This window comes from Oryza glaberrima, chromosome 4, assembly GCF_000147395.1.
Source record: "Oryza glaberrima chromosome 4, OglaRS2, whole genome shotgun sequence".
In the NCBI taxonomy this organism is placed as follows: Eukaryota; Viridiplantae; Streptophyta; class Magnoliopsida; order Poales; family Poaceae; genus Oryza; species Oryza glaberrima.
In genome coordinates, this window is record NC_068329.1 from 5,578,294 (window position 1) to 5,650,382 (window position 72,089).

The 72,089-nt window shown below is 41.5% G+C and overlaps 5 protein-coding genes and 1 long non-coding RNA gene across 6 annotated transcripts; all 6 read right to left on the reverse strand.

The window, feature by feature from the left end:
- Positions 1-8,186: 8,186 nt before the first annotated feature.
- LOC127769389 (G-type lectin S-receptor-like serine/threonine-protein kinase LECRK1) lies at positions 8,187-13,537 on the reverse strand. Its single transcript, XM_052294948.1, is given in 2 exon segments — positions 8,187-11,626; positions 11,629-13,537. Coding segments are annotated over 2 exon segments (2,439 nt in total). The 5' UTR covers positions 12,287-13,537; the 3' UTR covers positions 8,187-9,845.
- Positions 13,538-17,760: 4,223 nt separating this feature from the next.
- Positions 17,761-19,196, reverse strand: LOC127769909 (uncharacterized). Its single transcript, XR_008016857.1, has 2 exons — positions 18,693-19,196; positions 17,761-18,335 (listed from the first exon to the last, which is right to left on the reverse strand). It is a non-coding gene; the product is annotated as an uncharacterized LOC127769909 (long non-coding RNA).
- Positions 19,197-21,581: 2,385 nt separating this feature from the next.
- Positions 21,582-24,025, reverse strand: LOC127771179 (G-type lectin S-receptor-like serine/threonine-protein kinase LECRK2). The gene has a single exon (XM_052297018.1). It carries the CDS (start codon positions 24,023-24,025, stop codon positions 21,590-21,592), a length of 2,436 nt encoding a protein of 811 aa, XP_052152978.1. The 3' UTR covers positions 21,582-21,589.
- A 6,492-nt stretch (positions 24,026-30,517) lies between these two features.
- On the reverse strand, positions 30,518-33,079 carry LOC127771178 (G-type lectin S-receptor-like serine/threonine-protein kinase LECRK3). The gene has a single exon (XM_052297017.1). The coding sequence runs from the start codon at positions 32,959-32,961 to the stop codon at positions 30,526-30,528; it is 2,436 nt and encodes an 811-aa protein (XP_052152977.1). The 5' UTR covers positions 32,962-33,079; the 3' UTR covers positions 30,518-30,525.
- Positions 33,080-40,130: 7,051 nt separating this feature from the next.
- Positions 40,131-43,487, reverse strand: LOC127772135 (G-type lectin S-receptor-like serine/threonine-protein kinase LECRK4). Its single transcript, XM_052298125.1, has one exon. It carries the CDS (start codon positions 43,399-43,401, stop codon positions 40,960-40,962), a length of 2,442 nt encoding a protein of 813 aa, XP_052154085.1. The 5' UTR covers positions 43,402-43,487; the 3' UTR covers positions 40,131-40,959.
- A 17,732-nt stretch (positions 43,488-61,219) lies between these two features.
- LOC127769683 (uncharacterized) lies at positions 61,220-67,302 on the reverse strand. The gene is made up of 7 exons (XM_052295299.1): positions 67,156-67,302; positions 66,956-67,042; positions 66,395-66,583; positions 65,366-65,524; positions 63,182-63,232; positions 62,921-63,067; positions 61,220-61,594 (listed from the first exon to the last, which is right to left on the reverse strand). The coding sequence occupies exons 1-7, from the start codon at positions 67,300-67,302 to the stop codon at positions 61,220-61,222; spliced, it is 1,155 nt and encodes a 384-aa protein (XP_052151259.1).
- Between the last annotated feature and the right edge of the window lie 4,787 nt (positions 67,303-72,089).

The following is a 72,089-nucleotide window of genomic DNA, read 5'->3' on the forward strand; positions in this document are numbered from 1 at the left end:
TTTTTTCATTGTGTAACAATGGGGTCTCGCAAAAAAAATGTTGAAATATCTAATTGGTGCTGCCTCGCAAAAAAAAAATGTCAAAGTTAATTACATAAAACCACTCAGGATCGAACAAATGCATACCCCGCTGAATTTTAATTTTTTAAAATGATTTTTCTTCTGATATTATTTTCCATAATTTTGGGGATTTTATTTTTGTTCAACCCCCATTTCTCTTCTTTCTTCTTGTTCATCCCCAATTCGAAAATCCTACGCGCGCGGGTCTTTTGGACGAGCAGGCCTTCGGAACTACATCCTCTAGAGTATTTGCACGGGTAGGGAAGCGTGTTTCTTTGCGCGACTACTCTCTGTTTCGACAAATTTGACTACTTCATCTACTTTGTGTTCATGTTCGAGATGTCGATGAAATAGAATGGCAACACAGACAGTGCCAATGCTAATGCCAACACCAACCACTAGTGCACCTAGATCAAATGTTTCTGGTTTATTCTCTAGGTATCACTACTACAGAAACACGAAAAGGATATGGCACTATAGGTGCTAGAATAGCTAAACCAGCACCTATAGTGCTTTTTACCTCTAACGCACGCCCACGGAGCGCCATCGGCCAGAACCGACACCTTTGTGAAGAAATAGGTGTCGTTTCTAGAGAAAAACCAGAACAAATACTACATGTGCTGATTTATCAAGAAAAACCAACACCTTTAATTTATAAATCTACATGTGCTGAGTTAAATAGGTGCTATTTAATTAAAAAACCGACACCCGTAATAACCGAGCTGAGCCGAGCCGGCTACTCGCGAGCGGATATGGAGAGGGAAGGGCAGAGTGGGTGTCCTTATCCACTCTAGTCACCTCCGCCAACTCTCTCTCTCTCCACTCATCACCTGGCCACGAGGGCGCCGCGACCAGCGTCGATCCGCCCAGAGTCGGTGCGAACCACTGAGGTCGCCGCGCATGAGGTGCTGCTATGGGTGGCGCCCACAGAGGAGGCGGAGCGGCGCCGACAATTTGGATCTGGCGTAGATCACGGATGGGCGTTAGCGGCTTCCAACGGCAGATCCGACAGCGACCACGTCGGCGGTGGCTTTCCCGCGGCCGTGGTGGTGGATGTTCTTGATGTGTTCAATATTGTATTGTTCTTCAATGTTGTTAACGTGTTCATGTGTTTTTGGATGTTGTTGATGTTCTTGGATGCCAATTATTAATATTGATGGAATCTGATCGAGCTGAAGGGAGCTGCTCATCAAGCCACTTTTTTTATTATTATTTTTTTGCATTTCTAGAAACTAAAGGTGTCCGTTTAGAAACCAACACCTTTGAGTCCTCCTCAAAGGTGCCGCCTACTAGGTGCCGGTTGGAAAATTCGGCACCTATGGATGGTTCCCAACCGGCACCTATTCCATTTTCTATAGTAGTGCTCACTCTAGTGTTGAACATGTTACTTGATGCTATAATCTCTGCTGGTAAGGTTGTGATTAACAATAGATTACTCTTTTCCATAGTTTTCATATTTATTCTCACGTTGTTCTCGATTAAATTATGCCGAAATATAGATATTCAATATACTCGAGTACAGTCACTCTCACTATATCTATCATATGCGAAGTGAGCATAGCTCAACTGGTTAGGTTCCTTGTGGTGGAACTAGCCAACCCGGGTTCAAATCCTAGATTTTCCACGGTACTCGCATTTACGGCTAATTATTCTTTTAGTGGTAGGTGATGTGACCGTTAACAGCGTGGCACCCATGGTGGCTTCGTCATTCTCAAAATATGCCGGCAAGTCTTCCGGAAGTGCTCAAAGGGGTAGGGTGTGCATGTGTACGTCCATATGAGTTAGTGTGCGTGCGTTGTGAGTGCTTGCGTTTGTACTACGTTTCTAAAAAAATATATAAATACTTTATAGAATTTGAGAAACTTCATCCTTTTCTTTACCACTTACTAGAACACAAAATAAATAGCAACCTGTCGGCGGGCGTAAATGGCACCTTCTGTCAACAAGACTTAATGCATCATGTGCTGACTCAGACGATTAATCATCCTTTAATTATATAGTACTAATGTACTGAGATTCCTCCGTTTAGCATGCATCTTGTACCACGATGATGAATGGATTCTTTTAATTTTATACAAGAAGTCATATGGCCATATTTAAAACACTGCCAGTTATCAATGTGATTATAATAAAAAGCTACAAAGTTAATACATGCATAGATATACAAAGCTACAAAGTTAATACTCCCTACGTTCTATATTATAACACGTTTTGGCTTGTTTATCTCTTATAATATAATTTCCAATATACATATGAATTTGGACACATATATATAAAGAAAATACATGAATTCGATCAAAACACATAACGTCTATAGTGTGTAATGTGAAACGCAGGGTACACTTAAAGAATCTTGAATTTGCCTAGAGGGGAGGGTAAATAGGCGTTCCTAAAAAATTATCATAACTTCATAGCGTATTAGAGAGATGAGAACTTTCGGTTCAAATCGGAACTTCTGGTATGGGATTGGAAGTTCTGGTCTTAACATAAAAGTTCGGCAGATAATGGAATAAAATACTAGCTATGAACTTGTAGCTCGAATAAACAAAATGTATATGAACCAAAAGGTGGCAAATAAGGTATCTAAGCAAGATATAAGGTCACCAACTATATTAATTAAGCATGCAAGTAGATCGGGTAAAAACAAGCTCAAGCACAATATGAGAGATGGCAAGAACGAGCAAACCAAGAGAGGAGACACGTTGATTTGTTTCCCGATGTTCGGATCCACGGATCCTACGTCTCCGTGATAGGTTAAAGCTTGTCATATTTCACTCAAATGATAGGTTAAAGCTTTGGTTTGTCTCAAGGTAGCACTATGATAGGTCACTTTTAGCACCGAGACATACACAAACACATCAACGTTGTATCCCTCTTAATAGTACGGCATTCCTAAACTCAAATGTAAATACGAAGAGAATTATACCAATAGGAATGCTTTCTTTCCATCTTTCTTTCCTTATCTTAAGGGATGCCAATGCCGAAACCGTTTCACCATATATTCTTCAAATGATTGATGCGGTTACTTCTAGTTTTAAATGGCCTTGCACGGTCCATCATGACAAAGTCGTCACTCGCCCTTCACCGCCGGATTTGGTTCTTCGGTGCCAAGCTCCCTGCTTGCCCTTCACCGCCGCATGGTCCATCACTACTGAGCATCTCTTGCCCTTCACCATCTTGCCATAGTAGCCACTTCGTATCCCACATCTTCAATATCTCCACTTGGTATTTTAGGTGTAATCATATCACTTGAGTGTCAACACCTTTTCAATCCTTGGAACCTATTTTTCTCATTCAACTCAATGAAATCATTAGTCTCAAATATCCGGTTGTCAACCTCCACATGCTGACCAACCGATCGCATGTATAAAAGGATATAAATAAATTATGAGTATTAAATTAACACCACAAGTGTCATATACTCAAATATATGCTCAAATGTAAAGATCCCAATTAAATGAAAGTGAATAGCATGGATCGATTACATGCATAACTAAAGTATAGATTTGCTCCCCCTAAATGTATGAATACAAAATGTTTGTGTGAAGCAAGAGTATGCATAAAAAGAATGAAACATTAGGAGCCTATCCTATACAAGAATATAAGTCATTTATCAAATATAGGCATTAAAATAAATGTATACCTTAATCATCTTCATGTTCTCAATGTAAAGAGACTAAACAAGAGAAAAATGCTCAAACAAAACATTAGTCTCACATGTATATCATTATTCACATGGAAATATTATATATGAACATATCAATATGTACATGGAGAGAAAGATTGATACATGTAGCTTGATCTCCATGCTTTTCATCCTTGTGATTTAGGTCCACCATCAATGAACGTTTCTATCTCAACTCATAGAAGTCCGGGAATCACCTTTCACACACTCCACTTTCATATCCACATGAGACTAGGCGAAGAAATGCTTATAAAAAAATTAGTCTCACATAATTGGATTTATCATTAATCACCAAAACCAAATTAATGGCACATGAACTTTCGTACACAAATACATTGGTAGTTGTCCTTTGCATAATATCTCTATTCAGAGAAAATAACGACATGTTGTCAGTAGTTAAACCGGACAATATATACTCTACTGGAGAAGTGATCTTTGCTAGGTCATGCAAAAATTACATTAGACCCGGTTCGAATAGAAACCGGGACTAAAGAATAGGTTTAGTCCCTGTTCAAAAGCCCAGCGGCACTTTTTGATCTTTAGTCCCAGTTGGCAAGTCCCAGTTCAATAGCCACAGGTCATGTCAAGCCCTCGAACAAACATTAGTCCCGGTTGGTAATACCAACCGGGGCTAAATATCACTCTTCCAAGCATCTCACGCGCTCTCTCTCTTCCTTATCTCCTTGGCATCCGTGCAAGCTTTTCACTCCTTGTATTCTTATCTTATCCCCTCTCCTCCTCCACTCCTTCTCCTCCTCCTCCACTCCTCCGATCCACTCCTCATCTTCCCCTCTCCCGGCAACAGGCCGCTCCTCTTCCCCTCTCCCGGCAACAGGCGGTGGCCTTGGAGGGCCATAGCAGGCGGCGGCCGGGCGGAGGGCAGCTAGGCGGTGACAACGGCCCGGAGGGGTCATCGGTGGCGCTTATCAGCGGGCTGACACGGCGCCGGAGACGACGATGCGAGGACTTGTGTTGTTTTTCTGATGCCATTGTATATGTGTGGTGCTATTGTGGATGATTAATTTTGTTGAGTATGTGAATTTGTGATGCTAATGATCTGTGAATTTGTGTTGTCATTTTGATCTGTGATGTTTATTTGATTTGTGAATTTGTGATGTTTGTGAGTTTGGCGTGAAATCAATATGCAAACAGCAAAAAAAAAAAGAGACCTTTAGTCCACCAACCGGGACTAAATATAAGCATCTTTAGTCCTGAATTGGGCATCCCGGTTGCATATCCGGGATTAAAGGGGTTGCAAATTGGAAGTATTGTGGGTTTCTCCAGTAGTTATATAATTGAACAAGTGAACTGTGATAGCACATAAGTAATTTAGGAGTTGGTGTGAAATGATTATCAACATGGAAGTGATAAAAAAATTTAAACATAGAAAATATATGCTATGTCATCGAGTTGGCATGTATGCCTCAAAGATTTTACCATGGATTTTGTATCTTTTTCTTCCATGCATATGATTTTGCAGATTTTACTTTGAAATATAAGGCACTATTAATCATTGGTTCTAAGGCCGAGGGCTACACTAGCATGAGATAGGACATCTCAATCGGGCAGAAACCATCATCTACGTCGGGAAGGGCTCCCGTCACAAACCAAAAGTCACAGATGTGAGAAGTCATCTGTATCGGGCATTTAGCCGTCACAGATGACAGTTATCTCAAACGGGCCAAAAATGGTGCCCGTCACGGATTGGTTTGACCCAGCAGATGAGTCAAACCAGGACCAAACTAGGGCCCATCACTGATGAGATCATCTGTGACGGGCTCATACTTCAATCACGGGATTGGTATGACTCCCATCACAGATGACTCACTCAATCGGGCTTGTTTTTAACCCCGTCATGGATGACTCATCTATATTGGGTTTTAATTTAGGCCTGTCATGGATGATATCATCTCTATCGGTCTTTTATTTAAGTCCATCACGGATGAGTATTTTACAAAAAAAAATTATTTTTTGGCTAGCCTTAGGCCTTTGCTAGCCATGCCCGCTGAAAATGACAGAAGAAGCTATATATATTCCTTTTCCCAACAACCCCGTTTGCACATCCATTCACAAATCAAACATTCAGTGATCACATCGACATTCACACACCCATTCACATATATGCCATTCACAGCAATTCACAAATCAAACATACAGTGGCGGACACAGGATTAAAAATATGATGGAGCGGAGATGTTCGCTTCATAAGGACAACTAAACGCAACAAATATCATATTTATATTATAATTAAGGCAAAACAAAACAATTTTAAAGCAAAGTAATAATATTTGCGCCATACAAAATTGTAAATTGGACACTTATGGGCTTTATACTTATGGGCCATTTTGGCAATTTGTGAATATATATGGCCTAAGGAGGGTGTGGGGGGTTGGGGCAACGGGGGGCCGTAGCTGGGCCAACCGTCCCATGCTGCCCAATGGGCAGTTCCACCCCTGCAGACATATATTCAATGATCACACATCCACATTCACACATCCATTCACATATGTCATTCACATCCATTCAGCGACATGCATATTCAAGAGTCAAGCATCAAAAACCTGCAAAACTGAGTTATAAATTGGAACAAATTTATAAGTGATTAGCATTGCAAGTATATATAGAAACGTCAGACCGCATTGTATTACATATTATATATATATATATATATATATATATATATATATATATATATATATATATATATATATATATATATATATATAAATGTTTAACCATTGTAAAATCACATGTATTTGATCGAGAGCGTTCAACCGTCTTTTGTCTTTCCAGGAATATTTAGCAGTAACCATTGTAAAATGAATGGCCAGGATTGATGCTGAATGTAGCAACTCTCCCGTAGCTCTAGAGGATCCCGCTACTCCTGAATCCTCTTGGTGTGCCTTAACTGACAAGTGGCCCTATGAGTCGATAAGAATAAGGAAGTTACTGGAGTATTTGCCATCTTTTAAAATAAAATGTTTATACGCTTCTAGTTTTGAACATTTTTACTGCTCAAGAAAAGAATCAATTATGTTTGAGCCACTCATTTGTACTAACTCGGCCAGTGACAAAACAAAATTCAAACGGCAAAACGAAATATATATCAAAATCGAGAGTAGAAAAAGAAACCCATCTCTGTTTTCATGTGCTCAGTGGATCTTCATGTTGTTGTATGGTTAACACCATGTGACAATATGCACACGCCGATCGGCAACTATTTCTTGTATGAAAATGACACAGCGCAAGAGCGTCTCTCTCGTTTTATGGCAATGTTGGCTTCATGTTTCAATAATTGAGGTGATTGCGATAGATGCAAGCTAGATTCTTCTATTCTTGTGTGCCTCATCTGCTATTCCCGGTGGATAGGGCCGCCTGCTATGCACACTCTGCTGAATGTGGGGTTGAGGAATTGATGATGACAGCTCAAGGGACTGTGGAGGATTCCAGTTGCAATAGGTGTAAAGTTAGATGGCTTTTGAGTAATAGTGAAGAAATTGGGCCAAATGATTTGGTTCGAGAATTTATCTGGGCATATGTATTGCGTTCAGCATTATATTGAGCTAGGAGGACTTCATATTCAACTGCAGCTTGATTTGGAAAAAAGATCCTACCCAAATACCTATAAATCTCAAAACAATTCAACTAAATGAGGATATCATAATCACAAATAGATGGCATCACTTTTTTTCTAAAAGCAAACATTTTGAAATGTGATTTTAAGATTAATTTTAGTCAAGTTATTTAGTCGTCATCTTTGCAACCATGAAAAATAAAAGTGGCAAATAACCCCCCCCCCCCCTCCAAAAAAAATAATTTTAAAACCAAATCCTATAATTCAAAATGAGATGTGGCTTTTTAGGGGAAAACAATGCCAAGTGGGATTGTTTAATTAGTGTTATTAATCAGGAGAAAAACATGTGTAGTTTATCTTAAGAACTAGAAGCACACCGTGATTTAGAACTATCTAGAGTTAAAAGTTCTCTTGAAATACTTGTTCTTCAACCTACACCATGATTTGCTCTTATAAAATAAATTTCATAAACTCATAGATATTGACTCGTCCGTAACATAAAACCCCAATTATTGTGTTTTATTTTAAGTAACCTCATATTTTGGGGAAAATTATTTCAAGAAACACTATATTTGTGTAAACTACTCATATTTTAATATAATTTATTATTAGTTTTAAAAAAATTCACATTTGTTGACTCAAAGTACATATACCTCTACTTTATATTTTTTCTCAATTTTGCACTGCACAATTTTAGTGCAGTGCACATCTTAAGTTTTTGTGCAGTGCAAAATTCTTTTGGCAAAGCTTCTTTTGGCATGTGTACCAGCAGCCTTGGGAGAGTCAGGTTCTCAGGTTGCAGAGAATGGAAGTAAAGCATAGTGTTAGTTATCTGTGGAAAATGCCCTGGCTTCTTCTGGATAGTTGTTTAAGAACTTGATTACATCTGTTAGTGAACTTGGCTTACGTCCCGTTGGATGTTGAGGCTGGGTTTATCCCATTTTGTTAAAAAAAAAATCTGTCCGTGAACTTACGATCAGACGCACATTCCTGAGGTCCATTGGAATCCTGATCTCAAATTACATGGTGGACTCGCCACCTGGCACAGTGGAACATGTGCCTGGAAGGGTTCCAAAATGCGGAAGATAACTACTATCTCCATCTCATAATATAAGGGATTTTGGAGGGATATGACACATCATAATATTACGAATCTGGACTTGTCATATTCCTCTAATATCCCTTATATTATGGGACAGAGTGAGTATTTGGTTATTGTGGTTATTGGCCTTGTTGAGTCGTATCCACATTTATTTTTTTTTGAAAGTAAAGAGAGATTTCATTAATGAGAAAACAGAGGGTTATATTCCTGGTTCAAGAGATCAAGAATTTCTGCAGGGGAACACAATCTCCAGACCGCATTAGTTCCTGATCCCATTACCAGTTGGACTAAAGCATGAGCTATTTTATTAGAATCTCTCTTTATCCTGTGCACTTGCACCTGAGCTAAACATAATATTGCCGCTTTAACATCTGAAATTATGCCACTCCAATCTGCTCTTGAGACATTGGTCGCGTTTAACTCAGCGACAACACTTGCATTATCTGATTCTAAGATAAGTGGCATATTCACCCATTCAGTAGCAAGCCGGATACCTTCCAGACACGCCAAGGCTTCAGCTTGCATTGCTGAGCTGCACCGTGGTAGTTTCTTACAGGAAGCCAGTAGCACGAGCCCTCGACAATCCCTGGTTATTATCCCGGCGCCTGCTTCACCTATGTCCTGTTTGAAACATGCATCAACATTCAACTTGGCTACACCTTCTGGTGGAGTTTGCCACTTGGACACTTGCTTTTCGTTCAGCTGTTGTTGTATGTATGTCTCAACAAACATTGGTCCTTTTCCTTTCACATCATCGGGTTGTTGCCGAGTCATTAGAGTGCAATCTTCGTAGTTCTTCAAAAAGTGTCTTATCCACATTTAGAAGCGCTTGAACAAACAAGTCAAGTTGAAAAAAGAGTAAAAAGAAGTTTAGAAAAATTTTGTTCAACTGGTTTCCGATGGCAACCGCTCGGTTCAAACTGAACTTATCATATTTACTTTGCAATCTATCAAAACATTGTTAGGATATGTTTTGCCATCGATCCAGAACAACCCTCATACACTATAACTACTGTCTCAGTAACACGTTTATTACATTCCAAACACACAAAAAAGAAGTCTCCTACTACGTTTGTCATCTTCTATTTTCTCTTCTCATTTCCAAAATATGGATTAAAAGATATTCATTGTATTATTCGATGAATTATTTTAGAAGCTATAATTCTACTAGGAAATATTAGTTGAATGTACATAGCTATAATTCCTTTTTTTATTACATAACAGATATACATAAATATCACGCTCAAAGAGATGGACCAGTTGTGTATCCCACTCAATTATAGCTACACATGGGAGATCTAAAAGTTGCTACAGTACAATGCCAAATTAATAACTATTTTCCTTCTGAATATAGCTAAAGCTAAATTCACCAAATGCTAATTGTTTTGACGCATATGAAAACTTATTTGACCATGCAAGAGATACTATGGAAGTGAGCTGATGAAGGAACAGGGATCAGGAGGACTGGGGATTGCAACTGCACCATCAAGCATTTGTATCACCTTTAGCATGTTAGGTCGCATGCTTGGGTCCTCCTGAAGGCACCACAATGCCACTGTCACAAATCTTTCCACCTTCGTAATATTGTAGATCGCCTCATCGTCGCCCTCTACCAGCAAATCAATCCTCCCAGACCGGTAGCAGTCATTGGCCCAATAAGTCACTATCGTCTGTTCCTCATCGACAACCTCTAGCTCAACATTCCTCCTACAGCAAACAAGCTCTAGTAGTATCACTCCGAAGCTATAAACATCAACCTTGGTAGAGATCCCAATGTTCTTGAATCACTCAGGTGCAACATAACCTCGAGTATCCCGTATACCGGTGTTTGTCCTTGTTTGGTTTGTCAAAAGAAGCTTTGCTAGGCCAAAGTCTGAAATCTTGGCCACAAGGTTGTCATCAAGAAGGATATTCTGCGGCTTTATGTCACAATGGATGATTTGCTTGCTACATTCGTCATGTAAGTAGAGCAAACCTCTTGCCACCCCAAGCGCGATATGAACTCGGGTGTTCCAATGTGGGCGACTATTGTCGAACAAAAGACGGTTGAGAGGGCCATTGGTCATGAACTCATAAACTAGCAGTCTTTCGGCTCCTTCATTACAGAAACCAAGCAATCTAACCAAATTCTTGTGGAATGTCTGCCCAATGGTCTCGACTTCTACCATGAACTCCTTCTCGGTTTCTGGTTGGAGCTTGTCAATCTTTTTCACTGCAATGTTGGTCTTGAGTTCATCCTCCAACTGGCCCTTGTACACAACACCAGAGGCACCGGCACCTAGAATCTCATGGAAGCCAGCCGTTGCCTTCTGCAGCTCTTTGTAAGTGAAGGTCTTCAAGGGTAGTTGGGATTTACTTGATGCTTGTGACAATGGGATATTCTTTTTTGTGGCTATTCTACAGTAAGTACCAAAAAGGAAAATGGAGATGAGTGCAAAGTTCACCAATATGGAGGTTCCAAGAATCAAAGAACTCCCTAGGACCCAGTGCTTCCTGTTCCTCTTCCATTTGTTGGAGCTTGTACTGATCATGGATTGCGAACTATTGCTACTTGGCACCTTGAGAAGAACGGTCCTCTGGACATAGTCAGCCATATTCCCATTTGACAAAGGGAGCTTCTTCTTCCAGCAAGTGCTGGTGCTCTGATTGTACACCGCCATGGCGCAGAAGCAGTCGATCACACACAGCCTTCCACAATCGTCTTGTCCTATGGGCTCATATTTCTCATAGTCAGACAGTGGCCAATCCACACCATAAATTGGTCTCAGCTCAAACTGAGCAAGTGCCGTTGCCTCATCCAAGTCGCAGCTATGCGGTTGAAAGTCTTGCTTACACCCTTTGTACTTCTTTTGCTCATCGAAGAACTTGTACCATGGTGGGCATTGGCAGCTTGCTATCCGATTCCTGGTGCCATCAAAGGTGCAGTAACTGTTGAACCCACAGACGCCACTGCCAACATCTGAAACTATGGCATGGCAGATATTCTGGGGCTGCATGCTCACTGCTGTCCATGTCTCACCACCTAGGATGCCTGCATTCGCTTTCTTCGGGTACACGTATTGCCGGAAAACACCGTCAGGGTCCAGTGTGGCGCGATGCAAGTAATCTGCCATTGATCCAATTCCTGCACCTGATGAGATGTTGATCTGTGTACCATCTGTCAGTGCAAAGTATACCTTCCCAGTCTCACTGAATACCAACTTGAGCCATTTCCAGTCGTGTTAGTGGACCAATATTGCTGGTATTTGGATCCAGAGGGAACAGCAACAAGATACAGGGCAAGGTTTCCATCAGTTTGCACATCAAGGAGAAACCAACCACTGGAGTAGTCATCGATGTCGAGTCGGGCACGGAGTGACTTGTTGCGAGTCTTGTTGCAAGGTATCACCTGAGTAGGCAAGATGGTGTCTGACGGCATGTCAAAGGTCTGCCACTTTGTCGTGCCGTCTGCAACAAGGAGCACAAAATTGCCGGTGTCGCGCATGCTAGCATATGCCACACCGGTAACCTGGGGATTCCAGCCCTCCTGACCAGACCGGTCTTTCAGTGAGAGTGCACCATCATTAGTGAGTTGGAGAAAAGAATCAGATGGCACTTCTACTATCGATGGATCTTGGTCAGTATTTTTGGCATACCAGACAACTGTCTTATCGCTAATCTTGTTGAACCAGACGGCGATGAGGTAGAAGGAGGAGTTGCCCTCTACAGGTCGGAAGCCAAATGCGAAGTCGCCAGAGGGTGATAGCCATGAAGAGGCAGGACCCTGGGGTGCCAAAGTGGAGCCCAATGTGATGTTCTTCTGAGTTTGTGCACAAGTTGGGGACAGTAGCTGCAACAGCATGGGAAAGAGTAGCAGAGCAACCATTGTTCTTTGCTTCAGGCTCTTGCTTCCTACCCCTGATAACACAGCTGGTGAGCTGCCAAACTTGGGCAGTTATAGAGCTATCCTAACACTTGTCATGGAAAGGTCTTCGTCACCATGGAATTCTACATATAGTTGACTAATCAAGCACTTACTGGAATTTGCCACGCAAAAAGAAGCAATAGGGAATTCATGTCACGATAGCAGTAAATCCGTAGAAATTCTTGTCCAGACAAAAACCACAGGTAACAGCTAGTGAGACCAAATAGACCAAGGCATCAAGCTAGTCAACTGTGGCCATTTAGCACCACGGGGAGGATTTGCTGTCGTCGACATTCTTGCTGAAGTAGACAGGCTTGACAGGTGTTAACTAGCTATAGATTGCCGAGAAAATGTTTTTCTACCCTACACTTCAGGGCAGAAGAAATGTTTGCATACATTGAACTCCTCTAAAAAAAATGAAGCAGAAAAAATGTGTGACATGTGTCTCTGAATCTTTTGCCAATTGCATAATGACTATCAGTATCAGGTCTGAGTAACAAATGTTTGTACTAAAACAGCTTAGTATGCGATAAGTTTCAGGCATGCTTTTGCATAGATTATGTCAAATACAGTGTAAAGAGTAATATTTTGGTCCGATTTTATAAGTTCGGAAGTTCCCTAGGTCACTTCAATTCTACATGATGAACAATAAGTAGCGGTATTTGGACTCACTAGTCCTGGGATATTTCTATCATATAACGAACTTGAACTGAATCACAGTTTACTGAACTGAACTGAAAACAGTAACGAATCGAAGTGTCAAACTATTGGGCTCTACAAGCAATTCATCAAACAAATCGTATGCATTCTCGACCTAACGACTCCACTGTTGGCATCCAATTCACGGAGTAAATTAACAGGAGGGAATCAGGAATCACCACTGAACCAGTACTCTTTGCAGAACAGTTGGCAGTTGCCGGCTTGCTGCCGCTGCGAGTTGAAGCCCCTCGCCCGTGGCCTCCCTCCCCTTGCCGTCGCCGCGGCCGGCGGCTCCGTTCCGGCGGATCGGCGCGCGCCGCCGGCGATGCCATGCATGCTACAGGCTACGGCCGCTCGGCTAGGGTTGGTCTCTCGCTCTCCCTCTCCCTCTCCGAGACGCCGTGCCTGCCGCTTGCTGCCGACTTGACGAGTCTGACCATCGGCGTTGGGCTGCCCGAGCGAGTGAGCGGGTTGAGGATTAGCTAGGCAGTTAACAGCTCATTCGCCCTTCGCTCTCTAGCTCACTAATTACCAGTTTACCACATCTTCTTCTATACTCCCTCCGTCCCATGATATAAGAGATTTTGGGTGTATTTAACGGGAATATCCCGGATCGGTCGCTCGGAGGAGGGAGAAATATCGGGCGCTGCCTGCCCCTATGCCCCACCACGTCTCTGCCCTCACCTGCCATTTATCTCCATCATATACTCCATTGCAACAAATTACCCATATATTTTGGAAACACTCTATTAAGGAAATTTGGTTTATTTTTGAGAGTAACTATATTTATGGCACCATATTTTTCACCAAAAAATAGTCACTATGTATCTACATTGTAAGTTTCTAAATTACATATGTAATTTTAGTGTATTTATAATGTAAGTTTCAAAATTACATATGTAAGTCTCTATATTACATATGTAAGTTTAATGTAATTACCATGTAAGTGCAAGACAACGTCTATATTTTACATTGTAGATTACATATATTTATATACTATATAGATACATATGAGTAGAACCATCAAAAGCTTAAACTAATGAAGCATGTTAAGTTTTAATTAATTGTGTAATGACAGCCGAGAGATGCTAAGGACCTGAGTGGACTGAACAACATCTGACGGTCACAAATTCAACAACTGTAATCAGCCATAAAATATGGCAACATCATTTTAGCAAATCCATTATTTTTTGTTCCACCAAAAATATTTCATCTAGTGCACTCACAATGTTTCACTATGTATATACCTAATGTTACAGTGAACTGAAATACTCTATTGCAACAAATCACCCACATATTTTGGAAATCCTCTATTAAGGAAATTCGTTTTATTTTTTGTTCCACCAAAAATGTTTCACCTAATGTACTTGTATAGATCTAATGTTGCAGTGAACTGAAACATTGTTTTTATATAAGGTGAAACAACACCCGATTTAAACGGGTGAAACATTTTTGATCTACGTAGTGAAACAATTCCGATATACCTAGTGGAACATCGTGCAACATTTAAAAATAATTCAATAATAAGCTAATTTTTTTTATCGGCATATATCCATGTATGGTCTTGTTTTGAAGATTTAATTGCAATAAATTTAATGGTGTAATCGGATCATGATTTGGATAAGTAATTTAAGAGAAAAATCAATTTAAAGTGGCTTTGCACGTACACGTGGCGCTGATGTCAGCGCCCGATTTTAACCCCCCATCGGGCGCCCGAGCCGAAGTCATTCCCGTATGTAACACATACTAGTATAATAAATCTGGATAGACGTATATTTAAAGTTTATTGAGATACTACTATGAGTGCAGTTTTGCGCTCCTAGTATTCCAAGCACTAAGTATGCATCAGTCCACGTCCCGTCATTCCGCTCCCACCGTTATCGGAGTAAACGATTTACTCCGATCACGCGTCTTTGCTACCCACCCTTATTCGAGTAAATTGTTTACTCTAATGTAATCAACCCCCACCCCTACACATAGTAAATCTTTTACTACCTTACTATCATGCCTATCTATATATACGTGAGATTCTTAACTGGACCCACCATTCCCTTCCATTCCTCTTCACCATATAGCTGAATCTTTTGGCGCATCATAGTGTCCGGCTCGAGTGGAAAAAAAACAGTAACTGAGCTGAAGAATATTAATCCATGGGAAACTGAGGTAATGTTGCAACAAAATTCATTGAACAAAACAATGCTTTTGGCTTGTACATGTCACCTTTTTTTCTACAAAATTTGATTTATAGTCTACCAACTCAGTTGCAAAATTAAGCCCATCTCAGCTGTGTTGGTTTTTATCATGCCCTCGCTATCATAGGACAAGTCTATATTGATCTAGCTACAAATGTTCTGGTGGTTGCATTTCCTGATTTATTTTATTTTGCATTGATGCAATGCTTTCCTAGCTCTGTTTATGTATGAGGTAAAAGTACATATTAGTATTATCACTTTTTTTTTCCATTTGTATGTGTGTTTCGAACAATAGTTATAATTTCAGTTCATATTACTTGAACTATAGTTTGACACTCAAAATCTATTAATTGTGGTCAGTTCCAGTAAATATTAGTATTAAATTCGCATCCCAATCAATTTCTATTACAATTTAGTTGTCATGCTAATAGTGCCTATTATCTCAGTTATTTATTTAGCACTCCAGCAGCCACATGGATATTGGGTCCCTGGATATTGTGAGCAATATTTATAGCACATTAACTCTTGCGTTCCGTAGAAGCTGTTGTTCCTAATGGAGGAAAGAAAGAAAAATATAGTGTCATTACACTTTACTCTTTGAACGTATCTGGTTGAGAACTTCTATTTTTAAATGACTATAGTTAATTAGAAGTATGTTATTTGCTTTATTCAGCACCCATGCCACTTCGGGTTACACTCAGAAGCCCAAGGCTGTAACCAAGAAAGAAAAGTAATTCACTGCATCCCTCTGTTGGTATAGTGGGTGCTTTATATATAGTTTTTTTTAAAGAAAAAACGGTCCATTTTTACAGCTATAGTGCTACTGAATACTTATAACAATTTATATATGTTTGTTTTGCAGGCAGCATGGTCACTATTCTACTGTAAATATGATCCAGCATAAGTGCAGTTTGTATGTACATACTAGCTACCAAAGAAAACCCAGGCTTCCTATTTCAGCTTGTTTAGTTCGGTTAGCACTGGGGTCAATGAACATGGAAATGTCATGCAATGTCTCTGCGTATGTAGTCCAGACAGCACTTTGTGTGCTTACCTCTGACGATAATTTTCATGTTTGCCTGCTTTCTTAGATTTTGTTTCTATATACTTATTTGACTTTTCTAATTTTCACCTGTTCTTTTAACCTACCTGTTCTTCTAGTTTGTTCAAAGCACGCCTTATTCCTTGCTTTCCAAATCGACCACATCACAGCAACTACCCCCACTAACAGGACGGAGTTGTTTTGTATCTTTGTCACAGTGTTGTCCATATACCAAAAGTACGTTGAATATTTCTCACAGGTTTCAAATCGAAAGCACAAGCCACCACATTCCAAGTAAAGTCATGGGGCATTAAAAAAACAGATGTTGTATTGTCTCTTTTTTATCACAGAACTGGAAAGTTTCAGTCCCTTTTTCTAGCATCTTTTCTTTAAATTATCTTTAGTTAACACGCTGTTTCTCAGTAGTAACCAAAAAAGATCCTAATTTTAAGAGGTACTTTGATATTCCGAATTTTTTTTATGCATCCCCCCCTCCCCGAGAAAGGGATCCTCTGACTTAACCGCCGTGCAGTTAAGTCACTGACATGTGGGCCATAGCAAAGTGGGACTCACATGTCAGTGACTCAACTGCATGTGCAGTTAAGTCAGAGGATCTGCTCCCCCCCCCCCCCCATCCCCCCAACCATTGAGGATGTCTCTTGCATTTTCATTGCAGTGTAGAAAGATTTGACACTAAAAACTCCATTTTTTGTCGGACCCCAAATTAGTTCATCCCTATCCTCACTCAGTTTTAGTTTGTCACAATATTTTTTGGTGCTATTCCATTCCAAAAGCTTGTTATTTGTCAGATTTCTTCTAAAAATCATGTTCCCCCATCCCTTTTATTTTACCTAGGCCAGAGTCATGAACTGTGTGTGTGTTTCTGTATAAGTGAGGGAATTGTTGTGCTAGAGGTCACCCCCCCCCCCCCCCCCCCCCCCCCAAATCCAGTTGTCTTCCCAAAACAGGATGTTGGCCCCATTTCCTGTTTTTTTCCAAGCAATGGCTAAAGAAAGTGTCTTTGATCTCCATGAGCCCATGCCAGAAATGTGATGCCCCTGTTTTAGTTTTCTGGGCTGTTAGGATTTTTCTTGATAAATATTTGTCTCTAAGTAATTGTTGCCACAGACCCTCAGTTTTTAAAAGATTCCAAAGCCACTTGCCTAACGGGGCTTTATTCATAGTCTCCAGATCTATGATACCCAACCCACCTTATTCCTTAGGAGAGCAAACCACACGCCATTGAACTAAGTGGACAAGTGGTACTTTCTAAATCCTGATCTTCTTGCCAAAGAAACCTTCTCCTCACAAAGTCAATTTTCTCTCTAACCCCTTTGGGTATTCTATAAAAAGATTACGTGTACAGGGGTACTACTTAGGCATGAGTTTATTAAGGTTGTTACAAAAGGCCATTATTTGACCTTGTCAATGCAACCATCATGGTTTTGAATCCTTTTTAACAACCATGTTTAAAGCAATCAAACCACATTATTGACAGGAAATGAATCAACCTTATTGCTATATTTAGAATGAGAATTGATGTATTACACTAAATGGACCTTGAGATCAATGAGAAATGACAACTATTTCACTATTCACTATCTACATTTCTAACACGTCATTAGCACGCAGCTCTAACCAGCTGAGCAAGAAAGGTGAAGAACTCACAGGTAACTCTAAGGATAAGATGGCTCAACGTTTTCTCATTCCTCTTGACGTCGGATCTTCTCTTCCTTGCAACCTTCGTGCTCGCTATCTACGTCGCCTCATGCAGCAGCTCGACAAGCTTCTCCGGGCTCCTTTGCGCCATCCTCGATGTTGCAGGGGCTGTGGTGCTGGCTTTGCCGGCCATGGCCCACGGTATCCTCCCTCTGGCTTTGCCAGATGTGGAGGACGACGCCACAACGGCGGCGTCGCTGCCCGCACAACCACCAGAGCTGGTAGCATTGTCTCCAGCACCCTCACGACAGTGATGCTCGACACCTGCAACGCACTAGAATGCATTCTGGTGGAGTCACCGCGCCACTTCAAGTCCCATGGACCAGTGGCGTAGCCAGGAATTTTTCCTTGGGTAGTCCTGGTTCATACGTTCACATCACATGCTAAAATTTTCTTACACCATAAAGCCTATATACAAGTCAAATTTAATGAAAATGTGACACAAATAACGTCAAAATGTACAAATATGACAAGAGTTAAACATAGATCTTACACATAACTAGAATTTGGAAAATTACAATGCCACTACCACACTCTAGGCTTGCCCTTAGCCATGAAAGTTTTTATTATGTCTTCCTCACTATTCAATAACTTAGGAGAAGATGTCTTTCACAGTATATTGCATATTCAGTTATTCACATATTCACTAATCTCTAATCACAAATCGATTTAGGCACTAGGCAGTTAATCTGTTGATCTGTTCAATGTTCGTTACCTGGGCTGAAGGGTGGAGCGCCGGATCGGTGGAGACGTGGAGCAGTTGAGCAGGAGGCCGGATGGGAATGGAGATGGGAAAACAGGAGATGAGAAGGCGGGCAGCGCCGTTGCGCCGCTGCACGCCTACGGCTGCGGCAAACCGCCAAGCCGGCAACTGGTTGGGTGGCCTACGTCCGGCGTCCGGCGAGGCGGCGACAAGAAGAGGACTGGAGGATAGGAGTCGGCGAGTCGCTCCATCCGTCGTGGCCCCCGGCTCGGTGCGGCACCGGCGCGGACGACGGACGCGGGATGCGGACGGCGGCCGTGAGTGTCGGCGGCTCAGCGCGCCTGCGGCAGACCGGCACGGAGCCACGGATGCGCGCGGCACCGGCGTGGACGGCGGATGGCTGACGGCGGGGACGGTGGGGATGGCGCAGCGCCTGCGTCACGGACTCCTGGAGCCTTGGACGGTGGCGGCGTGGAGCGGCTTCGGTCGAAAGAGCGGAGGGAGTGCGGCGCCTGCTGCTGGACTGATGGACTCCCTCCAACCCTAGTTGCTTTTGGGCTGTTTGGGCCAAACAGACTATTTAGGCCTAAAATATTTTGAGGGGTAGGGGGTCGCTGGGCCAAATTCCGGGGTAGTCCCGAGCCCACCGGGACTACCCCTTGGCTACGCCCCAGTCATGGATGGACGGCAAGGGTGCGGTTGTAGCCCGATTGGCTGCCGCGGGAGGTACCAGATGTGGTGATGTTGTACTGTCCTTAGCACGGATGGACGAACCACACTCGTTACGCCATATCACCATCACCTTTGCCGGAGCACTCATCGGCGACGCCGCTGTATAGTCCACCACCGGCTGAACCGCCGTGGAGCGCCGCCCTTCTACATGGCTGTAGGTGGCTCTAGCAAACGTGCAGCCCCTCCACCGGCCCCTCCATTCCCTGGCCTCTCGACCGCAACCGCGGCAGCAAACGCGCGCCCCGACCTCTACCGCATCATCATGACCAGGCATGTCCCGCCCGAGTTGAGTGGCGGCGACAAGACCAGTCGTCCCCTGCCCTCGAGTGAGGGGGAGGCCTGAGCATGGGGAGGGATGAGGTCCAGGAGGTCAGGGCAGACGGGCGGTGGCGTCGGTGGCAACCCAACACGGCAGCGGCTGTGGGCGGCGACAGCGACCAGACGACAGACCGTAGTGTGCTGCCGGCGATACCATGCTACAGGCTACGGCTGCTCGCTAGGGTTGGTCTCTCTCTCCCTCTCCCTCTCCGAGACACCGTGCCTGCCGTCGGCGACTTGACGAGTCCGACCACCGGCGTCAGTTGCGCCGCCTGAGCGGGCTGAGGCCCAGCTAGGTAGTTAACAGCCCATCCGCCCTTCACTGCTCACTAGGACCGTGTAATTAGGCTAAGGTCACATTTAGCATAACTTTACATATCCACGATAAATTTAAAGTTTATATGGATTTAAAATTTTAAATATTTAAAGTTTATATGGATTTAAAATTCTAAATTTTATCTAAAATGGAAATAAAATAATTTATATTAGTATTGTTAACGTAACAGTAGGTCTATATCCATAAATTTGTGGGAGCCTTAGGAATATCCAACTTCAAATATTTATGTATCTAGAGCTTTGTCGAAGAGGATTTAAGGTGTGTTTGAATCACCCGTTTTTGATCCATACGTTTTCTAAATTAGTAAATGTTCAATTTTTTTTTGAAAAATACAGAAAAATTATCTTTTAAAAAATAATATTAACCTATTTTTTAAATTTACAATAATTAATACTTCAATTAATCATACTCAAGGTACAAAAAGTGAACTTTTTGCCCTGTGTAATTAGGCTAACTTTATAATTGGACCCGTTCATTCCAATCTGGCCCGGCCTTGAGGCCCATGAAGCCCACGAACGTATTCATTGTCATCGCCTCATTGGCAAGCTAGCCATCTCCCAAAGCGAGATGCCCATGCCGGAGAACCAAAATTCCCCAGTAGCAGCCGCCGCCGCCGCCGATTCACCAACCCTTCTCCTCCATCGGCATGTCGCGGGGGGGAGGCCGGCTGCCCCCGCGCTTCTCTCTACCCAACTGTACCTGTACCTGTACGCCCCCCACAATCCCAGTCGCCTCGCTTCCTTCACATTTTCTGGGTGCCAAGCTGCTACGATTAGTTTTTGTTGTGCTCTGTTTTTTTTTCTCTCTCAATGATTCAATGTATGCGGGAATACATCAGTCATGGTTGAATTTATGGTGAACTTAATGGGGTTTTGAACTATTTGGTTTGTCTAATCGTCCGTAGAACCAAGTAATTTGGTAGAACAAATGGAGTCTGTTTAGAGCATCCCCAAGAACGCCCGATCCTGCACATTACTGTAGAGACGCGTCTAATTAAGTGGCCAACTTACTTACGGAGTACATCTCGATCTCGATGAAAGAGGTTGCCAAGTTATTCTGTGAATATTAATTTTGTGTATTTTCTGTTCTTTTCCTTTCTAATAGAAAAAAGGAGGTGTTTTTTTTATAGATGTGAAATATGCTGGTAAGAACATATGTACACTCTTTCAGTATAAGAACATATAAGAAGTAGCCAAGGATTATTTGATTCCAAATTTCCAATTGCAGGATCATGTGGTTGTAGAGGAGATAATATTACTTCATGATCAAACATATTTAAAGTCATCTATTTCAGTAAGAAAATGTTTGACTCAAACAGATTCAGAGGCTCAGAGCTCATTGTATCATAATCTTTCATACGTATGTAAACATTATTTGTTGCAGGCAGGCATGAGTGCCCTGAATAACATGACTCATATCATGCTTTAAGCCTTTAACACGAAGCCCTATCGAAGAAGTATCAGTCTAAAGAATGCTATTGCTTCAAATTACAATCTGTTGTTTATTAACAGGAATGCTTCTATCATGCGAGTGAACTGATATAGGATGAAGGGTCAGGAGGCGTTGGGATTTGTACTGCTCCATCAAGCATCTGCATCACCTTATGCATTGTTGGCCGCATCGATGGCTCCTCCTGGAGGCACCACAGTGCCACAGCAACGAAGCGCTCCACCTTTTTTATGTTGAAGATTGCCTCGTCATCGCCCGCCACCAGCAAGTCAATCCTCCCACACCTGTAGCAATCATTTGCCCAATAAGTTAGTATTGTCTGCTCCTCATCTGCAACTTCTAATTCCACATTCTTCCTGCAGCACACAAGCTCAAGCAGGATCACTCCAAAGCTATAAACGTCGACCTTAGAAGTAATCCCTATGTTCTTGAACCACTCAGGTGCAACATATCCTCGAGTACCCCGAATGCCGGTGTTTGTTTGTGTCTGATTCACCGGAAGAAGCTTTGCTAGACCAAAATCTGAAATCTTTGCTACAAAATTATCATCGAGAAGGATATTCTGTGGTTTCATATCGCAGTGGATGATTTGTTTATTACACTCCTCATGTAGGTAGAGCAGTCCTCGTGAAACCCCAAGTGCTACTTGAACACGGAGGCTCCAATGCGGATGAGTATCGTTGAAGAGGAATGTATTGAGTGAGCCATTGCTCATGAACTCATACACTAGCAGCTTTTCAGTTCCCTCATTGCAAAAACCAAGCAGTCTAACTAAGTTCCTGTGAAACGTCTGCCCAATGGTTTGGACTTCCACCAAGAACTCCTTTTGTGCTTCCTGCTGAAGCTTTTCGATTTTCTTGACTGCGATGTTAGTTCCACACTCATCTTGCAGCTGTCCTTTGTAGACAATACCTGAGGCTCCTGTACCAAGTACCTCATGGAAAACACCGGTTGCCTTTTCCAGCTCTCTGTAAGTGAAAATCTTTGAAGGTAATCCAGAATTACTGGGTAGTTGCGATAACTGGGTTTTCTTCCTCGAGGTGATACTACAATAAGTACCAAAAAGCAGAACAAAGATTAGGAGAAAGTTCACCAATACAGAGCTTCCAAAAAACAATGAGCTCCCAAGAATCCAATACTTTTTGTCCTTCTTCCATTTGCTGGAGCCGCTGCTGATCATGGATGGTGAATTGGTGCTCCTAGGCACCTTAAGAAGAACTGTCGCCTGTAAACTGGAATCCATATTCCCATTTGACAAAGGGAGCTTCTTTTTATAACAAGTGTTTGAGGGTTTATTGAACACGGCAACGGAGCAGAAGCAATCAATGACGCACAGCCTTCGGCATTCGGTCTCATCTATCGGGCTGTACTGCTCATAGTCAGATAGAGGCCAATTAATGCGATCAATTGGTGTCATCTCATACTGCACCATTGCTGCTGTCTCATCTAGATCACAGCTTTGTGGCTCAAAATCTGGCCTGCAACCTTTGTATGTCCTCTCATTGTCGAAGAACTTGTACCTCTGTGGGCATAGACAATTTGTTGTGTTCTTGGTGCCATCAAAGGTACAGTAACTGTTGAAGCCGCATGCACCACTGCCTACCTTTGTTTGAATTGTCTGGCAGATGTTCTCCGGAAGTGCATCCACCGCTCTCCATTGCTCTTGCCATAAGCTCCTGGCCTGTTTGCTCTTTGGGTAAATATATTGCCGGAACACACCATCTGTATCAAGGGTTGCACGGTGGAAGAAATCACCCATAGAGTCCACTCCTGCAGAAGTGATGTTTATTTGTGAACCATTAGTCAGCGTGAAGTATATCCTTCCAGTTTCATTGAACACCAGCTGTGAGCCATTCCCCACTGTGTTACTGGCCCAGTATGGATCATGGTAGTATGCAGAAGGTACAGCAACTAGATACAGCACAAGATTACCGTCATCTTGAACATTTAGTTGAAACCGGCCATTGGAATAGTCTGTGGCGAGGAGACGGCTGTGGAGTGCTGTCCCTAGTGGGAGCACTTGTGTGGGTAGGATGGTATCAGAAGGGTCACCAAAGGACTCCCACTTTGTTGCGCCATCAGTGCCTAAAAGCCTGAAATTACCGGTGTTGAGCATTCTAGCATAGCCCACATCAGTGACTCGTGGATTCCATACCTCATTGCCAGATGGATCACGAAGAGAGAGTGCTCCATCAGCGAGCTTGAGGACAGAGCCAGATTGGACTTGTACCGGTATTGTATCATCTTGCCCATTGGAGCTAGTCTTTGCGTACCAGATGACAGTCTTGTCAGCGATCTTGTTGAACCAGACAGCGAGCAGGTATGACGAGGAGTTTCCATCTACCGCCCGAAAACCAAATGCAAAATCAGAAGAGGGCGAAATCCATGAGTTGTTTACCTCCTGGGGTGTCAAAGAGGAGCCTATGCTGATGTTTAGCTGAGCTTGGGCAGATTTCGTGCAGTATATTAGCAAGATTTGCAGGATGGGCAAGAACAGGATAGGTGCCATTGCTATTGATCAACCTTTTGCTCATACTTGATGACAACAAAACTTATAGCCCTTGGAGAACGGCATTTGTTAGTCTTGATCACTTCCATACTTGACTAACCAAAAGTTTCTCTATACAACTTTTTGACCTGCGAGGCAACGGTTGAACTTGTCAAATGCAATTACAAAGCTGTCAATATGATAGACATGAGAGGGATATTAGTTCACATTTCCTTATCAAAACTATAGAAAATGTCGGCTTTGAATGCATTGACCACCTGCATGGAGAGAGAAAGAAATACGTGTTCAGAAGTCTTTCTATCTGTGTTTTGTTCCTCCTGAGGCTGGTCTTTCCTACCGCGTTTCAGAAGAACAGTTTTGGCCAGCTTGTATGGTTATGGTCAAGCCAGGTGTAATCTTTTCATGGTAATATAGGAGTACACTGTAACATTAATTGATCAGGTTTTTTGACGCAGTCAGAACCTGCTTTGCTGATCGTAAGGCCATTCCTACTGTGAGATTCATTTTGAGGTTTCCAAAAGTCACCTAATCTAGATAAGCTCGGATAGGATGAAACATATAGACCTCCAAATTACAGTTTCACATAGATGATTTTGTTTCCTTCCTTCTATTCATAAATTTTTTGACAATGTCCCATGTGGCATTTAATTTAATCAGAATAAAACCTCTTATGAAACCTGCACTAAAAATGGCCTAATATATGTTTCAGCCATTTCTACCACGCAAAGTCAGTGCTCCATTCAAGGGGAGCTAGGACACATTGTCTAATGATGTCTGTCTGTATTTAATTTAATCAGAATGAAACTCTTATGAAACCATGGTAGCAACATATATTTTGAACATTTAACTGGTCAATTGGAATCAGTACTTCCTGAGTCCTTTCCAAGCTTGCGTTGCAGAAGTCTTCAAGTCCCCCAGGTCCACGTTAGGTCAAGACGGCTTCTAGAAATACTTGCTTCTTTGACAGAACAGATGGCAAACTCTACTTCAGATTATGTTTACTGTATGACATTGATTGTGCAAAGTCCTTTTTTATTGGCTAAGCTTACAAGTTAGTACAACTTCAATCCCTGTTAAATGGCTTAAAAAAATGTTGGATTGGATATCGGTCCATGAGACGAGTGCTTTGTTAGTGACAGCCATGATTGTCAAGGGCTATTGATTACAATACTCGAGATTTGGAGTTAAACCTTGAAGTTTTGTTGCATATGTCAAATAGCCTTGCAATCAATTCACCACACGTTAAGTAATTAAGCATTTTAACAGCTGGTTGGTTCTTATGTTTATTAGATTAGTTTAGTAATAAACACTTTAGGTTATGTTATTTTGTAGGCGTTACCAACTTTTTGTTCTATCGTTTTCCACACGCATGCTTCCCAACTACTAAATGGTGTGTATTTTAAAAAAATCTATATAAAATTGCTTTAAAAAAATCATACTAATTTTTTAAGTTGCTTTAGCTAATACTTAATTAGCTATGTGCTAATCCATCCCATCGTTTTGCATATCAAGGGTATGCGTTCTAGACTCGTACCTCTAAACTTACATATGTTAAGAGCTTGGCATCTTCTTTCTTGCACAAAGGTGAAACCCTAGCCATTCTAATCTTAAAACAATTTAGTCCCTCGTCAGTTCGAAAAACCCTATTTGCCACCCTGCGAAAGAAATCTAAGTCACCACACCTTGTTCTCCATCCTCGCAGCCACCCAAGCACACTGTATGTTTGTGATAGGCTTGAAGAAGATGGCAGCATGGCTATCTTCTTCGTTTTTCTCCTCCACCCCTTCTCTCTCAATGACTTAGGGATCCTTGGATCCGAAGTCTCTGGCGCCAGCCACAGTTCCAATGCAGTGTCGAGGAGGACGGTTGCGACTTTGACATTGGTGCGGCAAGGTATCATCAATCATGGTTTTGGCATTACTGACAACTCCGACTTTAACCATGGCTCTGGCATCTCTGGTGTGTTTGTGACAAGGCCATGTCGGTCATGGCTCTAGCATATCCGGCGACGATAAGGCATTCCGGCATGGCACGGTAGAGATATCCTCTCCCTGTCATTTGCTGCATCGTCATCCGAGCACGACAGTAGCAGGTTGCAAAGGCATTGCCTAGCTTCTTGTGCGATAGACAAAGGATATGGGGGCACCCAGATCTCACCAAGAACGGTATGACTTCGCCGACGGAAGTTGCGCTGGTAGCTAATGGCGGTGGCAACAAGGGCGTCATGCCTTGATCTAGCCTTGACTGCCATCACCTTGTAGCTAATCCTCATGACAGCATTTTCATCAATAGTTAAGGGCTTCCACACCAACTTGTAGAGCAATGTCATTTTAGCTGTAATTTATGGTATTATCTACACCCTCATATCATTCATTCTTTATGGATCATACGGATTGCGGAAATGTGTATTGGCTTGACTGCAACACAATAATTGTATGGTAGCATGTCTAGAGAAAATTGCAGACTGTCACACCCTGAAGTTTCCTCTTTTTCTAGCCTTAATTCAATTAATAAATTGCCTCAAGAAATAATTCAATTTAACCTCGAGCTAAACCCAAATTAATAAATGCAATTAATAATTGGAAATAGCATGGTGGGATTTTTCTTGAGTTCCCCATGTTTAAATACATTAAGAGGATTATTAGTGGAATTTTCAGAGCAAATAAAATAATTTTAATAATTAAAATCAATTATTGAAATTAAATTAAAAGTTAACCTCTTTTTATCTCTCTTTTCGGCTGTGGGCCATTTTCAGCCCACTCCTCCGCGCACACGCTCTCTCCTTTGGGTCGGCTCGTAGCCACAGCCCAGCTACAGCTGCCGCGCCCCATCTCTCCCTAGTTGTAACATCCCTCCTTCCAAAACCGCGTAGCTAGCCCATCCCACTTATATATACCACTCCACTTACACTTTTCATTCTCACATCGTGTAAAAGGGTTATCTCGAGAGTGATATGGTTGAAGGGACAAGCCCTTATAAGTTAGTTCCACTCTTGCTAAACTAGCAAGGTGGTACTAAACATACGTATACAGTGCTCATGGGCCACAAATGCCTCACCCTAATTGGGCCAGGATGTCACATAACATCCCCCCAAGGACCTGACGCCCCGTTGACACAACTTACCCAGATAGCCACACATGCACATTGGGAAATGTCCAGGAACACACTCCCTCCTTAGCACACGTCCAGTGTCCACATGCTCCATGCGCCATATGCTCGCACACTGACCCGTACGTGCAACGGCGAGGGTCAGCTCTGATACCATTTAGAACAACCCTCCCTCCAAAACCGTGTAGCCCAGCCCAACTGACGGGCGGGCCCACTTACACATACCACCCAACTTACACTTTCATCCCCGCTTCATGTAAAAGGGTTAACCCAGGAGTGATATGGTTGGAAGGACAAGCCCTTATAAGTTGGTTCCACTCTTGCTAAATTAGCAAGGTGGTACTAAACGTGCGCACACAACACTCATAGGTCACAAATGTCTCATCCTAATTTGGGCCAGGATATCACACTGGGTCACCGTCAGGTAGGGCCACTGTTGGGCCCATCTTCAACCTTCGCAGGCAAAGCCAGAGGGCGTAACCGCCGCCCCGTGCGCCCCGTCCACCTCGCGGTGCCCACTTTGCACATGTCGCCCTCTTCCACGCCCCCGTACCCCACTCTCCCCACGCTTCGTGCTCGTGGAGGGCGTGGTATTCGATTTTCGAATCCCGGCTACATCTCTCTCTCTCTCCTCTCCCACATCCGCTGCAAAATCCGCCCCCTACCAGCCAAGTCTGAGCTCCCACCGCTATATAAACGATCCTCGTGATCCCCTCCTCCCTTTCCCTCTTCTGCCGCTCGTTTCCGTCTTTCTTGAAGTGGTTATAGAGGTTCAAGTAGCGCGGAGCAAGGCAAGCCATGCATCCCTCATTGAACATATTGTACCTATATTGCAAATGTCTCGCTTTCTATTTAAATTGCATTATTTTATAATGTCAGAATTATCCGTTATAACATAAGGGTATATGGTTTTATTTTAAATTTTAAATTGAAAAGGTTAAAAAAAATAATAAGAAACTAACCACTCCGGCTTGTGTGGCAACTTGAGAGAAGAGGATTGAGATTTTAGACATCAATTCCAGAAATTGATGGTCAGATTAACATGGGAATTTGATTTTTAGTCCCAATCTTTTGTTTGTTAGAGGTGGTAGAATTTCATTGGGAATTTAGTTAGAGACTAGATAGATCTTAAATGAAAATAGATGGTTAAGTTTTGTTTAGGTAAATTAAAAAAGGAATTCCCTCCGAATTACCACCCATGCCCACATATATTTCAAAACCAGTAAATTTTTAATGGCATGGATCTAATTAACCCTATTAAAAATATCACTCAATTCCCTATCCCCGTCTCACGAAAAACTCTCGTCTCCCCTAATCAAACTAAACATTTTATAGACACATCCCACAACTCCCCCTAACCTAAGGACCGTTCGTGCGCGTTCCTCGTATCCATCTGCGACATTACCCACCGCGCACGGCGGCGTCACGGCAGTGGCCGGCTGGGGTACTGGGCTTCAGCGGCTACAGCCTATGGGAGGTTCTGGGCGCTGGCCGCGGCCGCCGGACCGGTGGTCTCCTGACGCGCTTCCACAAGGTCCGGGTGCCATATGATTGTTACAATTGATGTTTTCACCCATTTGTTTTTTTCTCAAAATATTGATTGCGCGTCAGGTAGGGTAGAATTCGCTATGTGGGAATCGATTTAATGCCGAATAAATTACTCTTGTACAAGTAGAATCGCATTTGGTTAATTTGGTGCGTCGTCTCATCTACTGAGGGGATTTAGAGGGTCAGCCTAACGGGATTGTGGAGGATTTGATTTTTCTTTTTGTTGTTGGCAGACGATGAATCGAGGTGCTAGTTTTATGTTCGTGGATTTGTTTGAGTGTGTCCTCTTAAGCGAGCCTAACAATGCCTATTAACTGAAGATAGACTTTTGCTTTTATGCAGAATTTATCTAGCTAAGTCAATATTGGTAGTGAAGTTTATTTTCCCTTTTTTCCCTTCTGGAAAATGCAAGTGTAGTTTTGAAGATGTGGATTGTGGAATATGCTGGTTGCTAGAACAGTTTTTTGCCACATTTTGGTTGTCAATAAGAGAAGTTTGTCCCTTGTGATGAGAACAAACATATAGCCCTTAGAGAATGAAATTTGTAGCTCTAAAAAAAAAAGAACGAAATTTGTCAGTCTTGATCACCTTGGAAATTTCCATACTAGACTGAATAAATCCCTACTGTTCTTCGTGATACTTTGAGTCTACAGATATATGGCACAGTGCAGTTTCCTGGTAGATGTCACATGAAGTAAAAACGTTGAATACCATAAGTCCAGAACTTGTGAGGCTGAGGCTGTACTTCTCAAATGCAATTACTACCTTTTCAACAAAATCCTGTCATTCAGACTATTCCTCATCAGTAATTCATTTCCTCAGTACTACTTTAGAAAAGGGCGAGCTCTGGATGCATTGACTAGGAAGATGAAAGAGAGAAGAAAATATATGTTTCAGAACACTGTGTCTCAGAAAAATTGTGTGTCTCGGAAAAATTGTTTTGGCCAGCTTATGATCATTTTAAAACCAGCTAGAATCTGTTTGCCAGAATCCATTTAATATTAATCAGATCTGGCACAATCAGGTCCTGCATTGCTGATTGAAACATTGTGTTTCATGTTCCCTGTTTTCCAGTTAGCAATGAACACTGTTCTGCATACCTCAAACATAATTCCCTCTATCACTAATGACCCCATAAAGGTACAGTTAAAACAAATCCTGTTAGTTTGTTCTTCTCTCACAATTTGTATATGCACTATGCTTTTTGTTTGTTTCCCACCAGAAATAGATTGTATCAGTAACAGACTTTTGTTAAGAACTACACACTTCTATTACATAAGTACATGCTTGATCCAGTAGTTTAGCTTAACTGATAAAGTAAATGGCTGGTCCTGCACATTACTGTAGAGATGCATCTAACTGAATGGCCAACTTACTTATATCTCCAAAGAAGTGGTCTCGTTATTTTGTGAATATTAATTTAGTACATTTTTCTGTTCCTTTCCTTTTCTTTCTTTCGTTTTTCTTTTTTGTAACGGACATGTTATTTTGAAGATGTAAAATACTATATATGCTGATAAGAACATATATACAACATTTCAAGAAACCATATAGCTTTTTTTTATTCCAATTGCAGAAACCATATAGTTGTAGAAGAGATGAAATAAGTTCATGGTCAAGAATATCTAATATCATCTCTTTCTATATAAGAAAATGTTTTAATCCGACAGGTTCATAGTCAGTGATACACATAGTGACATGCATCTATCTGCATCTTTCATAGATATGTAAGCTACTTATTGTAGGTAAGCATCAGTGCCCGAACACAATGCCTTATTGAGGAATCAGTCTAAAGCATGCTCTTGCTTCAAACTACAATCTATTTATTAACAGGAAGACTGTTTTCATGCAAGTGAACTGATATAGGAGGAAGGATCAGGAGGCGTTGGTATTTGTACTGCTCCATCAAGCATCTGCATCACCTTATGCATTGTTGGCCGCATTGATGGCTCCTCCTGGAGGCACCACAGTGCCACAGCAACGAAGCGCTCCACCTTTTTTATGTTGAAGATTGCCTCGTCATCGCCCGCTACCAGCAAGTCAATCCTCCCACACTTGTAGCAATCATTTGCCCAATAAGTTAGTATTGTCTGCTCTTCATCTAGGACTTCTAATTCCACATTCTTCCTGCAGCACACAAGCTCAAGCAAAATCACCCCAAAGCTATAAACGTCGACCTTAGAAGTAATCCCTATGTTCTTGAACCACTCAGGTGCAACATATCCTCGAGTACCCCGAATGCCGGTGTTTGTTTGTGTCTGATTCACCGGAAGAAGCTTTGCTAGGCCAAAATCTGAAATCTTTGCTACAAAATTATCATCGAGAAGGATATTCTGTGGTTTCATATCGCAGTGGATGATTTGTTTATTACACTCCTCATGTAGGTAGAGCAGTCCTCGTGCCACCCCAAGTGCGACTTGAACACGGAGGCTCCAATGTGGATGGGTATCGCTGAAGAGGAATGTATTGAGTGATCCATTGCTCATGAACTCATACACTAACAGCCTTTCAGTTCCCTCGTTGCAAAAACCAAGCAGTCTAACTAAGTTCCTGTGAAATGTCTGCCCAATGGTTTGGACTTCCACCAAGAACTCCTTTTGTGCTTCCTGCTGAAGCTTTTCGATTTTCTTGACCGCGATGTTAGTCCCAAACTCATCTTGCAGCTGTCCTTTGTAGACAACACCAGAGGCTCCTGTGCCAAGTACTTCTTGGAAACCACCGGTTGCCTTTTCCAGCTCGCTGTAAGTGAAAATCTTTGGAGGTAATCCAGAGTTATTGGCCGGTTGCGATAACTGGATTTTCTTCCTCGAGGTGATACTACAATAAGTACCAAAAAGCATAACAGAGATTAGGAGAAAGTTCACCAATACAGAGCTTCCAAAAAGTAATGAACTCCCAAGAATCCAATACTTTTTGTCCTCCTTCCATTTGCTTGAGCCGCTGCTGAACATGGATGGTGAATTGGTGCTCCTAGGCACCTTAATAAGAACTGTCCTCGGTACATTGACATCCATTTTACCGTTCGACAAAGGGAACCTTTTCTTCCAACAAGTGCTTGAAGCTTTATCGAACACAGCTACGGCACAGAAACAATCAATCACACACAGCCTTCGGCATTCGGTCTGATCTATGGGATTGTATTGCTCATAGTCAGATAGAGGCCAATCAACGCGATCGATTGGTGCCATGTCATACTGCAACATTGCTGTCGTCTCATCCAGATCACAGTTTTGTGGCTCAAAATCTGGCCTGCAGCCTTTGTATTTCCTTTTATCATCGATGAACTTATAATTCTGTGGGCATAAACAACTTGTCGTGTTCTTGGTGCCATCAATGGTGCAGTAACTGTTAAAGCCGCATGCTCCACTACCCACCATTGTTTGTATTGACTGGCAGATGTTTTCTGGAAGTACATCGACTGCAGTCCATTGCTCTGGCCATAAGGGCCTGGCATGTATGTTTTTTGGGTAAACATATTGCCGGAACACACCATCTGTGTCAAGGGTAGCACGATGGAAGAAATCACCCATAGAATCCACCCCTGCAGAAGTGATATTTACCTGTGAACCATTAATTATAGTGAAGTATATCCTTCCAGTTTCATTGAACACTAGCTGTGAGCCATTGTCCACTGTGTTACTAGCCCAATATGGATCGTATAAGTATCCAGAAGGTACAGCATCTGGATACATAACAAGATTACCATCTCGTTGAACTTTTAGTTGAAATCGGCCATTGGAATAGTCTGTGGCGAGGAGACGGCTGTGGAGTGCCGTCCCCAGTGAAAGCACTTGTGTGGGTAGGATGGTATCAGAAGGGTCACCAAAGGACTCCCACTTTGTTGCACCATCGGTGCCTAAAAGCCTGAAATTCCCGGTGTCGAGCATTCTAGCATAGCCCACATCAGTGACTTGTGGATTCCATACCTCATTGCCAGATGGATCGCGAAGAGAGAGTGCTCCATCAGCGAGCTTGAGGACAGAGCCAGATTGGACTTGTACCGGTATTGTATCATCTTTCCCATTGGAGCTAGTCCTTGCGTACCAGACGACGGTCTTGTCAGCGATCTTGTTGAACCAGACGGCGAGCAGGTAAGAGGAGGAGTTTCCATCTACCGCCCGAAAACCGAATGCAAAATCAGCAGAGGGCGAGATCCATGAGTTGTTTAACCCCTGGGGTGTCAAAGAGGAGCCTATACTGATGTTTAGCTGAGCTTGGGCAGATTTCGTGCAGTATAGTAGCAAGAGTTGCAGGATGGGCAACAACAGGAGATGAGCCATTGCTATTGATCAACCTTTTGCTCGTACTGATGACAACAAAACTTATAGCCCTTGGAGAACGGCATTTGTTAGTCTTGATCATTTCCATACTTGACTAACCAATAGTTTCTCTATACAACTTTTGAGACCTGTGAGGCAACGGTTGAACCTGTCAAATGCAATTACAAAGCTGTCAATATGATAGACATGAGAGGGAGATTAGTTCACATTTCATTATCAGAACTCTAGAAAATGTCGGCTTTGAATGCATTAACCATGCTGGGTTCTCCTGACATGATCCTTGCTGGTCTTTCCTACCGCGTTTCAGAAGAACAGTTTTGACCAGCTTAGGTTATGGTCAACCCAGGTGTAATCTTATCATCATAATATAGGAGTACACTGTAACATTAATTGATCAGGTTTTTTTGACAGAGCCAGAACCTGCTTTGCTGATCGTAAGGCCATTCCTACTGGGAGGTTCATTTTGAGGTTTCCAAAAGTCACCTAATCTAAATAAGCTCGGATTAATGGATGAAACATATAGACCTCCAATTTACAGTTTCATATAGATGGTATTATTTTTTGACAATGTCCCAGTGGCATTTAATTTAATCAGAATAAAACTCTTATGCATGAAACCTGCACTAAAAATGGCCTAATATATGTTTTAGCCATTTCTACCACGCAACGTCAGTGCTCCATTCAAGGGGAGCTAGGATACATTGACTAATGATGTCCGTCTATCTAATTTAATCAGAATGAAACTCTTATGAAACCATGGTAGCAAGTAGCAACATATATTTTGAACATTGAACTGGTCAATTGGAATCAGTACCTCCTGAGTCCTTTCCAAGCTTGCGTTGCAGAAGTCTTCAAGTCTCCCAGGTCCACGTTAGGTCAAGACGGCTTCTAGAATACTTGCTTCTTTGACAGAACAGAAGGCAACTCTATTTCAGATTCTGTTTACGTTATGACAATGATTGCGCAAAGTCCTTTTTTATTGGCTAAGCTTACAAGTAGGTATGAAAACGGTCGGAAAGATCGGAAAACAGCTTCAACCATTTCCGTAACCATATTTTTCTCGGAAACGAAATCGAAAACGGTAAAGTCAGAAACGAAAACGATATCGGAAATATCGGAAAACCAAAAACAGAACAATACGGACGGAATGTCGGTACAGATCGAAAACCGGTAACAAATACGAAAATATTAAACTATAAAAACATATATTTAACTTTACATAAGTATGTTATATGTATACATAAATTCAAGCTTATACTATATAAATTATAAATTAACTCCATTTTAGCCATGCACAAAAGTTAGATATTTGATTGAAGAGTCAATCAATCTGTAAGTAGAGGCATGCCCTATAAATATCAATATATTTAGAATACGGTAATTACCATTATATTATAAGAAACGGTAATTTCCATAAGAATACGGTAAATACGGAAATGATTGGTATAATAGCAAAACCATTTCCGTTTTCATTTCCATAATTTTTACCATTTCTATTTTTGTTTCGGTCGATTACCATTTCCATATGGATCGGCTGGTAGAAAGTCGAAAACAAACGTCGGTCGGCCGGGAATTACTTTTACCGTTTTCACCCCTACTTACAAGTTAGCACAACTTCAATCCCCGTTAAATGGCTAAAAAAATGGGTTAATTTGATCTGTGCTATTGCAAATATGTCTGTTCAGATAAATACTATTATAATTCATTTATGCGTAGCCGTGCCACTCAAATTTTACGAAATTAGAACCATGCTATCACCGTCAGGTTTTCCATCTTCCGAATCGGCACATGGAACTCACCCGTCAGATTCTTCTTCTTCCTTACACCCTCCATTATCTTTTTCCTGCTCTATCTCTTCGTCGTGGCAATGAGCGCGGGCAGGATGGGAGGGGGTCGGCGACGTGTATGGTGTGGCCCTATAGGAGAGCACCGACTAAGGCGACGAGGCCGTGAGCCCCTGCGCTTCCATGACCTGGAATGACGGGACACGCCGACCACGGCATCAGCGGCAGCGAGCGGGAGGAAGGCAAGGCGCCAACACGGAATTCCAAGAACAAGGTGGGTGCATAGTTATGCAAATTACTTTAAATAGTTCTATGGAAAATTGCTTTTAGAAAATCATACTAATTCCTTTTAAGTTGTTTTTGCTAATACTTAATTAACAATGCGCTAATCCATCTCATGCGCTAATTCCCTACTGGCGGCTCGCCTTCCTCCTGCTCTCTGTTGCCGGTGCCGTGGTCGGCGTGCCCATCCACTCGTTCGCCGCCAGGAGGAAGGCGAAGGGCGTGCTGCATGTCCCATCGTTCCAGATCATGGTCGTGTAGGGGCTGACGGGCTTGTTCCCTTAGTCGGCGCTGTCATGCAGGGCCACGCCATATGCGTCACTGACCCCCTCCCGTCTTGCCCGCGCTCCTCGGCATGACAGAGAGATGGGGAAGGAAGAAGATAAAGGAGGGTGTAAGGAAGAAGATGAATCTAATGGGTGGGTTCCACGTGTAGATAACAAAGAAGATAGAAAATGTGGCGACGATGGCATGGTTCCAGTTTAGTAAATTTGAGTGGCATAGTTACAAATAGATGAATTATAATGGTATTTATCTGAATAGGCATATTTGCAATGGCACATATCAAATTAGCCCTTAAAAAGTAGGGAACATATCCTATGCGCACAAACTTCCCATGCACACCAACTGGCAACTAGCAAACGTTACGAAAAAATTGGACATTTACTCGAAATAATATTACACATATCTGCAAAGTCTCATATTCAAATTCATTATATTTTAGCCGTAAGAAAAATGTGATATATTTAAGGGTAAAAATCTGTTAAAATTTTGTCTTTTTTGTGTTACGGCTAAAATATAATGAATTTAAAAATAAGATTTCGCACGTAGGTGTAATACTATTGGAATTATGTGTTCACTTTTTTCTATAATTTTCTGTGACACTTGCTAGTAAACTTATCTGTATAGCATACGTTCCAAGAAAAAATTGTTGGATTGGATATCGGTCCATGAGACGAGTGCTTTGTTAGTGCGTAGTGACAGCCAGGATAGTCAAGAGTTATTGAATTGCAATACGGGAGATTTGGAGTTAAGCCTTGAAGTTTTTGTTGCATATGCCAAATAGCCCTGCAATCAATTCACCGCACGTTAAGTAATTAAGCACTTTAACAGCTGGTTGGTTCTTATGTCTATTAGATTAGTTTGTATACACTTTAGGTTGTGTTATTTTGTACATGTTTCTAACTTTCTTGTTTTCCACTCGTATGCTTCCCAACGGCTAAATAGTGTGCATTTTTTAAAAAAATTCTATAGAAAATTGCTTTAAAAAATCATGCTAATTCCTTTTAAGTTGTTTTAGCTAATACTTAATTAACTATGCACTAATCCATCCCATGTTGCATATCGGGGGTATGTGTTCCCAACTCATACTTCTGAGCTTACATATGTTAAGAGCTTGGCTTCTTCTTTCCTGCACAAAGGTGAAACCTTAGTCATTCCAATCTTGAAACAATTTAGTCCCTCAACTGGAAAAAGCCTATTTGCCACCCTGCAAAAGAAATCCAAGCCACCACAGCTTGTGCTCCATCCTCACAGCCACCCAAGCGCACTGTATGTCTCCGATACGCATGAAGAAGGCGGAAGCGGGGCTATCTTCTTCATTTTCTCCTCCACCCCCTTCCCTCTCAATGACTTAGTAGTCTGTTTGGTTGGAGGGAGTTGGTGATGGGGAATGAGAGTTTATAATATCTAGGAGTTTAAGTCTGTAGTTTGGTTGGAAGACTTGGGAATTCGAAGGGGTTTGGGATGGGGAATTAAGGGGTTCAACTCCCACCAATCTCTTACCTGGGGGAGGCCTATTAATTCGTGAGACTTGGAGGGAATTTGATGTGAAACCAAACAAGAGATGGGGACTAAAAATGTAACTCCCATGACCAATCCCACCATCAACTCCCTCCTTCAAACTCCCATTCCTCTTCACTTTTCTTGCCAAACAAGCCGTAGGGGTCCTTGGATCTGAAGTCTCAGGTGCCAGCCACAGTTCCAATCCAATGTTGAGGAGGACGGTTGCGAATTAGGCATTGGTGCGGTAAGATAGCCTCGGTCATGGTTTTGGCATTACTGACAACTCCGACTTTGGCTATGGCTCTAGCATTCCCAGCTATGATGGGGCATTCTGACATGTCACCGTAGAGATATCCTCTCCCTGTCATTTGCTGCATCGTCGTCCGAGCACGACAACAACAAGTTTCAGGGGCATTGCCGAGCGTCTTGTGTGATAGACAGAGGATATGGGGGCACCCAGATCTCACCGAGAGCGGTATGACTTCGCCGACTAAAGTTGCCCTCACAGCTTCACGCTGGCTAATGTTGGTGGCAACGAGGGTGTCATGTCTTGATCTAGCCTTGACTGCCATCACCTTGCAGCTAATCCTCATGACAACATTTTAATCAATAGTTAAGGGCTTCCACACCACCTTGAATAGCAGTGTCATTTTAGCTTCAATTTATGGTATTATCTACGCCCGCATCTCATTGATTCTTCAGATGGACCCTATGGATTATGGAAATGCGTCTGTTGGCTTGACTGCAACACGATCATTTTATGGTAGCAGGTCTAGAGAAGGTTGCGGATTGCGGTATTTGTGGCATTATAATTGTGCTAAGACTAGGAGGCATGGCAGCAATGGCTCGGAACAAGGGAAGGTAATACCGGGGCACTTCGTTTTAGTGGTGCTCCTCGAATACCAGTTTCTCAAATTCAGGGTTAAATAACTATGTTTGGCCTTACATGGATTTTTTTATCATAGTTCAATTGTTAGTTTGATGGACTATGAGCAACACTGAATTATTTTCCTTTTTATATTAAGCGAGGGAAGCTTGTCCCCACGAAAAGGCTGGAAAAGGCTAATTAGCACGTACGTGCCAGATATGTTTCTGACGCAGACGTCCACGTGTCAATGTCATCAGGAAGGAAACATGATTAGTGCCATGCCGTGCCGTGATTAGTTCCGACTTTTCCTTTTTTCAATTAAGACGTATCAGAATATATAATTACCGATGGGATCGTAATTAGCATCTTGATTAGTTCCTTTTTGGGGAATGTATTAGGGTCCAGTTGTTTTTTGCTTTTGCAATATAATTTAGTTTAAGACTTTGTATTCTAAATTAAAAACTTTCAACACTAATTTAAAAACTTTCAATTCAAATTTGAAAACTTTTAATTCATAATTAAAAACTTTCATCTCAAATTTTGAAAACATTCAACTCAAAATTTAAAAACTTTCTATCCAAATTTGAAAACTTTCAATTCATATTTAAAAACTTTCATCTCAAATTTTGAAATCTTTCATTTCAAAATTCAAAAACTTTCAATTCAAAATTCAAAAACTTTCAACTCAAATTTAAAATTTTCAATTATTTTAAAACTTTTAACTAAATATTTATGTTTTTAATATTTAATGCTAATTACCGTAATTAGCACTAATTACTGTAATTAGGACTGATTAGGCATTTAGCGGTAACAACATGGGCGGATGGGCCTGAACTGGAATGGTCTGCGCGCTGCTTCTGTAGCCAGCGTGCACGCGCCGAGTAGGAACCCCCCGAAAATGCTGGGGCATGACCTAATATGGCTTTCAATATTAACATTGCTTCCGATATTAGGTCATTAGTAGTAAAAATGTTATAAAATAATTTGGTAAATTAGTAGTAAAACTTTTCTTTAATAGTGCAACTTATTAGTAGTAAAAAAGTTCTAAAATAATTTGGTAATTTAGTAGTAAAACTTTTCTTTAATAGTGCAACTTATTAGTAGTAAAAATGTTCTAAAATAATTTGGTAAATTAACACAATACCCTTGATTTACTGAATTACTATATAACCACAATTTCGTTTCTATTACTAATTTTTTATGTGATTTGTTTTGCCAAAACGTATTCCCAACCGTAATTTCTTATTTTCTAAACTTTTCTCTGATATAATTTTAAAAACAAATAATCTAAATTGTTATTTTAAAATCAAAACCCAATGCTAGAAGAGGGGCATCCAAACAAAACGATGTTCCTATACCAAGAGAGCTACCTTGCGTGCCTGACAAACATTTACATGCCATGCCATTTCTGATGATGCGGTAAAAAAAGCTTTATTTTTCTACACCATCTTAAAAGCTGAGTGGTCTTGCTTCCATGTCCTCCTCCCACCATATGCAGTGCATCCGTACATACGTAACCACCAGATCTAACATTTTATTTTCAATCATCATCCTAGCTCATCCATATTTATATGAGACTTTTCCGTTTTATCTGTTATAACGTAACGATATATGACTTTATTTTAAATTTTAAATTAAAAAGGTTAAAAAATAGTACTCCATCTGTCCAAAATATGGGACGGAGGTTATAAGAAACTAACCACACATCGGTTGTCTTCTTCATGCGCCTGCGGTTTGGCTATTTTCTGCTTTTCCTCGTATCCATCTGGGAGTCTGGGACCCTACCCACCACGCACGGCCGCGGCGCGCCAGTGGCCGTCCAGGGTACTGGGTTTCAGCGGCTACAGCCTATGGGGAGGTTCTGGGTGCCGGCCGCGGCCGCCGGACCGGTGGTCTCCCGCGGCACCCGACGCGCTTCCACAAGGTCTGGGTTCAGCATGATTGTTGCAGTTGATGTTTCACCCATTTGTTTTTAATTTTCTCAAAAAATTGATTGCCTGCGGGAATGCGTCAGGTAGGGTAGAATTTGCAGTGAAATATGTGGGTATCGATTTAGTGCCGAATAAATTACTCTTGTACAACTAGAATCTTGCATTTGGTTAATTTGGTGCGTACGTCTCATCTACTTAGGGGATTTAGAGGGTCAGTCTATTGGGATTGTGGGGATTTATTTATTTTTTTGGCTGGCTTGGGATGAATCGAGGTGTGAATTATGTTGTGAATCTTGGTGGATTTGTTTGAGAGTGTCCTCTTAAGAGAGCCCAACAATGCCCCTTAGGCTGAAAAAGGCTTTTCTTTGTTTTGTGCAGAGCGCATCTATTCAAGTTAATGTTGGTAGCGAGTTTATTTTCTTTTCTTCGAAAAGGCAGTGTAGCTTTGAAGATGTAAAATAGTGGTAAGAACATATGTATAATGCTACTAAGATTATGTGACGCCCATTGCCACAACCATGTACTGCTAGAGCGTAGAAGGGTGATATTAGGTGGTAGCAAAAGATTTTGCTCTTTTCGATTGTCCAGAATAGGAGGATGTTTGACTCAAACAGGTTTACTTCATGATAGTTGATGACATGTAACATGTTATAAGTATTGCAAATAAAAGTTCTTTTGCAAGTAAAAGTACTGAACCTCTTTCCAATTAAGAGTACCAAGCGAGTTCTGATTTAGTTTACAAACTGTAACAAATGTCATTGTCGTTCCTCAGGTTTGGATTTAAAATTTAGATACGCGTTCCAGTACAAAAAAACACAGATCTTTATCCCTTAACATGGAAGAAGTCTTTGACTGGTCATACTAGATAAAATAACGATGCTGCAAAATTTACTTCATGATAGTTGATGACATCCAATAGAAGTGTAGAAGCATCATGATATGCATGTAAAAGTATTATGCTTAAAATTAGAGCCATTTTACGGTCCTTCAGGAGGTAACAGGAGGTACCACATTTTGTAGTGTAAAATTTGGTACATCTTGGTACCTCTGGTACTAGGAGGAATTTTCACCACAAATTTTGGAATCTCTTGTACCTCCTAAGGATTGTATAATTTCTCCTAAAATTAACATGAAGAAATTATGGTGAGAACTGGCGAACCGATGTTTGCACTGGTAACCCAAGCATATAATTTATTATATAATGCTTGGGTTTAAATTCTATGACATGTTCAGGGCTAAATATGCGCCTGAGAACAAAGTTAATTGTTGTTAATTATATAACTTTCTACACCATAAATGTTGATGTTAGTTTATACATGCATTAATTATTCAATATCTAGGCAGTACATTATGGAAACGAGTTGACCACAGAAGATGAATCTGGAGGAGTTGGGATTGCATCCGCTCCATCAAGCATTTGAGTTACCTTCAGGATGCTGGGTCGCATAGTTGGCTCCTCCTGGAGACACCACAATGCCACTGCTACAAACCTTTCAACCTTCTTGATGTTTAACTTCGCCTCATCATCACCATCTACCAGCAGGTCGACCCTGCCACACCTATAACAGTCATTTGCCCAGTAAGTAAGAATACTTTGCTCTTCTTCTGCAGCCTCCATTTCCACATTTTGCCGGCAACAGATGAGTTCCAGAAGAATGACCCCAAAGCTGTACACATCCACCTTGGCAGTGATCCCGACGTTCTTGAACCACTCAGGGGCAACATATCCGCGGGTACCACGGATACCCGTATATGTCTGTGTTTGGTTGGTTCGGAGTAGTTTCGCTAAGCCAAAGTCTGAAATCTTTGCTATGAAATTATCATCAAGAAGGATATTTTGGGGCTTTATGTCACAGTGGATGATCTGTGTGCTGCATTCCTCATGTAAGTATAGCAGCCCCCTTGCGACACCGAGAGCAAGTTGAACTCGAAGACTCCACAGAGGCCTGACACCACTAAACAGGAATCTGTTGAGCGATCCATTAACCATGAATTCATACACCAACAGTCTCTCAGTTCCTTCATTGCAGAATCCTAGCATCCGGACCAGGTTCTTATGGTACGTCCGTCCAATGGTTTGGACCTCCACAGCGAACTCCTTTTCAGTCTCATGCTGAATCTTATCAATTTTCTTGACAGCAATGTAAGTTCCTAATTCATCTTGCAGCTGGCCTTTGTACACAATACCAGATGCACCTGTGCCCAACACCTCCTTGAATCCGTCCGTTGCCTTCTCAAGCTCTGCATAACTGAAAGCTTTGAGGGGTAATCCTGGGTCTCGTGATGGTTGCAATGGCTGGACATCCTTTCTGGTGATGGTACAGTAAGTACCGAAAAGAAGAACAGAACTCAAGGCAAAATTCGCTATCACAGAGCCTCCGAGAAGCAACGAACTTCCTAGGATCCAGAGCTTCTTGTCACTCTTCCATTTTCTAGACTTTCTGAGCTCTGGCTGCGAACTGTTGCTCTTTGGCACCTTGATAAGAACTGTTCTCTGCACTCCACTCCCCATGATCCCGTTTGATAGAGGGAGCTTCTTCTTCCAGCAGGTGTTTTCATGGAATACAGCAACAGCACAGAAGCAATCAATCAGGCAGAGCCGTCGACATTCATCCATGTCTATGGGAGTGTACCACTCATAGTCAGCCTGAGGCCAATCCACATTATTAACCAAGTTAAACTCATACTGTGCCATGGAAGCTGCCTCATCCAAATCACAGCTTTGTAGCTCGAAGTCCGGTCTGCAGCCTCTGTACTTCCTCACCTCATCAAAGAACGAGTACTGCTCCGGGCACACACAGCTTGTCTGGTTGTTGCTGCCATCAAACATGCAGTAACTATTGAATCCACAGGTGCCACTGCCTACTTTTGTCTGAGCATTGCAGATGTTTTCAGGTTGGATGCTCACTGCTGTCCATGCCTGACTCATGCTGCTGGGCTTCTTCGGGTACACATATTGCCTGAACACACCATCTGGGTCAAGCGTAGCACGATGGTAGTAGTCCTCCATGGAGCGGATCACCCCAGATGTCATGTTGAATTGTGTTCCATTCTTCATGCTCATGTATATCCTACCGGTAGTATTGAACACCAGATTGGTGACCTGATTTGTGACATTCTCATCTATGGGTGTGGACCAATATGGGTCATAAAGGTTTCCAGATGGAACTGCCATGGTATAAAGTGCAGCTCGTTGAGTTTCCATGTTAAGAAGAAACCTGCCATTGGAGTAATCTGTGGTAAGGAGTCGGCTGCGGAGCTTCATTCCAGGGGACAGCGCTTGTGTGACCAGGATGGTGTCTGTTGGGTTCTTGAAAGTTTCCCAGCTGATAGTAGAGCCTCCTGCAGCAGCAATCACAAAATTCCCGGTGTCGAGCATGCTGGCATAGGGTGCACCAGTTGCTCCTGGATTCCATACCTCTCTATTGGTGGGATCTCGGAGAGAAAGTACACCAGTTGAGGTAAACTGGAGGATGGAGCCAGATGGCACTTGTATCGGCTGTGGTTCTTGCTCACTGGTCTTGGCATACCATGTTGCCGTCTTGTCGCTGATCTTGTTGAACCAGATGGCGAGGAGGTAGAAGGAGGAGTTGCCATCGATGGGCCGGAATCCAAACGCGAAGTCGCCTGATGGCGAGAGCCATGCGTTGTTTGGCCCTTGGGTTGTTAATGATGTGCCCAAGCTGATGTTCTGAGCTTGAGCAGATGGGGAGGACAGTAGCACCAACAATTGGAGGGAGAGCAAGAAGAGTGGAGGTGCCATATTGCTTGTTCTGATTATTGCTTCCATTTCCTACTTTTTATTGCACACCGAAGAGTTGACTTGACCTTACAAGTTATTTTTTTTGAACTTGTAAGGTCAAGTCAACTCGAGATCCTGCCCACCTTACAAGTTATTTCTAAGTAAAAATGTCACGAGGAATAGTATCTGTAGGTAAATGGTCATTGTCTTAGCTGGCCTTCTATATACCACCTGGATTTTGTGAACTGAAATTTGCATATACGTACAACATCCCTTGCATCCTCCATTCTAAGAAAGACCATGATAGCCACATACTTTTTCTAAGATTGAACTGGTCTGTCAGTAAGACTATTCCATGCTTGACTTGCTAAAGTCTTCCAACTTTCCAAGTCTTCCAAGGTGGTCACCACATCAGGTCAAGACGAATTTTAGATAGAGCTTCTTCTTTGGCACTTTACAGGGTAGAAGACAAACTCTTGTTCAGTTTCTGTTTATCTTTATGGTAGTGAATATACAATGTCCCTATTTCTTTCTAAGCTTACAACTTCAATTCCAGTTGGATGGTCTTACAATAATCTCTGCTGGATATCTGTCTATCAGATCACTGGTTCTGTTACTGACAGTCAGGCTAGCTCAAGCTAATATTCCGTTGTTTGCCTGTTTGTCAGGTTGTAACAAGGAGTCAAAATTTTCAGCTAAGTAGCTAATATATCAATTTTCTTTGCAAAATCCGTAGAGATTTTCTATGGGTACATTATTTACTCAAATTTCCTTGGAATCTATATTTTTTCTCCTTCAGAGAATTAAGTAAACAAGCCATACCAAGTCTTGTTTGGTGACAGCTGAGAAAGCTTTGACCTTGTCCTTAATAATGATGCTGTGATTGGAAATGCGATTGACCATAACTATTTGTATTGTACTCTATTTGTATTGTACTTAGCATTATTTCTCCTTGTCTAGCACACCAGACTACTGACCAACGATCACATCATCTGCAGCTGAAAAGAACTTGTTTTGCCTGCATTTTGTACATCTCAGTCTACATGTTTTGCCAATATACTCAGTTCTAGATACTCTGGTCAAATTTGTTTTAGAGCAATTTTTTGTTTTATCTTGGTTCAAGTTTCTAGTTTTTACCACAATAAGTAACCTTCAGTTTTTTATATAGCTTTGCTTAGGAGAGCTCATGGGTGTATCTAATATTTTAAATTTCTAATATGCACCATACCTATCGGGGTGACCTGTTCATCGGCACAGGCTGTTTTACTTGGCTGACCCCATATCTTTGTCCCACAATGCTTGTCTGAAGGGCCAAAAGGCCTATGATATATTGTAATTGTAAAGCAATAAAAATAAGCATGTTATTGAAATAGTTTTATTTCGAAAATGACAAAATATCTGGGTTTGTTTGACTTTGGGACTACTTTGTCATGTGAAGTTAATCTGGGCTTAAACCTGTTTTAGGATCTCCTTTTATCTGTTGCATGGATGGTACCTTAGTTTCATTCTTTCATTCTAGGTATTTGGTGAGTTCCTCAATTTGCAGCAAGTGTTACTTGACTGCATGGGTTTTTTCAGAAATCAAGGATTCTTGGTGAGCTTTGTTGGGGTATATGGCATGAGAATATAAGGTAGACTAATCTGTTATGATGAACATGTATATGATTCTTTCTGTTTACATCTAAATTTGGCACCTATGGATAAAATAGGGAAAAATTGTCAAAGTTTGGAAAGTGACGGGTTTCCTTCATAGGGCCGGTCAGACCACAGGTGTGTGGGCGGTCTGACCGGCTAGTAGGGCCGGTCTGACCGCAGGTATGTGGGCGGTTAGACCGTCAGGGTCCGAGTCCGAGTCTGTTTTCGTCGGGTCTCGGGTTTCCTTACTCGGGAAGGCATGTTTCGTGTTTCCTTTGGTTTCTATCCCTATTTAAGGGACAAGGCCGGTTCACTGTAAAACCCCCGAATACAATCTACTTGAATAGTTCTTTTACTATGTTTTCTATTTTACCCTAATTTAGTCCATCTTTGTCGGTTTGCGCCGTAAACCGTCTGTCGCCGCTGCGAGACTGCGACACCCCTTTGTAGGTTTGTCCTGAAAACCTTCCGTTTGCCCACGAGACGGGTAGTTATCCTCATATCGATCTAAATCGGCCTAGAGGCTGATTTTGAGCTCTAAATCGGCTCCGCTAGTCGGTTTAGCTGTTTTTCTACAGAACCCATGTTGATCTGGCCCTTTGGCTAGATTGAGGTGGTTGGCGACTCCATATCACCACAAGGCGTTTAGGTGTTGCGATCGTACTTGTCGACTTGTCATAAAAAGTTGCCAACGCGACTTTTGACGACTCCGCTGGGGAACGATCTAATCGGCCATATCACGGCCGAATTTCGTTTAATCTAGTAATTACTGTTCATCAAATCAGGAGTTTCGGCGGCGAAGTTAATTATCTAGTCGTCACTGAATCCATCTGAATACTTGCCGTTCAGCACGCCGCGTATACCGAGGATCATCGTCAGGAGGCAGAGGCCGGCTCGACGGCCTCGTTTCTTTTTGTTTCATAAGGCAAACAGAGAAAATATCAGGCTACTAGAGCCGATCTACCTGGCAGACAAGCAGCAGGAGGTTTGTTTCTTTTTATTACTGTGCACGTGCTAAAACAAAGATCAGGCTATCCAAGCCGATCTACTTCTGTTCACATAAAAAAAAAAGCCGATTCCTACTATATCGGTTATTCCCGAGAAGCTTCAAATTCTCCAATTTTTTTGCTAAGTACAGTAGCATACAAGGAAAATTACAAGACCGTATATTAATCTATTCGGTCAGCGATTTCGGCTATGATCTATATGGCCGGAATTAATCAAGGAATTTCTTCATCAACCATGATGAGCGGGAATAAAATCGACGAAGTCACATGGGAGGATCTTGACGCGGAGCAACACAAGATGATGGTGGTTACGCAGGAGCTGTTGATGAAATCATACATCAGGACCAATCAAGGCATCGTGAAGGGAAACATCTCGCTTCCTTAAGTTGTAGTTTCACCAAAGGTAACCTCCGATTCGCCCAACCCGTCCTTTGCTAATAATCACTGTGTAGATGCATATACTACTTCTAGTTTTGCTCCTATACAATATGCTTATAATGCTATGGGGGGGGGGGGGGTCAATGGGTGTTTATACGGCTGATTACACAGGAATCGGCTATATGCAAAACCTAGATAACGGTATGACTGGTCATGACACCGGTCTAACCGCATCCTATGCCGGTTAGACCGTGTACTACGCCGGTCAGACCATGCCTACCATAAACGGTCAGACCGTGTCCTATCCTGGCCAGATCGCGCCTCCCGTGGCCGGTCTGACCGTACCATTGACCACCGAACAGACTGGGCATGGGCTGGTCAGACTGGGTGCTTGGCCGATCAGACCTCAGACTGGTTCCCTGGAAATTTCTCCAGGTTTTGATACCACGACTAGCAGTGCTGATTTTAATTATTATTCATCATCTGTTAATACTGTTAGTCATGCTACTCCACATGTCCCTAATGCTTACAATGATCATAATAGAGGATATTCTCATGACACCGGGTACGGCCAATATGACAATATTGCGCCTCAACAACCACCTTTTAGGCCATCAAATCCACCACCAAATTCACCAAGGCCTGAAATCATGGAGGTAAGGAATCGTGCTAGGGTTTACCAAAAGCCGTATCCTAATTTTTATGATGTTGTCCCATATCCTCCTGATTATAAAATTCCTGAATTTGCCAAGTTTAGTGGTAAGGATAGTAGGACCACATGCGAACATGTAGGTCAATTCTTAGCGCAATGTGGTAGGGCTAGTAGTATGGATACATGTAAATTGCGCTTGTTTTCTTTATCTTTGTCCGGTGCTGCTTTTACATGGTTTACTTCTTTACCGGCAAATTCTATTTCTGCTTGGGCTCAATTAGAACAAAAATTTCATGATTATTTTCACACTAATGAAACTGAGCTTAAGTTGTCTGATTTAACATTGGTTAGGCATAAATACAATGAATCTGTTGCTGATTATATTGAAAGGATTAGAGATGTTAAAAACCGATGCTTCAATTTGAAAATAACTGACAAAGATTTGGCCGACATTGCATATGATGGATTGCTTGATTCTATTAAAGAGAAATTGAATGGCCAGATATTTCTTGATGTTGATCATGTGTTGCATGAAGCTCTGGCTCAGGAAAGCCCAGTGGATGACAATAGCTTACAAGCTAGTTTAGATGAAAATGCAATATCATGTATAGCCGAACCAAGCGATGGTTCGGATTGTGTTAATAATTTGTGCAATGATGCCGTGACAAGTATAGTTGAATCAAATGTTGGTCCGGATTGACTTACTAGCTTGGATGATAATGCAACAACCATTATAGCCGAACCAAGTGTTGGTTTGGATTTTGTTACTAGTTTAGACAATGATGGAATAGCCGAACCAAGTAATGGTTCGGATTGTGTTGCTAGCTTAGAGAATAGCATCATTGAAAATATAGCCGAACTAAGTGACGGTTCAGGTTATATCACAAGCATAGCATTATCACCTAAGACCGAGTCACTAATCGGTCATGTGGATGTTGGAAAAGATATGACAATGTCTTGCGGGATAGTAGTGAGATAGAACCCAAAGTAGCTATGCATACATATCAAAGGCCGTATCCTGAACATGTAGATTCGGTCCCATATCCGCAAGGATTTGAGGTGCCCAACTTCACAAAATTCACAGGTGAGGATACTAGAACAACAAAGGAGCATATCGGCCAATTTATTGAACAATGTGGTAAGGCCGGTAGTGATGATTTGTTTAAGTTAAAATTGTTTCCTCTTTCTTTGTCAAACTTTGCATCTACATGGTATAGTTTACTTGCTCCTAATTCAATTTCTACATGGTCACAAATGGAGCATGAGTTTCATGATTATTTTAAAGATGCAAGCTTGATAGAGAAAAGACCGGTTGATGATTCATCGGTCACTTGTGAGACTATTTCGGTTACACCTATGCCTAAGACCGGAATTGTTAGTAATCCTTTCCCTATTAGTCCTATTGATGATGACAAATGGAAAGGGAAAAGTGTTATTATTGGGGATCCTCGGCCTAAGAATAGGATCAAAAATGCGAAGGCCGAAGATCATAAAGTTGCAAAGGATGAGTCATCTAGTTCCCAAAAGACCAAAAAGCCGAAGCTCACTTTTGAGATGCTTATGGGTAAGTACAAGAAAGGATTAGCCGGTCAACGATTTGATAATCAAACTAGTGATTCAAAAAGACCAAGATCATCTCGTAGGGAGAGATTTGGTCAAACACCAAAGCAATCGGAGCCATCAACTATAACAACTCCATACAAACCTCCGGTTGTGATGCCATGGTATCCACATCCAATGTCACCATTTGGTTATCCTTTTATGTATTACATGCCATGGATGCTTCAACCACCTATGCCGTGTCATCAAGGATGGAAGCAATCACCTAGGACAGTACCAAGTAATTCTAACTCAAGACAAGACCGTTTCCCACAAAAGAATCGGTCCGGTGGATCAAAGGTGAAAAAGGTGTGGGTGAGGAAAGAAGCCAAAGCTCCGGAGGTCGTTGCTATCAAGGAGAAATCTCAAGATGTTCAAGTACCTACTGAAGATGCGGCGAAAACTATACAAGCGGAGAAGACTGAAGCCGACGTCGTTGCTGTCGACATCGGTGGTCTGACCAAGCTAGCTGGCCGGTCTAACCGCCAGACTACGGCCGGTCTGACCGATCCTCTTAGCCGGTCTGACCGACGGCTTGTGGCCGGTCTGACCGGGCCCAGAGGCTGGTCTGACCGGGGGGCATTGGAGAAGAGTGGGAAAATTGTGAGCAACATAGGAGCTTCCACTTCGACCAAAAATATGAAGAATCATTGCTTAGCTTCTGGAAAACAATCACAGCCGAAGTGGATACCTTCTGGCTTATCTCGCTCTCAAAAGAGGAGGCTACAGCGTCTTCGGGCCATAGGTCAAAAAGAAAAGGAGGCCGAAGATGTGGAGAACAAGACATCCAATAATTTAGAGCCTCGAACAGCACCTAGGCAAGTGTGGAGATCCAAAGAGGTAAAAGTTAAGAGACCGGTAATTTCCCATAGTAGAGATAAATCCAATTTGATGACAGAAGAATCATCGGTCATTAGAGATAAATCTCCTTCGCATGATGCTATGGATGTTGGTGCGGTGTTCGTCTTGCCTTCGAAATCGTGCAGTCGAGAAAGCCGATTTTGCTTAGGGGGCAAGACATTAATATGCTCATGAGGGAACCAAGAGAAGATGAATGGTGATGGATACAACATCACATCTTTGAGCCGCCGTTTGTTGGATGCTAAGGCAAGGTATGAGTTTATTGTGTTTACCATTATATTATATGCCTATGCCATGTTATTAGAACATTGCTTGCTATCTAGCACATGTGTGTTTTTGCTTATCAAATTCATATTATACATACATGTTGCAAATGCCAGTTCTAAGTAGAGGAATTGGTAGGTTGGCGTATAATTTGTTTGAAGTATGATTTGGCTCATGAGTCTTTGATATTTATTTAAAGCCAAATCATATGTGTTTTTATGGATCACCATATAATATATAGATTTCATATTTATTGCACCATGAAAGTTTTGCTTATTAGTAATTCGGCTAATGTCAATGGTCAATGTGATGATTTGCTTTAGAATTGTTTTCTTTAGGAACATTGGCATTGTTAATATTTTGCATACATGCTCAAGCCGATTACTTACATTTGTAGTTTATTGGAATCTATGCATGTGACACATATGACTTTGGTGATTCATTATTGATCATACTTCAATTGGCTAAGTGTTTTGATGCTATGATGATTATTGTTTCAAAAGCCACTTGAATTAGTATTCATCTAGCCATATTAGTTGGATATTATAATTTTTCATATGTCTAGAGAGAAGGAATTTTGGTCCAATAATTTGGTACACCAAGCATCTGGCTATTATGTGAAGAAAATTTATATACTAAAGGCCGATGCTTGATTTCAAAAGTTTGGACGAAATTGGCAAAGTCATAGACCAGGGGCGGTCTGACCGGCATTGCATGGCCGGTCTGACCGGTGGTATCGGCGGTCTGACCGGTTTTGCATGGCCGGTCTGACCGGGTAGACAAGGCGGTCTGACCGGCATTGCGTGGCCGGTCTGACCAATACCAGGCGGAGAATTGGGAGGCATGTTACAATTGATTAAAAGGCCGAATTAATTGTGAATTCGGACATTTGTGCCCATGAGTTAGAAATAGCTTGGAGAATTCCTTTGATTAGATATTTGAAAGATCCTACACATAAGGTTGATCAGAAGATTCAGCGGCAAGCGTTCAATTATTATATCGCCAAAAAATAGATGGAGTATTACTTAGATAATGATCAATCTAAAGTTGCTAGGAGAGTAGTACATGAAGGGATTTGTGGAATTCATCAATCGGCCTGTAAGATAAATTGGTTGCTTAGGAGAGTGGGGTTTCATTGGCCGAAAATGATTGATGATTGTTTCAAATGCTATAGAGGGAGTGAAGCTTGTTAACGGATCGACAATGTTTAATTAATGCCTACCGTTGTGTTGAATCCTATCATTAAACTATGGCCGTTCCGAGGTTGGGCTTTGGATTTCATTGGTCAAATTTATCCTTCGTCATCAAAAGGACATTGGATCGTGCTAGTTGCAATGGATTACTTCACTAAGTGGGCCGAAGCCGTGCCGCTCGAGAATATTACTTGTAAGCATATTGTTCATAGATTTGGTATTCCTCAAACGTTAAAGGAGCTTCTTTTATGTCCAAGGAAGTGAGAAGTTTTGCTGAATCTTATGATATTAGGTTGTTGAGTTCTTCTCTTTACTACGCTCAGGCTAATGGATAAGCCGAGTCGAGTAATAAAACATTGTTGAAATTGCCGTTTTGCCAGTTGAGGTAAATCTTGGCTCTCTTTGGTATTTCAAGCTAGACGACTTGTCAGTTGGAGATTACAAGACCTTGATGGGAAGCAATTTTGAAGACGTCATCGACAAGCGTTTGAAGACTTTGAAGGAGATGAAGACACTCCAAGACGGTGTTTTCAGAGAACAATTCATGGGGAATACTTGAAGAAATACTTCCCGAGCATTTGGCAAGATGCTTAGGAAGTCCTATGGCCGGTAATTGGATTATCGCCCTGAGATAACATGTTCTATGCTTTTAGGTTCACGTATGTTCACCAAAAAGGCAGGGGGCATGTGTTTACACCCAAATTTGGCACCTATGGACGAAATAGGGAAAAATTGCCAATGTTTGGAAAGTGACGGGTTTCCTTCACAGGGCCGGTCAGACCACAGGTGTGTGGGCGGTCTGACCGGCTAGTAGGGCCGGTCTGACCACAGGTATGTGGGCGGTCAGACCGTCAAGGTTCGAGTCCGAGTCTGTTTTCGTCGGGTCTCGGGTTTCCTTGATCGGGAAGGCATGTTTCGTGTTTCCTTTGGTTTCTATCCCGAGTTGGACGTGGAGAAGGACCTGTAGAGGGCAAGACCAACCCCTATTTAAGGGACAAGGCCGGTTCATTGTAAAACCCCCGAATACAATCTACTTGAATTGTTCTTTTACCATGTTTTCTATTTTACCCTAATTTAGTCCATCTTTGTCGGTTTGCGCCGTAAACCGTCCGTCGCCGCTGCGAGAGTGCGACACCCCTTTGTAGGTTTGTCCTGAAAACCTTCCGTTTTGCCCACGAGACGGGTAGTTATCCTCATATCGATCTAAATCGGCCTAGAGGCTGATTTTGATCTCTAAATCGGCTCCGCTAGCCGGTTTAGCTGTTTTTCTACAAAACCCATCTTAATTTGGCCCTTTGGCTAGATCGAGGTGGTTAGCGACTCCATATCACCGCAAGGCGTTTAGGTGTTACGATCGTGCTTGTCGACTTGTCACAAAAAGTTGCCAACACTTTCTTTTTCTCGAAGAAGATTTGGTTTGACGCTCCAGTCACCAGGTACGCTATAAATACCCTAAGAAAGCTCAGTACAATGTACCCATAACTACAGTACATTCATGTCTATATGCTTTCTGATCCAATATTCATCATTTGCGAAATGGTCACACTAATTTGAAATTAAAAAAAATACCCAAAGCTGCTCTCTTCTCCTAAACATCAAAACTATTCTATGCACCATTTCTTGCAAAACCAAGATCCTGAAGCAAATTTTAACTTTCCTTTATCTGCTTCTAATAACTGTTATTCAACAAATGCAGGTCGAAAACACACAGAACGATACAGAAGAGGTGCAGCACTCAATGCTTTTAAGAATAACTTATAAAGAGTTTACATTTTCACGCATTTGTTTGATCTGAAATTTTTAGGTTGTTTCTACACGCAGAAAGCTATCTCCTGACATTGAGCTACATACATCTTTTATACATCTTTTGTTTTGTCCCCGGCAGGGAAAGATGAATTGCACCGTAGTTCTGTTTTGTGCTTTCAGTTTCAGCTATTCAATCTTGGTGTAATTGACTAGTCTCAATAAAGCTTCCATTATCTAAAAAGCTAATCAATCTTAGTGAGCACTCTGATATTGACCTTATGGACCCATTAACATGAATCATAATCCTCAAATGAATCCTCCATTCAAATGATCAATTCCTATACAGCGCTAGGCCAGGATGGATGCAACCAATTAATGATAGTTCATTTATTTGTAGATAGGTACCATATAAATTTGGGAAAATTACATCCATACCACAAACTTTTGAACGGTAAAAAAAAATACCACAGATCTTCCCACCTCCCCAGCAATACCAACAATACCAATATCAATTGAATACTTCGATTGTTATTCTTTATATTTATGGTGTTCTTCTTAGTCTTGTGTTATTTTATATGCTTATGTCGTAGAAAATGAGGGCGCTTGTTTAATAAAAACACACAAGAACCAAAAGTGCATAATATCATTCTAAACTGAGCCTTGAATTTCTGCCTTTTTGTGACTCATATTTTTCCCCTTCTTTCAATGACCATGATATTATTCCATATGTAGCTTGCTGGGATTAGAACTTTGGATGATATATATGGAGTGCAAGTACGGAAAGGCTAATGAGCGGGTGATCGCTCCCCCGCCCGCCCAGCGATCACCTGCCTACCCTCTCCCCTATACTACTAGATGTACTCCTCCCTCTTCTCCCCCTTCCTCCTCTCCTTCTCCTCTTTCTACTGCAGTAGACCACACAAAATTTTTTGAAAAACAAAAGTTAGAAAAATTTATGTATAGAAATACTATATATAAAAAATTTGAATTCAAATTCAAATTTGAATCGGGTATGGAAACTTTTGACTTATAAACTTTGGGTCTATAAACTTTAGGTGTATAAACTTTAGATGTATAGAAATACTATATATAGAAAATATTTGAATTCAAATTCAAATTTGAATCGGATATAATTCAAATTCAAATTTGAATCGGGTATATAAACTTTAGGTCTATAAACTTTAGGTGTATAAACTTTAGACGTATAGAAATACTATATATGAAAAATATTTCAATTCAAATTCAAATTTGAATCAGATATTTGAATTTAAATTCAAATTTGAAACGGGTATATAAACTTTTGACTTATAAACTTTAGGTCTATAAACTTTAGGTCTATAAACTTTAAGTGTATAAACTTTAGATGTACAGAAATACTATATATAAAAAATATTTGAATTCAAATTCAAATGTGAATCGGATATATAATCTTTTGATTTATAAACTTTTGGTCTCTAAACTTTAGATGTGTAAACTTTAGGTGTATAAATTTACTAAAATAGGAAAGTAATGTGGTGCCAAAAAAGGAAACCAGGTGGAGGAGGGAGGGAGGGGGGAGGTGTGGAGCGAATCTGATCGCTACCCCATCCGCACGGCGTTCGATCGCCCATTAGGGGTACCTGTGCAAGTATCTATAAGCATCAATGAACCAGAAGTGAGAGGAAATGAATTTAATTTTATATTTAATAGTTTTCTCCTAACAATTTCTGTTGGTATGCGTTAGTTTAATTTTGTAGTTACTACCTTATTAGACATTTCTAGCACATATTCAACAATATCTACAACATAATAAACTAGTCCTATAAATATAAGTTTTTTTTAGGCGCCTCAAAAGATTAGATTGTAAATGCCTTTTGAACAATGCTTGGAGAAACTATCTGTATGGTCTCAATTTCTTAAAAAAACATTTTGAATAAAAAATCAGAAGCATATTACTCAACTTGTCAACTGTCTAATTCCCTCAAATTATAAAATATAGAGTAAATTTCACAAAACTATACATACTTTAATCAATCTATCTGAAAACTACAGTTTTAAGAATGCATATCATAAAACTACAGATTTAAGGTATCGTATCAGAAAACTACGTATTTAAAACCAGTTTTATCATAAAACTAAGACTTTTGTAATCTCAATTGTGATATGGATATAAACTCCAAAAGATGTAGTTTTCTATGACTTCTTCACTAAATATGTAGTTTTGGGATACGATATCCTAAACCTATAATTTTGCGATAAATTTGGAGTTAAATATGTAGTTTTGTGATACATATTTATATATATGTAGTTTTGTGATAGTTTGGTGAATTCATTTGTAGTTTTATAAAATTTACTCTAAAATGTATGCTTTTATGGCCATCAGCCTGTCCAATACGCCGAATTGGCCGGTTTGGTTCACCTACTCGTTTGCACGTATCAATTGCCAGAGCTTAATCACGTCGTCTTTCTGCACGTGTCTCTGCCTTTTTTTAAAAAAATTTCTCGACTGTTTGATGGCACGAGATGGTCGCGATTTCAGCAGTAATTCGTTACCGGTAGGAGACATTGGGGCCTCGTAGTTTACTCTACAACCTTATCAACCTCTGTCTAAATTTTAATTTGAAGTTAATTTTGAGTATTTTCAACGTAGTCTTTTTTTTAAAAAAAATTAGCTTTTAAGCTGCTAAGAGCTTATATATATATATATATAAGTTTTATACATCAATTATCTTTTTATCACTAATAAACCATTACAATTTATAATTAGTTTTGGTCACGATCAATGGGGGCAATTTCTTGTGTCTTCCCCGGTGCAGCCCAACCGGCACCATCATCCCAGGAATCTGCTTGTCCTGCTCGACTTGGAAGTAAGCTACAGACTACTACAGCATATGCAGGACCAGGCAGCTCCAGAACACACATACTACGACATTGGATATTCAACAAAGTAATACTAGTACTAAACAACTTCGTTTGTTACAGTACTAGAATATACTTATTACTCATACATAAGCTTGAAACTGTTAAACCTCAACCACTCATGTCGGCATCTCTTCAGAACTTATCAGCAAGCGAAAGACTGGAGACCGGAGAGAAGCAGTAGCAGCAGCATGCAGTAATCAAGGACCAATGCCTAATGCTACAGTACTCTCTGTTTAGTATAGTGATCTATAATCTGTTTGTTACTGAGGCTCTGAGCAGAGAATGCAGCAGTACAAGTATGGCCTGATGGCCAGCATCTACCCTGTTGATGATTGCTTTTTATGCACTGCGAAAGAAGAGAGCGAGGCACAGGCAGGCAGGCAGGCAGTCAGTCTCGGGCCTGCACTGCCTGCTTCTGCGTGTGTGGCAGGAGAGGCAGGAGCAACGGCTTTGACGCGTCAATAGGTGAAATTCTAATTACCTGTTCAGTTAATAATAGTAGCATTTTCAACTAAACTTGGATAAATATTACTGTAAAAACTTTTACTAATCTTGATATGATCTTTGTAGGTATAGCCAAGCTTTAGGTGGTGTTTTTTTTCTTCTGAAAATGAAGATAAAGATGAAAACGATGTGGTATTAACGTATGATTGATTGAGTTTTAATTATTATAAACTTAAAAAATAAATTAATATGATATTTTAGAATAACTTTCATATAGAAAGTTTTCGTACGAAACGTACCATTTAGAAGTTTGAAAAACGTGCCATGAAAATCTTAATCTTCATTCAACTCTTATTGGAGAAAAAAGAACGGGACCTTAGTAGTGACAACTTTGTAAGGTTCCATATTACTTGAGTAATGCTAAAGTCACACAATATGTCCAATACAATTTTACGCGAGTAAACACTTTTACAAAATGTTGCATCTGAAACTCATCAACCTGAACACTTGGCATGTATTTTTTGTGACAGGCAGTTGCAACGCAGATTTACAGGGCATGTTATGATCATCTTTGCCCTGGTTTTGTGCAAGTTAGTTCCGTTGGCCTTGGAGGAGGGATACTACTAGTTTCTGTTTACTATGGACCATAGTATACATTAGATCTTCTCTTTCACAACGTATGGCTTGTGAACTGAACATGTTGAATAGTTAATTATGCCTATTGCATACTCATTTAGTTACTAACAGCCAATTATTTCTGTCATTTAATATGAAACAGTAATTTGTACTACAGACCATTTTTCACATGCAACATTGAAAGATTCAATAATAATACATTTCATTTAACTAGGTTTAAAGGGTAAAAATCTAGTGCCCAAACTCTCTTTCTGAATAAATATTTATGCTATATTATCCAGAAATGCCTTGACTATATATTGTATTATTGAGTGTTTCATCCAACTTTTCTATTGCTATGTTATCTGTCGAGGAGTGATCCTCTCTAGCGGGAGATCGTGGGATCCCCCTTTTGTGAGTTCGGCCGGGGGAAAGGGCTCGCCTCTAGAAATCTCATATCCACCCTGAAGGCTGCTAGGCAGCGTGTGCACAACAAGATTATACAGGTTCGGGCCGCTATGAAGCGTAATACCCTACCCCTGTGTGTGGGATTTAGGTTGAGAGTTACAAGGGTTCCTAAACTCCGGAGAGCGTTCTTGATTCTCTTCTCCTAGAGCTCAGGTTTTCTGAGAGTCGTCCTTTTCCTCGGTAGGCAAGGTCCTCCTTTTATAGCTCAAGGGGATACCACATGCACCGCCTCTATCTACTCTTCTACAGGGTGGGGACCCACCCTACCTTGACCGGAACACGATCCGTGCCTTCGCCTGGAAACCAAGCCGCAGCTCGCCCTTGAGCGGGACCCAGCACCGTCCCCCGCCTGACACGGGGGGCAGCCCTGTCATTCCCTCATTAATGGGTGAAGACTTGTGGTGGCCGCCCTCTCGTGGAGAGAGCTCCGAATGACCCTCCGATGGGACGGGTCATACCTACCTCCACTCCGCCGAAGACAGATGCGACATGGGGGCACAGCCGTCCGTCTAGTCAGACGTGACCGGCGACAGGCCGGTCACAGACCGGTCATTTCCTAACTGACGCGCGCTAGTCGGGTACGCCGCACGTCTGCCCCTACCGCATTGAACGCGACAAGGGGCAGTTGGGGCACTGCGCGCATTAAAGGTGGTTCAGCCTGGGCCCCCTCCCCGCTTGCTCCCCCCGCCAGATGACAGCTGGGCGAGGGCCTCGGATCAAAGCGGCACGAGGGCCCGAGGGGCATGGCGTGGCACCCCGAGGCCCCCCGGCCGCTCTTGCTATTCGCGGGGTGCGAGGGTAGGGCCAGACTGTAGGGTCACGCGACAGGATGGGAAGGTAAATTCCCCTCACTTCGCATACCCCCGGGCCCATGTCTCCGACATTATCCAACATTTTATTTGTGTGTAGGACCCAACAACTAATAATCGGTGGATAGGAGCTGGACTGAAAAGATATCACAGCCATGCAAGACAAAGCAACAGGTTCATTTTCAGGTGGACTTGTTTTTTTATAAACTAAACCGGCGAGAGAAACTGCCAATTATATTTTCAATAAGCAGGAGTGAAAACCTAGACGGGTTACTAGAAAAGAAAAAATAACCACCAGCTGGCTGAACAGCTACATAGCACACGCCACAACTCACCAACAACTGAAACACTGCGTAGGGTGTCGTTACCAAGCTTGACCGAAAACAACATAGGGGGTTTGGACTTTGCAAACGTGTCATCGTTGCCAGGCTTGCTGCCAAGCGACACAGCAGCTCCGACTTCAAACCAGATGCATCATCCAAACCTAGCTCGTTGCCAAAATGATCAAGTGGCTTCGACTTACCACGATGAACTTCAGCCAAAGCCGCCTAAGCGCCATATCCTATTCACGGCCAACAACAACACCCCTAGAAATGTAGCGTGTCATTGTTGCCTAGCTTCGTCACCCGGACGAAGCAGCTCCGACTCCACCTAGTAAAATCAAACAAAGAGCGAAGGTCGCCCACTGCAAAACAAAAGGTGGAACCAGAAAGTGAAGGCCTCGTCAAACCTAGAACTGAAAAGCTTCGAAACCAATGCATAGACCATCAACAATATCCTTACACGAAGAAGTTTCTCCAAAGCAGTGCCCCCAAGGAGGACACGACGTGGATCGCCGCCACCGCTCGTCCGGAAGCCGGAGCAAGGTTTTCACCCGAAGAACGGTAAGGAAAGGATCGGGGTCAACACCATAACGACGCCTCCAAGAAGGGGAACAATGCCTAAAGGCGTCGCCGTCGTCAGCCGGCCAATGGCCTGGTGAGGCTTTTGCCAGTGATTCCCCGTCCAAACCCATACAACCAATCCACACAAGAAGGATCGTCGCTGGTCTGCTACATCGTCCCTTCAACGATCAGGCCTAGGCCACTGCCCATAGTTCTGACTCACAAAGCCGCTCTGAATGCCGCCAAGCCACCGCATCCCCTCTACAAGGCACCGCCTCCACCCTCCACGTGGATCTCCCCGCGACCAGATCTAGGGCTAGCCATAGGAGGCGGGAGTTCCACGAAGAAGAGGATGCCTAGCCACCAGTGAAGCACGAGCCGACGCCAGCGCCTAGAGAACTCCCCTACAGGCCACTAACTGTGAGGGATGTCGCCGCTATGTCTAAGGCCACGACCACCTCCTCATGTCGCGACGGTGCCTCCGGCGCCACCTCAGGCCCCCCTGCTCCTATGGCCGCCGGTCGCCAGCTCTACCAACCAGTTTTGGCGACGCCCGCCACAGTCCCCGCGGCCCCACTGCCAACTCTCTTGCGCCCCCGCCGCTTGCCACCTCATCCTCCCCTTCCTCCACCTTCGCCAGCTCCAAATCTGTCCTCGCCATCGCCGCTGCTCCACACCACCGCCTGTCTTCCCCCTTCCCCGCCTCCACCTCTAGCTGCCGCCGTCATGCAAGGGTGGCTGGACCAGAAGGGGATGCCAAGTCCGGCACCGTCGCCACCCCCGCGCCCAATCGCCTCCGCGCCCAGCCGTTCCGCACCTAGCCGCCTCCGTGCGCCCAGCCCAACGCCCTGAGCCCCTAACACCGAGGGAGGAGGAAGGCCCCGCTGCTGCCATCCTTGCAGCCGCGCGGTTTCCGGTGTTCCGCTCGGGCGGCGGCTAGGCGTAGGAGGAAGGCGGTAGTGGTCGCCGCCCGTGTCGCCCCTACCCTTGGAGCGACACGGGGGCCTCATCTAACCTTCTGAATCTTTTAGGTTCAGGTGGACTTGTTGATGGCCCAACATATAAAACCAACCCTTCGCCCATGGGCAGTACCCATTTTGCAAATGGCTGCTATGGGAAAGCAGCCCGTATCAGCAACCTTCACTTCATAGATGCAGCAGGCCATAGCTTCATATCCCAGACAACAAGGCCATTGCTGGTACGACCAAAGAAAAATGCTACACGGTTGATAGCTTTGGTCAGGATAGTACTGACATGCACGTCTTTGGTGGACCTGGTGGTTGTAACAAATAGCTTAATTACTAGCTTGTTCCATTGTAGGGACATAGTAAAAAAATCAAGAAAATTCGTGACATCAAATAAAATTGAGAATTCTTTCTTTAATTTGCCACTCAAAGTTACCATGTTTCCTTATTTTCCCTTATTCGCCATCAACATCAACACACCATGAAAACTATCATCTTAGAGGTTAAATTTAGATAGAAATGACAATTTTTTCCCCTCAGCCAAATATGTGCATAGTTTTCACATCCCATTTTTGTTTGCCTAATTTAAAATTTCACATTCGCTTTTATTGTCCAAAGATATTAGCACGAGTGTTTGTATTTTTGACTAATTATTTTTTAGTGGTAGGTGACATACCCACCAACAATGAGACGCCTGTAGTTATCCCGTAAATCCCAAGACATGTCGATTTAGTCTTTGAAGGTGCTCATAGGGGTTGGGTGTAAGTTTATAGGGTGAGTGTGTGCATAATTATTTAAGCGCATGTTTCTGTATTGTGTTTAAAAAAGTGTTTAATTTGAGGAAATAATTAAATATTTCTTTTATTTTTTCATATGTTTGTTAATTGGAGTTTATGTGATTTTATTTGCCTTCTAGAGGTGGAGGCTTTTCCCTAAATGCTGTAAATTCTAGAAAAAAAAAATTCAAAATTACAAATTCTTGAATTTTATTTCAGAAAATCTGTTATCCTGTTTTCTGTTTTCCTCTCCATTCCTTTCTGCCCCTTTTCCTCCCACTTCCATCTTATCCAGGCCGACACGTACCTCCTATATTTCTCTCACTTCCCTCCCATTCCAAAGCCACTCGATCATCACCCTTATCTCACATTGCAATTTTGTAATAACTAATACTCACCTATATGATATGTTATCTATCTTGGTTCGGTGCAGATATCATTGTTTCATTTTTTTTATGTTATTATTTTGGATAATGCTTCAATGCAAATTTACAATTATGAACGTAAGGTGGCAGCAGATTCATCGTTGCAAACAACATTTCTAATACAACCAGCAATCGCGTCAAATATGAATTATATTAGTTGGACTCAGATCTACCAAAATACCGATGGGCATTGAACTCGAACATTGATTTATTTGATACAACATGCTAGTACACTACAGATGTATCACTTTGTGCAGTTACCAGGTCCACCATATAATAGACGGGCTCCATCATCGTTGAACCTGATATCTCCAGCATCATAGCAGAATGGTCTAGTACTGCCTGAAAATGTGTTGTGTGTGCCTGGAATGAAGTACTGGCCGTCTTTGTTGATGACTTTGATACTCCTCACATAGGCAGCTTTCCCAGGTCCAGTGGCTGCCCAATGTCCACTGCCCAGTTCTGGAAGGTGTAATTGAACTGTTGGTCCATGGACTTGCCCACCCCAAAAACAAGCACTTGCTTTTTCATTCATGTAGTTGAAAATTGAAGGAGGCCAATATCCAAGTGGTTTTTTATCACGCCCATATGCTAGCCACCAATTTCCCGTCTTTGGGTCCTACAATGTGTGGTGATCGGCGACATGATTAAATAAAGTCTTGCATAAATAAATTGATATATATTTCATCCTTCAAAATTCTAGCCGTCATTCCCATTTCCCAATTTGGCAGTAATTTGAACTTGATAGAATGTGTGGTTAGTTTCACTTAGTAAATATATACGTTGCAAACTACTTAGAATAAAAAAATCTCAAAAGAAATCTACCTTATTGATCTGTACTGATTTGAAAAAAAATACAAACTTCAATGACATTCACACACTTTCAGGTGTAGTCGGCCTGTTCATAAACTCAAAATGCCACTTCAACTAACAGAGGTATCCCAAAATTTTCTCTTGTAGTGTCCTTACACGTGATGACTACTTGCCTAATCATTATGGACAAAAGAACACAACTAAATGTTTATGGCTTATAGTTATGATATAATCATGTGTCCAAGTATTCTAGGAGCATAAGATGAACAATGTTAGCCTATGAAATGACAAGCTGAAAACACAAAACAATTGTGAAAACAACACCTATTTTGCGTTGAAATTGTTAACCTAACACAATATAATAAAATAATAAATAACATTTATCCAATTAAAATCAGAGAGCATGTGAAAAGAGCAAATAGTACTGCCTTAAATAAGAAACTAACAAATAGTCTTGTCCCCATACTACATTAGCATGTTAATTGAAGCTTAACATTCAAAATATCTTATTTTTTCTCTTCACTTCTCACATGAATATATTTTGTACTTTATCAATTAGATGTTTCATGAACTGCAAAGCCACACTATAAGTAATTATATGCATTGGAACTATTTCTATTTAATTAAGGACACATTGGAATACATAGAATGGCTTGATGACACAGATCCTAAATGATTCATTATATATGTGATACCATATACAGTTTGACTCGTAAGATGGATCAACGTGCTCTTAGGAAGCATAAACCCATTAACTTACAAAGATATCGAATGGACATTCTAATATCTAATAAATGCAACCTCCTCTCTTTAATTATCAGTTGAATTTTATATTGTTTTCTCGTGAGAATTATATTGTTTGATATAACAGTTAGCCATGTTGATAATCTAGTTTAGAGAAATTATGTTTAGTCCCATGGTACATCATGTAAAGTTGATGCATTTAACCATCCAAAGTAATGCTTGAATCCAAGGATTTCACAAATCAAAGATATAGGATTCCAGAACAAGTAAAGACGATTTTCAATTGTCTCAACAATAGAATTGGGCCGGAATAAGCAATAAAAGTGAATTCATTCGAGAGTTGTTAAGCAAAACATACCTTTGATATTTTCAGTAAAAAAAAACATACCTTTGATATAGTAACAGTAATTTCATACTGATCTCCATTATAGGTAGAAACTGGTTCAATTCTCCCACCAATACCAACACTCATACTGACTTGTACAAAGCCAGCACACATATGATCAAAGCATGGCATGTTCACCGTATTAACTTGCTGCCATAAACAAAAAGTAAATATAATTCTTAATTAAAGCAGTGCAATACTGTTCGACTCAAAACAACAACATATATACAGTTCAAATGCATGACTGTTTACAGAAATTCTTACCCAGTATATATGAAATCTCGCAAAGTTGTCACCATGGTAGTTTGGCCATACCTAAAAGCATTATATATTGAAATATCGATTAGTGTACGGCAAAAAGGGATTTCTATTAATAAAAAAGGAAAGTTTAATGCAATGAAGATTTAACTATAGACTCTGTTATGGCATTTATGCAATAGGATGTGGGGCGAGAAAATGGACATTTAGCCATTCTCAAAACGCGGTTTCGCTGGAATGCTCATATTGGCATTTTAGCGAATAACGGTTTCAGGATGGCATTCCAGCGAAACCGCGTTTTGAGAATGGCTAAATGTCCATTTTCTCGTGCAGCAGCAGCAGCATAGATGGTCCTACGGAGGACATGCGGCGGGCTTGCGGCCCACTAACGTCCTAGGAAGCCCAAACAGACCTTTTTTTAACCCTTAAGTACTGCTCCCTCCGTCCCTAAATATTTAACACCATTGACTTTTTTAAACATGTTTAACCATTTGTCTTATTCAAAATTTTTTGTGAATATTATTCAAAAACTTGAGTAGTAGTAGTATATTTAACAATGAATCAAATGAATTACTTAAATTTTGGAATAAGACGAACGGTCAAACATGTTTAAGAAAGTCAACGGCGTCAAATATTTAGGGACGGAGGGAGTACTCCACTAAAGTTTTTTTACCCTTAACACTTATTTAGTGTTTAAAACGTCATATATTAACGACAGGAAGGTGTACTCCACTAACGTTTGTGGTGGTCCAATTAAAATCAGAGAATTGCACAGATGAAAAATTGAGGCAGTTTTTTTCTAAGGTGTTTTTTCAATATTTACTACTCCGTAGCGTATTAAGTTGCACTTTCATTTCACGCAACTATAACCACCCTCTCTGTTAATATGTCTATTGGTTATTCGTAGTAATAATAAGCTTAAATTTGTAATGATGATAAATCATAATAACATGTTTCGATGGGTACATAGGTGATAACCATATTAGTAGATCACAGATATATACTATACATACTCAAGGCTAATTATATATACTTTGAATGATGTGAAGCTTAGTCTGAACCAATGAATCTTTATTAAAGGATGGGTTTTATTTGAAAACAATCTTTATTTAACGTGCAAGTTATAAAATTATATGCACTACCTTATATCTTCCTCCTTTTTTTTTTCTTTGGCTGTTAGATCTTTGTAAATATAAGTCCATGATTTATTAGTAATTTTTTTAAAGAAACCTGCACATTGTAATAGACCGAAAAGACCGATACCGAGAAATTCGGTCATCAATTCGGTCCAAGGTAGTGAAAGACCGAATTTTATTCGGTCAATTCGATTAGTCTCCTCGGGTAACCGAAAAGACCGAATTATCAAAAAATATCTAAATGCAACCTACAATCCACTATGTTTAATAGGATTAAACTCTAATTTTCACATCCCTACTTCTTCTAGTCATGCAACCTAATAAGAGTCTTTACTCATAAGTGCTTACAAATTTTTTTTGTGATTTTTGTGTTGAAATTTTCTATTATTTATTTGCATATATGAAATTGTTGTTGAATTTCGGTCAGGACCGAGACCGAATTTGTCGGTCCTGACATTTTTGTGCTGAAATTCGGTCTTCACTTTTCAAAGACCGAAAAGACCGAAAGACCGAAGACCGAGACCGAAATTTTCGGTTACACTGAATGCCCACCCCTACATTGTAAAACTATATCCACAATCTTACTAGCCTTTTCTTCTTGGCTTTGGAGACTTCGATACAAAGTCAAATTAATAAAAAAAAGATTACTACGTCCTCTATCCAACGGCTCATATTTCTTCTATCTATATTTTGTTACCATGAATCCAAAGGTCATTAATCTGCTGATTACTTGGTGCATCCTAATTGAGTTTTGGGATTCACTTTTCACCTGTAAAGACCAAAGTTTTTCATCTTTCTTACTTGTTGTCTATGTCTGTTCCACATGTAAGGGGTTGCGCTAGAAAAGCCTAGAATAATCTGTCTTGCTGCTTTTTACCGATCAGATCCAACGATTTTCCTTCGTCCTATTTCTCTATGGGATGTGTTTTTTATTACTTGGATCAATTAGGTGCTGTCTTGGGTTTTATTGTCCCTGACTCTGAAATGCTGGAGAAAACTGGATCCTAATAATACAATATTCATGGTATAATAACTGCAACCTTAGTGTACTTACAATAGAGCCAGCACCGATTCCCTCATAATTTCCAGTAGGTCCGTTTACCATTAATGCCCATGATGCACTAAGATCATTTTGTCCTTGCACTTTTGGCTCATAGACATTGATTGCAACTTGTGTTCCATATATTTCATCATATGTTGTACACCCAGCTCTCTACATAGAAGATAGAGTCATGTTTATTATTAGTAATAAAAACAAAAATTTTGGATATAAGAAAAACTTCACACACAACACAAGTAACACTAAGGTGAGATTTCTTGACTCTAATTGTTTTAGAGAAATTTATTACTTGCTACTAAAATTTTACTCATTCACTTAGTTTGCCACTTATACTGTCCTAATGACAGAACGTGGGGGGTTCAAGACACGCATGTCAGTAAGAAAGTCTGTGTGTGGAAATTTGAGGAAACGAAGAAATTGCCATAAAAGACATTCTGTTTTTAGCATATCTGGAACGTTGATCTGGAAATTCTTTCAAAATCATTCTTACTTGTGGAGCTCTAGTTGAGAGAGTTAGAACAAGGGAAGAAAGAGAGGCAGAAGGAGGGCAAGGTTTGTGCAAATATTAGGAAGAAAAAATATATGCTGGAAACTACTACATATGTAGTGGTAAACCTGGAAACTACTATTGAATTGAAAAAATGGACGTCTGAGATTCGTCCACGTCATCACGAGTAAAAATTTTACTAGTAGGTTTACATTTTTACTCATGGTGACGTGGACGAAATTTCTGGCGTACATTTTTCGATCCGATGGTAATTCTAGGTTTCCACTGCATATTTTCCTAAATATTAGTGTTGGCATTTGTCTGCATTATACGGTGAACTTTTATCATTGTTTTATTCAATACAAATAGTCGTAGAAAAATGCCAAATTTCAATATCGTATTTTTCAAATATTTTATGGGCATGTGTTTTCTAGGTTAGTGCAAATCAAAGGAACATTTGTAACGTTATAATAAAAGAACTACTCAACTCTGGAAAGTATTCTTTTGATTAGTTTTAGGAGTAAGTTAGAACATACCTCCCCTCCACGATGATGGGTATTACCGATTGGATCAAAACTAAATTGTGTCTTCAGATCAGCTTTACTATTTTGTAGCAATGGTATTGTTCCCTTTGGGCATGCAATGGTAGGCAGATGAGCTTCTGTCGCTATAGTGTCTGATGATGATTTGATTTTCAGCTCTGATGGAAAAGAGGTGGGCTCCATCTGGTTGAGAAATATACAAATAAAAAAATGTTGGGCAAATTAATTAAACTAGTCATAAACACTACTATCACATTACTATTTGGTATATTTACTAAACTACAAACATATGCGCAGTCATATTCCCTTTCCTTCCATTGATAATAAAGAACATCCTAGATGCTCAATTAATTTTGCCAAATCAAGCAGTTGATTTGCGCCAAGAAAGAAAACAAGCCCAACCACACCTTTTTTGTGTAATTGACTAATTGAGAAACATGAGTTGGATTAGGGACTTATTTGTACTATTTGATTATGGGGTTAGGTTGACCGGATGAGAAGAATAAAGCTTGATAATATGAAAGCGGAGAAACATAATGTGAAATAGCAATGTACCTGTATTATGTGTCCTTTCAACAATGGATGAGATAGTGCTGGCTGTAGATTGATATCGATGCAATGAAACACGTCGCCGTCTCCAGTCTATTGTGAAATTTATATTGCTTGTCAACTAGACAAAGGACTATATATGTACATCTAAAAGAATCAAACTTATATGGAGATATGAAATGAAAAAAAGGAGTGTTAGATAATACCTCAATGGTCTTGTTGACAATCTCGTTGGAAATATGTTGATCATAACTTGCTCCATGCTTTACATATCTACCTTCTTGTATTCCTGCCGCAAGGAGGACAAGATATGATATGAAAATTATCACTGGAAGCTCTAGTAGTTTGGTCATTGAGAAAACTGAATTGTTCACTATTCTAGGATACAGACCTACCGTTTTATAGGACATGGAGGGTGGCTACCGCTCTTACAGTAACCCCCGTTTTAATGAATTTGGTGGAAATGAACTGTCATGTCTTTGACTCAAAAGATATAGTGACGATGGAAAAAACAAAAGACATGATGTATATAATCTGCGAATGATGTACTAGTATTAATAGAATCAAATATGACCGCTCAAGAACAATAAATTGAATGCCTCCAGAGAATCTCATTTATTGCAGCTGCCAACTAAGAAAGATATGAGAGCAATAAACTTAATCAATGCAAGAAAATGCATGGACAAGTCTATATTTATTAGAAAATATATAATCTACAGATTTATTGGCACAAAAAATATTACAATGATATATAAATTGTTGCAATTAGTTAGTCAGTGATCAAAATATTTTTTATAACTACTATGGGTATATTGCCGCAATAAAGCCGAAAACGCTTTAACTCGATCGTTAGATACCACCATAAAATGGACGCTCCACGCGACACTTCATGTACCACGAGTCCACGACTCCTCCTCGTTGTAACCACCTTTCCAGTTCACTACATTGGTGCCCGCGCATCTGGGAGAGAGGACGTCGGGGAAGTCGACCAAGGCAGGGGGCCGAGGGCGAGCATGGAATTGTCATCTCCGGTGAGGTCGGAGTCGGAGCCCGTCTTCGGCGCCGCCGCTCCCGGGCTTGTAGATGGCCTCAAATTCGCTGAAGAGCCTGTAGTTGACGGTGCCTGTGGATGCGAATGCGGTGGTAGCATTGTCGACGGCCTTATTCCTGAAGTAATTTGCTGGAGGCGGCGGTGTTGACATTATAGGCATGTAATGATTTAATCTATTCCATAAATAAATCATGACATTACAGATGAAAACTAGCATGAACGCATCATTAGATCTACACATGTAAACTATACAGTATAACATGAACAGATCAAATATGCGCAACATATTGAACACGTACCGAAGTGACGGAAAGACTGGCTGCTTGGTCGAAACTTTTCGCAGGGGTCTACGAAGGCACGAAACACGCGAGCGAAGAGGAAGGCGAGCCGTCGCGAACGAACAGGGAGCAGTCGCGTGAAGCGCTTCTCAAAAACCTTATTGCCGCCTTCTCCCGGTGCAGGACGTCGAAGGCAGAGGTTCCGGAGACCTGCTCTCCCGATCGCCGGTGCACGCCGGCGAGCGGGATGGAGTAGTCTACGAGCGACGGCGCAGTACAGAGTAGGAGGAAAACCCTAGATTGATTTCGCGTGTGTTGCGTGAAGACGGCGGGTCGGTTTATATAGAGAAGGGTCGCTTGATCAGGGCGCCCGCACGATCTCTACTGCGCGTAACCGAACCGGATAAGTCGTGCGTAACTTATCCGAACTCCACGCCGTTTGCACGCACCGGATTTTTCGGAACGTTTCCAAAACAAAAACGAATTCGAGTTTGCAGCAAAACAAAACTGCAAAAGGAGGCTGCATCTGCGCAAGGGTGAGGAGCCAATTTTTCGGACCATTCGACGCATACGTCGTGCACGCGCGCCGCCTGCCCGCCAGGCCAGGCCAGGCGAGGCGAGCGAGCGCGCGCGCGTGTTTCCCCTCTTCTCTCCACCACACATGCTTCAAGTGGCTAGGAGGGCATCCTCACTTTTAAGGAGGTCCCCCTCTCCTAGAATAAGCAAGGTGGTACTAAACTCCACATGCATGCCATCCCATGAGGTGGGCTTTTGTGATTTTCCAAAAAATTAATCTTCGAGTGGGCTAAGGCCCATTCATTAATTCCAACAATCCCCCACCAAATCTCAAAATCCCACTGAGATTTGCCTTTTCCAATGTACTGTTTATATATCAGCGGTTCGATGGAGACCGATTAAGGTTGAATATCCACCTAGAACTCTAAGTTACACTTACTCACAACTTGAACAATGGACTACGCCTTGAATTGCAAGTCTTGTGCAAGCAAGTTTCACTCAAGTCTTATCTAGTACTAGACCGTCTGTAGACTATTCCTCGGGTGGAGCGTATAAGTCATACTTCTAGGTTTTTAGTAAGATTCCTAGAAGATTCACCCAAAATCTTCATAGACTGCGACCAACAGTCAAGCTCACAAAGGTGAGTTCTTTCAAAAATGCTCTGCAGGACAACATCTTCGCTAATTAAAGCCAACAGAACTCATTAAGGCATAGCCAACCTGCCTTGCAGCTCACGAGAGTACATGCATCTTCACTTGGAGAGGGTATATATTGGTATTCTCCTCTAGTTTACTAATGGTTTATTCTTCCCAGGATCTAATTCACGGGATCTCCGATCACATAGACTGGGTTACCACAATAGTATAACTCACATAGGTCTCAAACCCATCTCCTTCGATGCATTGTCTATCACATTTCGTGATAGTCCCTTTGTGAAGGGATCTGCCAGGTTTCTTGCTGTTTGGATGTAATCCAACGTTATAACTCCGGAGTTTCTTAATTTCTTGACAGACTTCAATCACCTTTTCACATGTCTAGACGATTTCATATTATCCTTAAAACTATTCACTTTGACAATTACCGTTTGATTGTCACAGTTCATAAGGATAGCCGGCACCGGTTTTTCAACAATAGGCAGATCCATTAATAGATCACGCAGCCATTCTGCCTCAACAGTAGCAGTATCCAGTGCCGTCAGCTCTGCTTCCATGGTTGACCTCGTCAAAATGGTCTGTTTGCAAGACCTCCATGAAACAGCACCACCACCTAGTGTGAAGACATATCCACTAGTGGCTTTGATCTCATCCACATCAGAGATCCAGTTAGAATCACTATAACCCTCCAGTACCGTAGGATACCCAGTATAGTGAAGCCCCAATTCCACAGTACCTTTCAGATAGCGCATTACTCGCTCAAGCGCACGCCAGTGATCATCTCCCGGATTAGAGGTAAATCGGCTCAACTTGCTCACAGCAAAGGAGATATCAGGTCTAGTTGCACTAGCTAGGTACATCAACGAGCCAATGATTTGGGAGTATTCCAGTTGATTCCTAGCAATTCTCTTGTTCTTGCGAAGCAACAAGTTAGGATCATAAGGTGTTGGAGAAGGCTTACTATCAATGTAGCCAAAGCGATTCAAGATCTTCTCCACATAATAGGACTGCAAGAGTGTAATCCCATTCTCACCTCTAATTAGCTTAATGTTTAAGATAACATCAGCTACTCCCAAATCCTTCATATCAAAATTTTGAGACAAGAATGATTTAGCCTTATTTATCACCTCAAGGTTTGTCCCGAATATCAGTATGTCGTCAACATACAAGCACAAAATAACTCCCTCACCCCCACCATGGCGATAGTACACACATTTATCTGCCTCATTGACTGCAAAGCCTGCAGATGTCAATGTTTTGTCAAATTTCTCATGCCATTGTTTAGGAGCTTGTTTCAGACCATACAAAGACTTCAACAATTTGCACACTTTGCCTTCTTGACCTTCAACTACAAACCCATCAGGTTGATCCATATAGATCTCCTCATCCAGCTCTCCATTAAGAAAAGCTGTCTTAACGTCCATTTGATGAACGAGAAGACCATGTGAGGCTGCTAGGGAAAGTAGCACACGAATTGTGGTCAATCTAGCAACAGGTGAGTAAGTGTCAAAGAAATCTTCGCCTTCTTTCTGAGTATAGCCCTTAGCAACAAGCCGAGCCTTGTACTTTTCAATAGTACCATCAGGCCTAAGCTTCTTCTTGAACACCCACTTGCACCCCATAGGTTTACACCCATAGGATCGCTCTGTCACCTCCCAAGTCCCGTTAGCGATAATGGAATCCATTACACTACGGACAGCCTCCTTCCAGTAGTCTGCATCAGGAGATGCATATGCTTCTGAAATTGACTTAGGAGTGTCATCCACGAGGTACACAGTGAAATCATCACCAAAAGACTTAGCCGTCCTTTGTCTCTTACTCCTTCGAGGAGCTTCACTGACATCCTCCTCAGAGACATTTTCATGTGTATATTCAGTTTGTTCTGGTGGTGTGATTGAACTGGGAATTATTTCAGATGGTTGGTTCGAACCATTATGTGTATCCTTCATTGAGAAAAAGCTCTCAAAGAAGGTAGCATCACGAGACTCCATAATTGTACCAACATGCATGTCCGGTACCTCGGATTTAACTATTAAAAATCTATAGGCAATGCTATGATGAGCATATCCCAGAAAGACACAGTCCACAGTCTTAGGTCCAAGTTTGCACTTCTTCGTTATTGGTACATTGACTTTCGCCAAGCACCCCCATGTGCGCAAATAAGAAAGTGATGGTTTTCTACCAATCCATATCTCATATGGTGTTTTGTCCTTATTTCTGTTAGGAACTCTGTTTAACACATGATTTGAGGTCAACAATGCCTCCCCCCACCATGCCTTAGGCAGTCCCGCGGTGTCCAACATGGCATTCACCAAGTCAGTCAGTGTGCGGTTCTTCCTTTCAGCAATCCCATTAGACTCGGGAGAATAGGGAGGCATCCTCTCATGTATGATGCCATGTTCCTCACAGAATAAGTCAAACTCGTTCGAGAAAAACTCTCCACCACGATTAGACCTAAGCCTTTTTATCTTTCTGTCAAGTTGATTTTCAACTTCTGCCTTATAAATTTTAAAATAGTCTAGAGCCTCGTCTTTCGTTTTCAACAAATACACATAGCAAAATCCAGTAGCATCATCAATCAACGTCATGAAATATCGTTTTCCACCCTTCGTCAACACCCCATTCATTTCACAAAGATCTGA

What these genes read in the sequence shown, in the direction of transcription:
- LOC127771179 (XM_052297018.1), bottom strand. Translation starts at nt 24,025, where the DNA reads ATGGCACCTATCCTGTTCTTGCCCATCCTGCAAATCTTGCTAATATAC.
- LOC127772135 (XM_052298125.1), bottom strand. Translation starts at nt 43,401, where the DNA reads ATGGAAGCAATAATCAGAACAAGCAATATGGCACCTCCACTCTTCTTG.
- LOC127771178 (XM_052297017.1), bottom strand. Translation starts at nt 32,961, where the DNA reads ATGGCTCATCTCCTGTTGTTGCCCATCCTGCAACTCTTGCTACTATAC.
- LOC127769683 (XM_052295299.1), bottom strand. Translation starts at nt 67,302, where the DNA reads ATGACCAAACTACTAGAGCTTCCAGTGATAATTTTCATATCATATCTT. An exon ending in TTGTCAACAAGACCATTGAG is followed by an intron (nt 67,043 to 67,155) that starts GTATTATCTAAC and finishes ATTTCACAATAG; the next exon opens with ACTGGAGACGGCGACGTGTT. An exon ending in TTACTGTTACTATATCAAAG is followed by an intron (nt 61,595 to 62,920) that starts GTATGTTTTTTT and finishes CACACATTGTAG; the next exon opens with GACCCAAAGACGGGAAATTG.